We start from the raw sequence: 72089 nt of genomic DNA, 5'->3' as shown, positions 1-72089 counted from the left end.
ACTACCTATTATGGATTTACATCCCGGGCAACGCCGGGTATATCAGCTAGTGCCTAATATTTTTGAGAAATAAGATGTTTTTGTTAATACATTTAGGATGATTTTTGACACAGTACAAAATGGGAATAAGGATTTGTGATATATCATCCATCTAAAAGCGCTGCTCCCGAGATATCTGTACCACCTGACAAGAATGTTGTCTTGTGGGCCCAAAATGGCTGCCAGGTGCTTTCTATTACATGACACCAAGGCATCCATGAAGCTCAGAGTATGGTTTTTAAAAATCATGGGGGGATTTCTGCTTTCAAATCAATAAAATTAAAAAATAGAATTTTTTTTATATATATACACACACAACTTTATTAATGCAGTAGTGTGCCTTTGGATAAAATGCAAAACAAGTAGTAATTTTATTGGGGGGTAAAGGACAGAAAACGAATCCACTGGTAAATAACATTTCAGTTGGTTTTCTTTTTGTCCAGTTCTCTGTAGAAATCACTACACCACACGGGCCTCATTCCTGATACTTATGTAAGGCAACCATACAATTGGACAACAGAAGCCTGTTACCAATGACCTATTCTACAACTTAAAAATGAAAGCAAATAATAGCCGTATAAATCATGCAAAGACGTGTGAAGCCCAAAGCTGTGTTACCACTGGTAAATAAGTGGTTAAAACCGTGCACCAGGAAATCCTGCTATGTTCAGTAGGGTGGGTTGCTAGGTGAAGCCTCGAATGTGATTCTAAATACTAAGTAGCAGGAAATACCTAGTAGCACTGGCACTAACTGTGGCCAAGAAAATACCAATGTCTTCAAGCTGTTTAAATGACTGCCAGGTACATAATAGCTATATTCTTATTATTTGATCAGCAGCCAATCTAGTAGAAGAGCTTGGCACCGTAAGTGGCTGCAGGTATTGACGGTTATGAGTATTTCATTTAACTACAGTAACTGTTGGTTAGACCTGTGTTACAAGTGCATTATTATCAAACAAAGCACACTACTAATTCCTTTACAGATTTCCCTAGTGCTACAACAGCATTCATTAACCCCTTTGCTGCCTTGGAGGCTAGAAACATGTTAATAAAATGTTTAGCAGGAAGAATACATTGTGTTGCCTCTTGTTTTCAAGTATATCCTGGGCATAGAGTTAAGATGACAAATACATGGTTACAATACATAGTTATATAAGTGAACAAGGTTATACATTATATACAAGACATAGCATGCACAGTTAGAGATAATATACATTATAGGCGTATGTAACAGTTACAGACCAGATAAAACTGTGAGAGCTTTAGTTTTGAAAGAACTTAGACTGGTGGTGGCTGTGAGAGTCTCTGGTAGGTTGTTCCAGTTGCGGGGTGCACGGTAGGAGAAGGAGGAGCGGCCAGATACTTTGCTGAACCTCGGAACCATGAACAGTCTTTTGGAGTCAGATCTCAGGTGATAAGTGCTGCATGTGGTAGGGGTGAGGAGCTTGTTCAGATAGACGGGCAGCTTGCCCAGAAAGTATTGAAGGAAAGATGAACTTTGCACCTACTCTCAAGTGATGACCAATCTGGTTCTTTGAGCATTTTGCAGTGATGTATGTCCTGGGCACAGAGTATGATGACAAATACATGGTTACAAATACATAGTTCCATTAAATGACCAAGATTATAGATTATAAAGATATTGCATGCACAGTTAAGAGATAATATATTATAGGCGTACGGAACAGTTACAGACCAGATTCAAATGTGAGACAGTTTTAATTTTAAAAGAACTTAGACTGTTAGCGGCTTTGAGAGTCTCCGGTAGATTGTTCCAGTTGCGAGGTGCACGGTAAGAGAAGGAGGAGCGGCCTTATACTTTGTTGAACCGTGGGACCATGAACAGTCTTTTTTTAGAGTCAGAACTCAGGTGAAAAGTGATGTGTGTAGTAGGGGTGAGGAGCAGTCTATAAGTGATCAGTAGTCAGGTGCAAACCCTTTAAAAGGTAAGGATTATGCACTTTTTTCACTGCTTCAGAACAGAACTGTGAGCAGCTACCACCTGTTAGTGTCATTTAAAGTGTGTGTTCGTGGCCTGGTTCTATAATTCAACCCTGGACTACTCATTCTGTAACAAGTACTCCCAACCAACATACAGCTGACTTTTGTTTCTTTGATCGTGGTGGCAAATACCGTGTTTGCTGCAATTGCACTGAGGTGTCCATGCTTCCACATGGGGCCCCCCACAGTCTTAAACCTCCGGTGCCGTGAGCGCAGAGGACAGAAGACAATTAGCATTATACAAAAATACACGGTGGTGCTTTCCATTTGCAGGCCCAGTGACCGGACACCTCCAGCTCCCCCTTTACATGCGCCTCAAAGCCAAACACTGAAAAAACACAGGTGGTTGAAGCCTTCTCTGATGTCCAGGTCTCTTATTACTGAGGCCTCTCTGTATGCCCCCCTGGTGCAGCTCATTACAGCAGCTTAGCCCCCTACTATCCTGCTTTTCTAGCTCACCTGAACTACTACTATTTCATATCCTCCAACTGCATTTATTTAGCAGGTACACTACATGTGTTTGGATCTTGTAAGACTAGCTGCATATATTAAACAGAACAAGGTTTGTGTGTGATAAGCTGCATAGGGGATTTCCATCGGAATAGCTTTGAAGTGCCTCTATTCAGCAGGAGTACAGAAACTACAGTGATACTAGTTTTATGTGCAACATGTTGAAGGGTTCGCTATTTTATACTCACTCCCAGAGTACCGCTGCTAATTTTATATTCACGCCCAGAGTACCGCTGCTATTTTATACTCACTCCCAGAGTACCGCTGCTATTTTATATTCACGCCCAGAGTACCGCTGCTATTTTATACTCACTCCCAGAGTGCCGCTGCTATTTTATATTCACGCCCAGAGTACCGCTGCTATTTTATACTCACTCCCAGAGTAACGCCGCTATTTTATATTCACGCCCAGCGTACCGCTGCTATTTTATATTCAAGCCCAGAGTACCGCTGCTATTTTATACTCACGCCCAGAGTAACGCCGCTATTTTATACTCACGCCCAGAGTAACGCTGCTATTTTATACTCGCGGCCAGAGTACCACTGTTATTTTATACTCACGCCCAGAGTACCGCTGCTATTTTATACTCACTCCCAGAGTACCGCTATTTTATACTCACGTCCAGAGTACCGCTGCTATTTTATACTCACTCCCAGAGTACCGCGGCTATTTTATACTCACGCCCAGAGTAACGCCGCTATTTTATACTCACGCCCAGAGTAACGCCGCTATTTTATACTCACGCCCTGAGTACCGCGGCTATTTTATACTCACGCCCAGAGTAACGCCGCTATTTTATACACACGCCCAGAGTACCGCCGCTATTTTATACTCACGCCCAGAGTAACGCCGCTATTTTATACTCACGCCCAGAGTACCGCCGCTATTTTATACTCACGCCCAGAGTAACGCCGCTATTTTATACACACGCCCAGAGTACCGCCGCTATTTTATACTCACGCCCAGAGTAACGCCGCTATTTTATACTCACGCCCAGAGTACCGCTGCTATTTTATACTCACGCTCAGAGTAACGCCGCTATTTTATACTCCCTCCCAGAGTATCGCTGCTATTTTATACTCACGCCCAGAGTACCGCTGCTATTTTATACTCACGCCCAGAGTACCGCTGCTATTTTATACCCACGCCCAGAGTACCGCTGCTATTTTATACCCACGCCCAGAGTACCGGTGCTATTTTATACTCACGCCCAGAGTAACGCAGCTATTTTATACTCACGCCCAGAGTAACGCTGCTATTTTATACTCATGCCCAGAGTAACGCCGCTATTTTATACTCACGCCCAGAGTACCGCCGCTATTTCATACTCACGCCCAGAGTAACGCCGCTATTTCATACTCACGCCCAGAGTAACGCCGCTATTTCATACTCACTCCCAGAGTACCACTGCTATTTTATACTCACGCCCAGAGTACCGGTTCTATTATATACTCATGCCCAGAGTACCGCTGCTATTTTATACTCACGCCCAGAGTACCGGTGCTATTTTATACTCACGCCCAGAGTACCGGTGCTATTTTATACTCACGCCCAGAGTAACGCTGCTATTTTATACTCACGCCCAGAGTACCGCTGCTATTTTATACTCACGCCCAGAGTAACGCCGCTATTTTATACTCCCTCCCAGAGTATCGCTGCTATTTTATACTCACACCCAGAGTACCGCTGCTATTTTATACCCACGCCCAGAGTACCGCCGCTATTTCATACTCACGCCCAGAGTAACGCCGCTATTTCATACTCACTCCCAGAGTACCACTGCTATTTTATACTCACGCCCAGAGTACCGGTTCTATTATATACTCATGCCCAGAGTACCGCTGCTATTTTATACTCACGCCCAGAGTACCGGTGCTATTTTATACTCACGCCCAGAGTACCGGTGCTATTTTATACTCACGTCCAGAGTAACGCTGCTATTTTATACTCACGCCCAGAGTACCGCTGCTATTTTATACTCACGCCCAGAGTAACGCCGCTATTTTATACTCCCTCCCAGAGTATCGCTGCTATTTTATACTCACGCCCAGAGTACCGCTGCTATTTTATACCCACGCCCAGAGTACTGTTGCTATTTTATACTCACGCCCAGAGTACCGGTGCTATTTTATACTCACGCCCAGAGTAACGCTGCTATTTTATACTCACGCCCAGAGTAACGCTGCTATTTTATACTCACGCCCAGAGTAACGCCGCTATTTTATACTCACGCCCAGAGTACCGCCGCTATTTCATACTCACGCCCAGAGTAACGCCGCTATTTCATACTCACTCCCAGAGTACCACTGCTATTTTATACTCACGCCCAGAGTACCGGTTCTATTATATACTCATGCCCAGAGTACCGCTGCTATTTTATACTCACGCCCAGAGTACCGCTGCTATTTTATACTCACGCCCAGAGTACCGGTGCTATTTTATACTCACGCCCAGAGTAACGCTGCTATTTTATATTCACGCCCAGAGTACCGCTGCTATTTTATACTCACGTCCAGAGTACCGCTATTTATACTCACGTCCAGAGTACCGCTATTTTATACTCACGTCCAGAGTACCGCTATTTTATATTCACGCCCAGAGTACCGCTGCTATTTTATACTCACGCCCAGAGTACCGCTGCTATTTTATACTCATGCCCAGAGTACCGCCGCTATTTTATACTCACGCCCAGAGTAACGCTCTCACGCCCAGAGTACCGCTGCTATTTTATACTCACGTCCAGAGTACCGCTATTTTATACTCACGCCCAGAGTACCGCTGCTATTTTATACTCACGCCCAGAGTAACGCTCTCACGCCCAGAGTACCGCTGCTATTTTATACTCACGTCCAGAGTACCGCTGCCATTTTATACTCACGCCCAGAGTACCGCTGCTATTTTATACTCAATCCCAGAGTACCGCTGCTATTTTATACTCAATCCCAGAGTACCGCTGCTATTTTATACTCACGCCCAGAGTAACGCCGCTATATTATACTCACGCCCAGAGTACCACTGCTATTTTATACTCACGCCCAGAGTACCGGTTCTATTATATACTCATGCCCAGAGTACCGCTGCTATTTTATACTCACGCCCAGAGTACCGCTGCTATTTTATACTCACGCCCAGAGTACCGGTGCTATTTTATACTCACGCCCAGAGTAACGCTGCTATTTTATATTCACGCCCAGAGTACCGCTGCTATTTTATACTCACGTCCAGAGTACCGCTATTTATACTCACGTCCAGAGTACCGCTATTTTATACTCACGTCCAGAGTACCGCTATTTTATATTCACGCCCAGAGTACCGCTGCTATTTTATACTCACGCCCAGAGTACCGCTGCTATTTTATACTCATGCCCAGAGTACCGCCGCTATTTTATACTCACGCCCAGAGTAACGCTCTCACGCCCAGAGTACCGCTGCTATTTTATACTCACGTCCAGAGTACCGCTATTTTATACTCATGCCCAGAGTACCGCCGCTATTTTATACTCACGCCCAGAGTAACGCTCTCACGCCCAGAGTACCGCTGCTATTTTATACTCACGTCCAGAGTACCGCTGCCATTTTATACTCACGCCCAGAGTACCGCTGCTATTTTATACTCAATCCCAGAGTACCGCTGCTATTTTATACTCAATCCCAGAGTACCGCTGCTATTTTATACTCACGCCCAGAGTAACGCCGCTATATTATACTCACGCCCAGAGTACCACTGCTATTTTATACTCACGCCCAGAGTACCGGTGCTATTTTATACTCACGCCCAGAGTACCGGTGCTATTTTATACTCACGCCCAGAGTACCGGTGCTATTTTATACTCACGCCCAGAGTAACGCTGCTATTTTATACTCACGCCCAGAGTACCGCTGCTATTTTATACTCACGCCCAGAGTAACGCCGCTATTTTATACTCCCTCCCAGAGTATCGCTGCTATTTTATACTCACGCCCAGAGTACCGCTGCTATATTATACCCACGCCCAGAGTACTGTTGCTATTTTATACTCACGCCCAGAGTACCGGTGCTATTTTATACTCACGCCCAGAGTAACGCTGCTATTTTATACTCACGCCCAGAGTAACGCTGCTATTTTATACTCACGCCCAGAGTAACGCCGCTATTTTATACTCACGCCCAGAGTACCGCCGCTATTTCATACTCACGCCCAGAGTAACGCCGCTATTTCATACTCACTCCCAGAGTACCACTGCTATTTTATACTCACGCACAGAGTACCGGTTCTATTATATACTCATGCCCAGAGTACCGCTGCTATTGTATACTCACGCCCAGAGTACCGGTGCTATTTTATACTCACGCCCAGAGTAACGCTGCTATTTTATATTCACGCCCAGAGTACCGCTGCTATTTTATACTCACGTCCAGAGTACCGCTATTTATACTCACGTCCAGAGTACCGCTATTTTATACTCACGTCCAGAGTACCGCTATTTTATATTCACGCCCAGAGTACCGCTGCTATTTTATACTCACGCCCAGAGTACCGCTGCTATTTTATACTCATGCCCAGAGTACCGCCGCTATTTTATACTCACGCCCAGAGTAACGCTCTCACGCCCAGAGTACCGCTGCTATTTTATACTCACGTCCAGAGTACCGCTATTTTATACTCACGCCCAGAGTACCGCTGCTATTTTATACTCACGCCCAGAGTACCGCTGCTATTTTATACTCATGCCCAGAGTACCGCCGCTATTTTATACTCACGCCCAGAGTAACGCTGCTATTTTATACTCACGTCCAGAGTACCGCTATTTTATACTCACGCCCAGAGTACCGCTGCTATTTTATACTCACGCCCAGAGTAACGCTCTCACGCCCAGAGTACCGCTGCTATTTTATACTCACGTCCAGAGTACCGCTGCCATTTTATACTCACGCCCAGAGTACCGCTGCTATTTTATACTCACGCCCAGAGTACCGCTGCTATTTTATACTCAATCCCAGAGTACCGCTGCTATTTTATACTCAATCCCAGAGTACCGCTGCTATTTTATACTCACGCCCAGAGTAACGCCGCTATATTATACTCACGCCCAGAGTACCACTGCTATTTTATACTCACGCCCAGAGTACCGGTTCTATTATATACTCATGCCCAGAGTACCGCTGCTATTTTATACTCACGCCCAGAGTACCGCTGCTATTTTATACTCACGCCCAGAGTACCGGTGCTATTTTATACTCACGCCCAGAGTAACGCTGCTATTTTATACTCACGTCCAGAGTACCGCTATTTATACTCACGTCCAGAGTACCGCTATTTTATACTCACGTCCAGAGTACCGCTATTTTATATTCACGCCCAGAGTACCGCTGCTATTTTATACTCACGCCCAGAGTACCGCTGCTATTTTATACTCATGCCCAGAGTACCGCCGCTATTTTATACTCACGCCCAGAGTAACGCTCTCACGCCCAGAGTACCGCTGCTATTTTATACTCACGTTCAGAGTACCGCTATTTTATACTCATGCCCAGAGTACCGCCGCTATTTTATACTCACGCCCAGAGTAACGCTCTCACGCTCAGAGTACCGCTGCTATTTTATACTCACGTCCAGAGTACCGCTGCCATTTTATACTCACGCCCAGAGTACCGCTGCTATTTTATACTCAATCCCAGAGTACCGCTGCTATTTTATACTCAATCCCAGAGTACCGCTGCTATTTTATACTCACGCCCAGAGTAACGCCGCTATATTATACTCACGCCCAGAGTACCACTGCTATTTTATACTCACGCCCAGAGTACCGGTGCTATTTTATACTCACGCCCAGAGTACCGGTGCTATTTTATACTCACGCCCAGAGTACCGGTGCTATTTTATACTCACGCCCAGAGTAACGCTGCTATTTTATACTCACGCCCAGAGTACCGCTGCTATTTTATACTCACGCCCAGAGTAACGCCGCTATTTTATACTCCCTCCCAGAGTATCGCTGCTATTTTATACTCACGCCCAGAGTAACGCTGCTATTTTATACTCACGCCCAGAGTAACGCCGCTATTTTATACTCACGCCCAGAGTACCGCCGCTATTTCATACTCACGCCCAGAGTAACGTCGCTATTTCATACTCACTCCCAGAGTACCACTGCTATTTTATACTCACGCACAGAGTACCGGTTCTATTATATACTCATGCCCAGAGTACCGCTGCTATTTTATACTCACGCCCAGAGTACCGGTGCTATTTTATACTCACGCCCAGAGTAACGCTGCTATTTTATATTCACGCCCAGAGTACCGCTGCTATTTTATACTCACGTCCAGAGTACCGCTATTTATACTCACGTCCAGAGTACCGCTATTTTATACTCACGTCCAGAGTACCGCTATTTTATATTCACGCCCAGAGTACCGCTGCTATTTTATACTCACGCCCAGAGTACCGCTGCTATTTTATACTCATGCCCAGAGTACTGCCGCTATTTTATACTCACGCCCAGAGTAACGCTCTCACGCCCAGAGTACCGCTGCTATTTTATACTCACGTCCAGAGTACCGCTATTTTATACTCACGCCCAGAGTACCGCTGCTATTTTATACTCACGCCCAGAGTACCGCTGCTATTTTATACTCAATCCCAGTGTACCGCTGCTATTTTATACTCACGCCCAGAGTAACGCCGCTATATTATACTCACGCCCAGAGTACCACTGCTATTTTATACTCACGCCCAGAGTACCACTGCTATTTTATACTCACGCCCAGAGCACCGCTGCTATTTTATACTCACTCCCAGAGTACCGCTATTTTATACTCACGTCCAGAGTACTGCTGCTATTTTATACTCACTCCCAGAGTACCGCTATTTTATACTCACGTCCAGAGTACTGCTGCTATTTTATACTCACGTCCAGAGTACCGCTATTTTATACTCACGCCCAGAGTAACGCTCTCACGCCCAGAGTACCGCTATTTTATACTCATGCCCAGAGTACCGCCGCTATTTTATACTCACGCCCAGAGTAACGCTCTCACGCCCAGAGTACCGCTGCTATTTTATACTCACGTCCAGAGTACCGCTGCCATTTTATACTCACGCCCAGAGTACCGCTGCTATTTTATACTCAATCCCAGAGTACCGCTGCTATTTTATACTCAATCCCAGAGTACCGCTGCTATTTTATACTCACGCCCAGAGTAACGCCGCTATATTATACTCACGCCCAGAGTACCACTGCTATTTTATACTCACGCCCAGAGTACCGGTGCTATTTTATACTCACGCCCTGAGTACCGGTGCTATTTTATACTCACGCCCAGAGTACCGGTGCTATTTTATACTCACGCCCAGAGTAACGCTGCTATTTTATACTCACGCCCAGAGTACCGCTGCTATTTTATACTCACGCCCAGAGTAACGCCGCTATTTTATACTCCCTCCCAGAGTATCGCTGCTATTTTATACTCACGCCCAGAGTAACGCTGCTATTTTATACTCACGCCCAGAGTAACGCCGCTATTTTATACTCACGCCCAGAGTACCGCCGCTATTTCATACTCACGCCCAGAGTAACGTCGCTATTTCATACTCACTCCCAGAGTACCACTGCTATTTTATACTCACGCACAGAGTACCGGTTCTATTATATACTCATGCCCAGAGTACCGCTGCTATTTTATACTCACGCCCAGAGTACCGGTGCTATTTTATACTCACGCCCAGAGTAACGCTGCTATTTTATATTCACGCCCAGAGTACCGCTGCTATTTTATACTCACGTCCAGAGTACCGCTATTTATACTCACGTCCAGAGTACCGCTATTTTATACTCACGTCCAGAGTACCGCTATTTTATATTCACGCCCAGAGTACCGCTGCTATTTTATACTCTGCCCAGAGTACCGCTGCTATTTTATACTCATGCCCAGAGTACTGCCGCTATTTTATACTCACGCCCAGAGTAACGCTCTCACGCCCAGAGTACCGCTGCTATTTTATACTCACGTCCAGAGTACCGCTATTTTATACTCACGCCCAGAGTACCGCTGCTATTTTATACTCACGCCCAGAGTACCGCTGCTATTTTATACTCAATCCCAGTGTACCGCTGCTATTTTATACTCACGCCCAGAGTAACGCCGCTATATTATACTCACGCCCAGAGTACCACTGCTATTTTATACTCACGCCCAGAGTACCACTGCTATTTTATACTCACGCCCAGAGCACCGCTGCTATTTTATACTCACTCCCAGAGTACCGCTATTTTATACTCACGTCCAGAGTACTGCTGCTATTTTATACTCACTCCCAGAGTACCGCTATTTTATACTCACGTCCAGAGTACTGCTGCTATTTTATACTCACGTCCAGAGTACCGCTATTTTATACTCACGTCCAGAGTACCGCTGCTATTTTATACTTATGCCCAGAGTAACGCCGCTATTTTATACTCACGCCCAGAGTAACGCTCTCACGCCCAGAGTACCGCTGCTATTTTATACTCACGTCCAGAGTACCGCTATTTTATACTCACACCCAGAGTACCGCTGCTATTTTATACTCACGCCCAGAGAAACGCTGCTATTTTATATTCAAGCACAGAGTACCGCTGCTATTTTATACTCACGCCCAGAGTACCGCTGCTATTTTATACTCAATCCCAGAGTACCGCTGCCATTTTATACTCATGCCCAGAGTAACGCCACTATTTTATACTCACGCCCAGAGTAGCGCCGCTATTTTATACTCACGCCCAGAGTAACGCCGCTATATTATACTCACTCCCAGAGTAACGCCGCTATTTTATACTCACGCCCAGAGTACCGCTGCTATTTTATACTCACGCCCAGAGTAACGCTGCTATTTTATACTCGTGCCCAGAGTACCACTGCTATTTTATACTCACGCCCAGAGTACCGCTGCTATTTCATACTCACTCCCAGAGTACCGCTATTTTATACTCACGTCCAGAGTACTGCTGCTATTTTATACTCACTCCCAGAGTATCGCGGCTATTTTATACTCACTCCCAGAGTACCACTGCTATTTTATACTCACGTCCAGAGTGCCGCTGCTATTTTATACTTACGCCCAGAGTACCGCTGCTATTTTATACCCACGCCCAGAGTACCGCTGCTATTTTATACCCACGCCCAGAGTACCGCTGCTATTTTATACTCACTCCCAGAGTACCACTGCTATTTTATACTCTCGCCCAGAGTACCGCTGCTATTTTATACCCACGCCCAGAGTACCGCTGCTATTTTATACTCTCGCCCAGAGTACCGCTGCTATTTTATACCCACGCCCAGAGTACCGCTGCTATTTTATACCCACGCCCAGAGTACCGCTGCTACTTTATACTCACGCCCAGAGTACCGCTGATATTTTATACTCACGCCCAGAGTACCGCTGATATTTTATACTCACGCCCAGAGTACCGGTTCTATTATATACTCACTCCCAGAGTACGGCTGCTATTTTATAATCGTGCCCAGAGTACCGGTTCTATTTTATACTCACGCCCAGAGTAACACAGCTATTTTATACTCACGCCCAGAGTACCACTGCTATTTTATACTCACGCCCAGAGTACCGGTTCTATTATATACTCACGCCCAGAGTAACGCCGCTATTTTATACTCACTCCCAGAGTACCACTGCTATTTTATACTCACGCCCAGACTACCGGTTCTATTATATACTCACGCCCAGAGTACGGCTGCTATTTTATAATCGTGCCCAGAGTACCGGTTCTATTTTATACTCACGCCCAGAGTAACACAGCTATTTTATACTCACGCCCAAAGGAACGCTGCTATTTTATATTCACGCCCAGAGTAACGCTGCTATTTTATATTCGCGCCCAGAGTACCGCTGCTATTTTATACTCACGCCAAGAGTACCGCTGCTATTTTATACTCACGCCCAGAGTACCGCTGCTATATTATACTCACGTCCAGAGTAACGCCGCTATATTATACTCACGTCCAGAGTACCGCTGCTATATTATACTCACGCCAAGAGTACCGCTGCTATATTATACTCACGTCCAGAGTACCGCTGCTATATTATATTCACACCCAGAGTACTGCTGCTATATTCACGCCCAAAGTACCGCTGCTATTTTCACGCCCAGAGTACCGCTGCTAGTTTATATTCACACCCAGAGTAACGCTGCTATATTCACGCCCAGAGTACCGCTGCTATTGTATTTACACTTCTCTTTGACATCAGAAACCCTCTCTACTGTTACAACAGAAACATTTCCAAAATACTGTCCTATAAAGCTTGAATAAGTGCAGCTCTTTTTACAGAACATACAGAGCCCTCCTGTTTGTGTGTAAGAAGCCATTGTTCTCCGGCATCACATTGTCTCATGTCACTTGTCCCCCGTGTGATCCTCACTTTTCAACGTGCTCTGTGTGGAGCCCGGCGTGATGACGTAGCCCTCCCCCCACTGGGTCTCGCTCCGCCTGCCCGTGCGTGGGGTTTCCCGGCGCTGTCCGCAGGGTTACCGCGCCCATCTCTGCTCGGTGGCTGAAGGGATCTGAGGGGGGTGGCGGTTTGTGCGCGTACTTTTCAGCCAAAGACTTGGAGACTGGGGAGGAAAACACTTAACACAACCGAGGGGGGGAAAAGCAGCGAGAGGTGGCGCAGCAGCAGCAGGCAACCCACCCGCCTATCCCGGTCCCCTCAGCAGCCGCACCGAGCCCTCTCTCACGCGTCCCCTCTGAGCTCCGTACAGCCCGCGGGAATCGGGGGGAAGGAGATAGGGCCGCACCGGACAAAGGGAGCCCGGACCGACCAAAGGGAGCCCGCACCTCCCGAAACCGACAGCAAGAGGCCGAGAAAGAAGACAGGCTGAGCGGGGCGAGGGGTCTGCGAGGAGCCGGAGGGAGGGAGACCGCGGCAGATCCGCAGCTCGGGGGCGCCGTTGATGATCAAGTGGGCGGGTAGCAGGTAAAATAAATGTCCCCCAATCCCACATAGCCACAGCCCCCCCCCAATCCCACATAGCCACAGCCCCCCCCCCAATCCCACATAGCCACAGCCCCCCCCCCAATCCCACATAGCCACAGCCCCCCCCCAATCCCACATAGCCACAGCCCCACCCAATCCCACATAGCCACAGCCCAATCCCACATAGCCACAGCCCCCCCCCAATCCCACATAGCCACAGCCCCCCCCCCAATCCCACATAGCCACAGCCCCCCCCCAATCCCACATAGCCACAGCCCCTCCCAATCCCACATAGCCACAGCCCCCCCCCCAATCCCACATAGCCACAGCCCCCCCCCAATCCCACATAGCCACAGCCCCCCCCCCAATCCCACATAGCCACACTTCCCCCCCAATCCCACATAGCCACAGCCCCCCCAATCCCACATAGCCACAGCCCCCCCCCCCAATCCCACACAGCCCCTCCCCAATCCCACACAGCCCCCCCATATCCCACACAGCCCCCCCATATCCCACACAACCCCCCCATATCCCACACAGCCCCCCCATATCCCACACAGCCCCCCCCCATATCCCACACAGCCCCCCCATATCCCACACAGCCCCCCCATATCCCACACAGCCCCCCCATATCCCACACAACCCCCCCATATCCCACACAACCCCCCCCATATCCCACAAACCCCCCCATATCCCACAAACCCCCCCATATCCCACACAACCCCCCCATATCCCACACAACCCCCCCATATCCCACACAACCCCCCCATAACCCACACAACCCCCCCATATCCCACACAACCCCCCCCATTTCCCACACAACACCCCCATATCCCACACAACCCCCCCCATATCCCACACAACCCCCCCCATATCCCACACAACCCCCTTCCATATCCCACACAACCCCCTTCCATATCCCACACAACCCCCTTCCATATCCCACACAACCCCCTTCCATATCCCACACAACCCCCTTCCATATCCCACACAACCCCCCCTCCCCATATCCCACACAACCCCCCCTCCCCATATCCCACACAACCCCCCCTCCCCATATCCCACACAACCCCCCCTCCCCATATCCCACACAACCCCCCCTCCCCATATCCCACACAACCCCCCCTCCCCATATCCCACACAACCCCCCCTCCCCATATCCCACACAAACCCCCCTCCCCATATCCCACACAAACCCCCCTCCCCATATCCCACACAACCCCCCCTCCCCATATCCCACACAACCCCCCCTCCCCATACCCCACACAACCCCCCCTCCCCATACCCCACACAACCCCCCCTCCCCATATCCCACACAACCCCCCCTCCCAATATCCCACACAAACCCCCCCTCCCCATATCCCACACAAACCCCCCCTCCCCATATCCCACACAAACCCCCCCTCCCCATATCCCACACAAACCCCCCCTCCCCATATCCCACACAAACCCCCCCTCCCCATATCCCACACAAACCCCCCCTCCCCATATCCCACACAAACCCCCCCTCCCCATATCCCACACAAACCCCCCCTCCCCATATCCCACACAAACCCCCCCTCCCCATATCCCACACAAACCCCCCCTCCCCATATCCCACACAAACCCCCCCTCCCCATATCCCACACAAACCCCCCCTCCCCATATCCCACACAAACCCCCCCTCCCCATATCCCACACAAACCCCCCCTCCCCATATCCCACACAAACCCCCCCTCCCCATATCCCACACAAACCCCCCCTCCCCATATCCCACACAAACTCCCCGCCCCCCAATCCTTCCTTTCCGGCCTTCATGCAATGGATGCCTCCCCCACTTCCTTCCAAGTGTGCCTCCGCTATGGTGGGCGGGTGATCGCCTCTGGATCAGGACTGTTCTCTCACCGATGCCCCTTTCTTGGGCATGTCCTGTCCTCCTTCTGGGGTTTATTCCGCACAGGGCGTGATGTATAATTATCTTTCAGATTTGAGCCCCCCCCAGACCTCACTGAAAGGCAGCCAGCTGTTTAAGGGTGGGGAAGAGGCGAGAGGTTTTCTCTCTTTGCCATGTTTATTTCGCATATCCCCTTTAACCAGATCCGCAGCAACACAGATTTGCATCTAGTTTTCCAGACATGGTTAGTGTTACAGAGATGCAGGCAGTAAATGGAAATTAAACCGTGAGGTGGGATCTTGGTGGAAATGTTTTTTTGGGGGCTGTGTGTAGGATTTTTATATATGAGTCAGGGCCATCCATGCCTTCAGCTAGCCCTGTTAGGGGAGTTGGAAGTAGGGGTATGGGGGTTCTGCAGCCAATACCTGGGTTTAAATAGTTTCACATGGGGTAATGTATGTACATTGTTACTGGTTTTGTATATACAACACCCCCCAAAAAATAGTTCATACACTCCTGAGCCCAGTTTATAATGCTGGTGCTCTGCAAGGCAGTGGGAAAAGGGAGGGACCTGCAAGGCAGGAATGCCAGTGTGTTTGTGTGTGTGTGAATAAAACACACAAACCAGCTTTCTACGACAATCTGCGCTGTGTGAGGTGTTTACTAGCTTACCTGTGATTTGTCTTTTCTCTCCATTACAACACCTGCCAGCAAATGCCCGTCAAACATGTATTTCTTTTTGTACACAGATTTAGGGGTTCCTACAAAGTTGTGTTGTGTGAGAATCCATATTTACTTTGGGATTTTTGTATTGACTGACAGATGGGATTGCATGGCAAGTGGCATTAAGTAGATGGCAATTAAAAGGATGGTATTGGCTACATAGAACTGGGAAGCAAAGTGTGTATATATACATTTAGCTTTTCTTCCCTTTTTGGGTCTGTGTACGTTTGTAACAGGAAATGGTTAAATGGGGAACCTAAGTCCTATGTTTAAACAGCTCATTAAATGGATCTTGGAGATGGAGCAGCATTTGGGGCTTATAAATTCCTTTTGTCAAATGTTTTGTCACACTGGATATCAAGAGGCCTTAGTCCCTTTGTAAAATAAGAGTGTGTATCACAGGGAGTGTATGCTTATACAGATATAGTTGCAGACTGGGAGTTTGAGCAACACTAGTGCAGAATACACAAATATATATTTACTGAAGGAAAAAATGTTTTACTATAAATACTAGCAATGGGGAAGATGTGTGGATGATTCTTTCCTGAGCTATGAATGAATGGATAGTCGTTGCCTAGGCCTAGCTACTGCAACAAGATGGCGTTTCAGCATTTAGGTTTTTCATGTTGAACTCCCCTTTTTTCCTGTGTGACAAGCTAGCCTCTCTTCCCGTCTTGGCATCTCCTTTTGATTAATACAATTTTCAGAGTAGCAGAAAGGTTTGAACACACAGAGGCTTTCATTTCTCAGGGCTATACCATTACACTTTTCTCAATTCTAATTCTAGCCTCCCCCTTCCCAGCACAATACTGGTGGGAGGAGTATGTAATCATGTATAAGATTGAAAAACATCAAGCTGGTTAAATATGGTATTAACCTGCTGTTCTTCACCCGGATGTTTTTTTGGTGTGTATGCTTAAGATTGTCACCTGTACAAGCTTTTATTTTTTTACGTCAGTAGTGCATAAAGAAACATTTTCTATCCCTTTTTTAAAATCTCAATCTTATACATTTTTTTTCTGAACGCCTTAATCATGTATGATTTAGGTGCTAATAGTTTAGATCAAAACATACAGTAGATATGTTTTAGTAAGTGTGGTATTGTGACCTAGGGGGTCAAATGTAAAGGTGCCGGTCTTTAAGAAAAATCACGCTATATATATCTATTTATATTCCTTTAAGAACTGTATATTGGGCTCTAAAACATAAATGCAAACATCATGGCTTAACGCATGGAAAGAATTAAGAGGAAACATCAACAAAATGTGTATTTCTCAAAAAAATAGAGCATTTACTTGTTGTTGTTTTTTACCCTTTGCTGGTATAAGTTTGCAGTGCATTTTAGACTCCATGTAAGCAAAAAAGGTGAAAATGACAACTAGTGATGTTAAAATGCCATACAGCCTTTAAATATTCTTACCCTTTCATTTTGCTATTTACGCTACTTGATTTATGTTGCATTGTGAATTTACTGGCAGTTGATTTAGTGACCATTTCCTCTCCTAGTAGTATTATAAACAAAGTATGTGTGATATTGCTAATATTGTGCCTATGTAGGTAAGTGTGTGCCCTGTATTATAGAGGCACTTAATTTTTATGTGCTTTTCCATAAATAAAATATCTGGGGATCTTCAAACTATGGCTTTTATTAACAGGGACCTCCTCCAATTTCACAAGATAATCACTGGTGAAGTCTTGGTGCAAAAAGTGGGTAACCAATGAATCCGTTGGGGAAGTGTTGCATATCTTGGTGTTGTACCCCTTGTTTATTGGCATGCCTGCAATAATGCTTTGGACAGACATTTTTATTTTGTATTGCTTTGGGAAATTACTGCTGATTCCCTTTAACTGATGAGGTCCCGCTAAGTGATTGATTAGTCTCCAGAGTACTTATGTTTTAGGTAATAATATATAGGAAATAAATTGGTTTATGTATGATGCATGTCTCATACAGTACATATAAATCACCCAACACAGCAACTTTCTTTTATTAGCAAATAAGCTCTATAGTTACATTTTTCGAATGTATTTAGAATGATTATGGATGTTAAAGCAATATAACATGTGTAATCTGAAAGAGAACCGATCTTGCAACCCTTGCGGCTTTGTGTTGCCAGATAAACATAAAAAATATATATACTTCGTAGATCCTTTTCTAACTTATTGTGGAACCATTATGTTTAACGTTTGAAATTAGTATAGTCAACGTGGGATTAGCTTTATATTTAGTGGTTGTGTCTCCGAGCCAGGCTATCTGGAAAGTATTTCAAGACATTAGATCTTTTTTAATTTGCGTTATCAGCTTAGGGTAGTTATGAATTAGTGACTGGTATGTTTTTGTAATAATTTCTAAGTATCTAAGATGAGTATCACTTCACCAATAATTAAAATATAATTGAAGTAATTTTTAGTTCGTGTTTGGGGAGGGATAGATTAATGGCCTTAGATTTGTCTGTTTATAAGCGGAGATTTGTCTGAATTCTGTCATGGCTGCCTGTGAATTGGGGAGTTAAGTCAATGGGTTCGCTAGCGTCAACATGTCACCTGCGAACAGACATATATTTTATAATATTAGTATTTTGTCTGTTACATGCCAGCGGCTCTATTGTTAGGCCAAATAGCAATGGGGGAGAACGGGACAGCCTTGCCTTGTTCCATTGGTTATACAAATGACTACAGGCATACCCCGCATTAGCGTACGCAATGGGACCGGAGCATGTATGTAAAGCGAAAATGTACTTAAAGTGAAACACTACCTTATCCGCACTTATCGATGCATGTATGGTACTGCAATCATCATATACGTGCATAGCTGATGTAAATAGCGCATTTGTAACAGGCTCTATAGTCTCCTCGCTTGTACACAGCTTCGGTACAGGTAGGGAGCCGGTATTTCTGCTCAGGACGTGCTGACAGGCGCATGCGCGAGCTGTCGTTTGCCTATTTAGCGAGATGTACTTACTCGCGAGTGTACTTAAAGTGAGTGTCCATAAACCGGGGTATGCCTGTACCTTGTAATTTCAAGGTAGCTGTGGGGGAGTGGTAAAAGTGCCCTTATCCATGTGACAATTGGTCCCCTGAACCCAAATGCCTCCAACGTCCGCCCCGTTCATAAATTGCCACTTAATCTGGTCAATAGTTTTTTACGCATTTTTAAACATAAAATAATTGTTTTAGTTTTCTGCATATGTATTTGTTCTGTTATATTTATAAAATGTCTAGTATTGCCCAAGGCTTGTCTTTAATTTATGAACCCTACTTGATCAGGACATAAGTCTGTGGAGAACTGTTTGCAGTCTATTGGCTATTATCTTACTATATATTTTGAGATTTGAATTCAGCAGCGAGATTGCCCTTCCCTTTTAACATCTCATTAGATCTTTTCCATCTTTATGGATGACCGTTATGACTTTAGACATTTGGTCTGGAATTTGGTCTTCCTCCAAAAAAGGAGTTGAACATCGGGGACATTGTTGGGGCCAGGATGTCTCAAGTATTTTTTATGATATATATTTGTATGGTGCTTTTGAGATTTTTAAAGACTTAACTACCTCTGTGATTTCAATTGTTGTGATTTCTGCATTAACGGTATTGGTCTTCCTGGTCTAATTTTGGGAGATTATATTGGTGCAAGCACTTTTTTTTTTGTCAGGGTATCTCGGCTAAGTTGCTTGTCGGTGTTCAAATTGTATGTGAAAGAGAAACATGACGAAGGATTACCATATCCAAAACGCGTAGTTCATGTAGGGACCTGGAGCTTTTTGATTGCGTGCAGACACCGTAGCTGGCGCCTGCGCTTTGATCTGCAGACCTGTATACCGGATGCAGGATCAGGGGCACACTGCACCGGAATGCAGAAGCTGGCGACGTGGACCGGAGGCGGTTATTCACATGTGAGTTTACTGTTACTCACTTTTTATATTAAATAAAATATCCTTTTAAATCTGTATCTGTGGCGTTGTCTTCCCTCATATGCACACCGGTGAGGTTATACCAGGGAAAGACCTTGAAGGGAGCATTAGCTGTTTGCTGCAATGAAGGAGCAGCATAGAGGAAAGAAACCTTTCTAAGAATTTAGTACCACACATGGCCATGTGAGTACGTCTATAGAATATATTTTATTCCACATCACTTGTTTTTTATTTTCACTATTGTTGATTTGTCAGTGATATATCTGACTGTTATTTCTATTTGCTTTTTGCCCCCCCCCCCCCCCCCCCCCAACCGCTCTTTCTCTTTCATATCTCACTACGAGGATCGTGGGAAGATGCTCCCTGGGGCTGAGCAGTAATCTCATATTCTGGGCCAGTATTGTGTGTTGGTCTTGTATATTTAGTATTTGATATTTTATATATTTTTAGTAGTTCATATCACTGTATATGTGCTATTGAAAGGGAGCGCCCCAGTTTGCCTATACCACTTAAAATTGTTTGTGTTGTATCTGCCAAATTCCCTTGCTATTATTTTTGGGTTGTAGGATATTTTTCCGTTTTGTTGTGATACCAGATTTGTATCTGATTCCTTTTAGTTTATTGCTAGTAACCTGTCCGTCTTATTGCCCTTTTCATAGAAATGTTGATTGGTCCATTTTAGTAATTTTTCAATGTCCTCTAATTGAAGATCTTTTTTTACTAATTTTGATTTGCGAGTAGCCTTTTATATAGTTGTTTTGATGGTTTGGCTTTGTGTTTGTTCTAGTATTTTTATTGCTGCCCCCAATTCCTCTGTTTTCTTTAATTTCTCCATTTTCTTATGTGATTCAATTGATGTGTTTCCCCCTGAGAGTGGCTTTGTGTGCCTCCCACAGTAGGGAGATGTCCCACTCCCTATATTAACTTCAAAATAGTCTGAGGGTAGTTTAAACTCTTTGGTCTATTTCTAGACAGTTTAGTAGTGAATCTTTGTCTCCAGCAAAATTGCCTACGAATTGTTTGAGACATATTTAGATTTTTAGCAAATGGGGCGGGATCAGACCATGTAGTAGGCCCAATTGTGGTGTGGGATATCTCGGCCATTATTTCGGGGCTTATCAAAAAATAATCCAATCTAAAGTAAAACTCGTGGGGGTCAAAAGAATGTGTGTTGTCTCAGGTATTTTTATTTAATACCCTCCGGAGTCAATCAGAGGAAACCCTTGTCGTGTTCCTGATTTATTTTTTTGGGGCAGGGACTGGGCTGTCTCTGCTGGATTTGTCAATGTCTGGGTTTTTAACCATATTTAAGTCGTCATTTTTTAATACTAGATAAAGATTAGTGTGTATATATTGTGCCCTGTTTGGACATGGAGAAGCTCCCCTCTCTCCTCTGCTTGGCTGAGCGAGGAGGATCACTGCCTCTACGACTCCACACAGCATGAGATATGCCAACTGAGTAAAGAATAGAGTTCTGCAGGCACAACTTCAAAAGGTCAGAAGTCCTGCAAATCCCAGAAAGCCATGGAAGAGTAAAAGTAACATCAGGGCACATGGACTGATACAAAATTAATATTTATTCAGCCGTGGAAACCAACGTTTCGCCTGTCAAGCAGCCTTTGTCAAGGTGAGGGCCGAAAATTGTGTATCCATGGCTGAATAAATATTTGTTTTACATGCCAGCTGAATAGACATCAGAGATTATTCCCCCCATGGCTGTGGCACACTTGGGTTCCAGTAGTTAAGTCATATTTCAAATTTGAAAATTTTTAAGACCGCCAAACCCCCAGTGGATCCCGTCAAAGCAAGGGCTTTCTTTGAAAGCATCTGTGATTTATGGATAAATGCAATTTTAAGGTGTTTCAAAGCCAAGATGTACTGGATATCTACTCCAATCTTCCAATAAAGGCCACAGACAGTTTCTGACCAGTATTGGACCTAAAATGTCAATCGTTGGCTAAGGCGTCTGACCATTCAAGATGGGATCTCTAAAGTCCAGTGGAAGCTGTAGGAAGTAATAAAAAGTTACCTATAGCGCACTCGAATCACTAACATAAAGACCCCAAAAAGGATATACACTTTGCTGCAATCATCTACAAAGGAAAAAAATCTCCACGCACCCTAAATAATGAATAAATATTAAAACATCCATTAGAAAAATCTATAACTATCTATACTAAAGTATTGAAAATATAAACATACAAGGAAAAGAGAGCAATATATCAATCAAGGTGGTTATATGTCAACATTTTAAGACAAGATTGCCTCTTCAGGAAGTTCCATCGTATTGCCCAAAAGCAGTGGAAAAACTCTGCTAGTTTTAAGGACTTTATGGACTTATTCTTCTTTGAAGTCATTGGATTTTTTTCTGGAAACAGCCAGAATGGCTGCTTTGACTGATATAGAATATGCACATTAGACCTGCGGGTAAAGGCTTCAGCACAAATAGTTTATTGGGTTCTGAAAAAGAGCTATCTGCATGTGAAGCAATTCCCTAAAGCACGGACAAAGAAAAAATAAGGATTTGGACTTTTTTGCTTTCATGGGATCCATGATCTGAATCTAGTCCTGAATCGATTTTTGTGTGTTTTGAAGCCTCTAGTAGTCTATGGGATTTAAAAAAGAAAAAAAAAATTCCTTACAGGTAATAGGATCACCCTGCTTCAACCTCTTTCTAGATCACCATGTTTTAATGTTCACCAGCACAAGATTCAAAAGCACCCTAATTTAGGTCAAGTTTTCACATAAACCAAAAAATCATAGTTCCTTTAATTCTCCCAGAACCAGCGAATGACAGAAACGTAATTCACTAGATGTTGTAGTGTTTTGAAGATCTAACGACTCTGCCAATCCGATCCAAAGGAAGAGGGACTTTTTTTCTGGCATCCAGGACCTGGAAAAGTCATGTCATTGCTCAAGTCATGTCATTGCTCAAGGAGCAATCGCTTGACACGCAATCGCTGGCGGTCCAGTAACACTCTGATGTAGCCAGATACCCGGCACTGTAAAAAGGGTTAGGCCGTGATTATGCCCAAAAATGCATGAGGCGTCGCATGTAGCAGCGCTAAAACAAGTACCTTACATCCAATGAACGTGCTTATACCGCAAGCGACGGCTGGGTAAGAGACTGCGAAATTTGTTTATCTTGCAATGGCCAAGTCATGTGAGTGGTTCAGCTAATGAGGACGAACCGCTCACGCCCATGCCCCTGACACGCCTCCAAGCCTCCTGCTCTCTCTCCCCGGTATAATCAAGATGCTGCTCGGCGGCAGTGCTGGGTGACGTCACAGAATATCGCTGCTGCACTTGGTATAATCAAGACCGTAATCAGTTTGAAAGCGTAAGAACATTTTTTTTTTTTTTTGTGCCGATTTAACATTTCTATAAAATGAGCAGATGTCTTCTGTCTGAGACCTAAAATCCCTACATAACGTTGGTGTTTATTTCCACTGAGTGCAACAGAAATTACTAAGCTTTGCTCAAAATAACAAAGGTCATAGTGGAATGTGGATCTGGGCTCACGATTTAGTCTCTGAATTGGATTATATTCTTACCGCCCTTGGATTTTGGCTCACTGCATTAGTATCTTGATAATTAATATTCTCAGTTTTAAAATCCCGTTTAAGCCATATGGACTGCCTTATTGTTGAGACACCATTCCCGAATAGTCTAATTCACGTGTAGATGCAGCTAATCCAAGTATAGTTTAAACAGGGATAATTATCAAATCAAAAACATAAAGGTAAGATCACTATTTTATGGTTAGTAAAAACATTTAGTTTGGGGATTAAAATGCTTCACAACACTTTAAATTTTGTCTTGTGCCTCAGGATGAATATTCAATTAATTGACCACATTAAATCTTTCAAATATGAAACCTACACACATTAGAGCAGGGGGTGGGGGGACGCAATCATTTTTTGGGGGGCGGTTGCAGAGGTCCCGCACTCTACCCCAAGGCATTTAAATTAAATGCAAGTCCTCTGCAACCTCTATTTACCGAAATTCAGCCAGCTCAGGAAGCGACCCCATGGCAAAGCAGCGTCATGTGATTTCACTCCACATGACCCCGCGGCGTCATTTTGACACCGAACTGAGGTATATGGGGGGGGGGGGGGGGAGACGGCACGAGAACTGAGGAGAGCAGGCAGGGGGACACAGCAAGGAAACTTTGCGCACGCCTGCCTTGGAGACTGGTGTTGTTTGCTACTCAAAATTGTATTGTTTACACAAACTAGCTATTTTAACTACAGTTTAAAAAGCCGGATTATGCCTAATTACCTCTGAAGCATTTTGCAGTCGCTGATATCAACTTACCGGGTTATAAATTTCTTGTTCCCAGTTGCAACAAAGCAATGATTCTGTTGAATATTTGTAGGTTCTATGGCGTTTCTTGGAAAATATATATTCTTTTTAATGGGGTTAGTTTTTCAGGTGTCTGTAAAGTAATTATCTTGGTGTCGCCTAGTTGATATTTTGTGATAACTGAATTCAAATGTGTTGGCCTAGCAGAAAAGTATGATGAGGGTTTGAAGGGCCGTGCAAAGTTCCTTTTTCTTCTAATGGGATGATATCTTCAGTGCTAAAAATGGTAAATCTTTAACTTTTAATATTTTTGTTTTGTTTTTTGTTCTTGCAATTTTCAATGGCTTAATTACCACATATTGCACATGAAGTGGCGGGGTGAATGAAAATGGTGAATTAAGGCACAAATTTGTAGGCATCCTTGAAAATATTGCATTTGTATAGGCACCATAATGTCTTATTTTGCAATATAAAGAAAAGAATGGGCAGAAGGGGGACTGAGCAACTAAAACATTTATTTAATAAAAACCCACTAATGGTTAACTATGTTAACCCTTAGTGTTTTTTTTTTATTAAATAAATGTTTTAGCTGCTCTGTGCCCCTTCTGCCCATTCTTTGTGAGTCTCCTGTAAGGCTGTGGCCAGGTAGGGGGCTGGCGCTCATGCGCAGTGATGTCACGCGCATGTAAGCAGGAGACAAATCTTATCCTGCTAGAAATTTGCTAGTGTCAATGGGACGCGGGGGCATTTCAATGGGACGCGGGGGCATTTCAATGGGACGCGACGGTCGGGGACATGTATCTGCATCTATAGCAGGAACAGCATCTATTGCAGCAACACACCGTGTGTGTGTCTTTACTTATATAGCGCCAAAAGTGTACTCGGCACTTAACAAAAAATACAGTACAGGGAATTATAATAATACAAGTGGTGCAGAAAAATCAGACAATAGGAATATACAGTTCGGTACGGAAATAATTGGACACTGTCACAATTTTCATAATTTTGGCTCTGTACGCCACCACAATGGATTTGAAATGAAACAACCAAGATGCAATAGAAGTGTAGACTTTCAGCTTTAATTCAAGGGGTTGAACAAAAATATCGTATGAAACGTTTAGGAATTACAACCATTTTCATACGCAGGCATCTTATTTCAGGGGCTCAAATGTAATATGACAAATTAATAATCATAAATAAATAAAATGTTCATTTTTAATACTTTGTTGAGAATCCTTTGCAGGCAATGACTGCTTGAAGTCTGGAACACATAGACATCACCAAACGCTGGGTTTCCTCCTTTGTGATGCTTTGCCAGGCCTTTTTCTGCAGCTGTCTTCAGTTGTTGTTTGTTTGTGGGTCTTTCTGCCTTATGTTTTGTCTTCAGCAAGTGAAATGCATGCTTGATCGGGTTTGAGATCAGGTGATTGACTCGGCCATTGCAGAATATTCCACTTCCTTGCCTTAAAAAAACTCCTGGGTTGCTTTCGCAGTATGTTTTGGGTCATTGTCCATCTGTAAAGTGAAGCGCCGTCCAATCAACTTCGCTGAATTTGGCTGAATCTGAGCAGATAATATATCCCTATACATTTCAGAATTCATCCGGCTGCTTCTGTCTTCTGTCACATGATCAATAAACACTAGTGACCCAGTGCCATTGTAAACCATGCATGCCCATGCCATCACACTGCTTAACCGTGTTTTACAGATGATGTGGTATGCTTCGGATCATGAGCCGTTCCAAGCCTTCTCCATGCTTTTTTCTTCCTATCATTCTGGTACAGGTTGATCTTAGTTTCATCTGTCCAAAGAATGCTGTTCCAGAACTGGGTTGGCTTTTTAAGATATTGTTTGGCAAAGTCTAACCTGGCCTTTCTATTCTTGAGGCTTATGAATGGTTTGCACCTTGTGGTGAACCCTCTGTATTTGCTCTCGTGAAATCTTCTCTTTATGGTAGACTTGGATAATTACCGTATTTCCTCGATTCTAAGACGCACTTTTTTTCCCTTTTTCACGTGTCTGAAATAGGGACTGCGTCCTAGAATCGATGTACTCAAAAAAACACACACAAAAAACAGCCAGGGGGCGCTGCAGAAGCCACAGCAGCTGTCAGCGTTTGCCCTGCGTTTCTGCCACCCCCGCCCCCCCACACAGAGGAGCAGTGTGTCCCGCTGCATGCCCCGCGACTCTGCCACCAAACCCCCCCTCCCTCCAAGTGCCGGTCCCCAAAGGAGCAGTGTATGTTCGACTGCATGCCCCGCGCTCCCCCCCTTGCTGGAATTACCGCCCCCACACAGGAGAGATTGATTCAGCAGTGTGTGGCTGCATGCCCCAAAAGCCCTCTGTCTGCCTCTGCTACTCACATCTTTGGGATGTTTCAGTTTAAAGAGTACACACATCTTTTGTATCTGTAGCTCCGACTTCTGATCACATGACCTCATTTCCCTATCAGAGGACAGCAAGCCAACAACCAATGCAATACAAGCATTGAGAGCTTGTATTGCATTGGTTGTTAGCTTGCTGTCCTCTGACAGGGTAAAGTAGGTCATGTGAACAGAAGTCAGAGCTACAGATTCAAAAGATTAGTACTGAAATTGAGCGCCGAGTGCAACTCACGCAGGCCACGCGCACTGTCGCAACGTGACTCATCCTGGCGAGCATGAGCCCGCCCGCTCGGCGCCACCCTGGACGAGCCCTTAAGGGCTCACTTTTTTTATAGGGGGTTGTGGAATCCCTATGACATACGGCTGCAAGAGGTTAAAGCTTTACAGTACAACACAGACAACACCAGCTTGAGCTGCACCCCACTGCCCAGCAGCCGCAGCTTTTGCGCCACTCTCTCCAAGGACTCAGCGTCAAATGACGTCACGGGTCACGTGACATCGCCGCCTCATTTGACGAGCGTTGCCATGGTGATGCATCTCCGAAGACCCGGCAGAGAGCAGCTAAGGGAGTTGGAGGCCTCACGCCTCCCCATGCATTTATTTAAATGCCGCGGGGCCTCGGTAACCGCCGCCTCCCCCCCCCCCATGAAATTCTCACGCCCCCCAGTTTGCGCACTCATGTTGTAAACATCTGTCCCTGTGGTTCTTTGATTTAGGTGTTACCACATGTCAAATGTTTGTGTTCTTGAAAGTTCATGCATTATGTCTGTGGAAAAACATGTTTGTACCATGAGTTGTATCACCACCTGCAAACTATCTAGTGTTTTCCATGACTTACAGTTCTGACTTCTGTTCATATGGCACAGAAGAAGCAGCATCCTGTGCTCTCTTACACAAGGCATTTCAATTAAATGCCGGGGGATCGCTCAAGGCCTCTAACTCTTACCTTAATTCAGCTGGCTTCGGGCAATGTGGCGGCAAATGATGTCACATGACCCTGCAGCATAATTTGACCCTGCCAGAAAGGGATGGGGGGCTCGAGCACTGGGGTAGAGCAGGCAGGGGTCGCAGCACCATAAGTTTGCGCACCCCTGCAAAAGCAATACATTTATCCTTTTACTTTTAACACAGCTGTGTGTGTTTATATATTTTAAGTTATGGTGGGTGAAAAAGATGACAAGAAACCACAGATCGATCTATCTTGTTTGGATTCCTATATATTGGGTTTTGCTGTATGTAGACACATCATGCAATATTAAGTTGCCATCAACTCTTCAGTGCCAAACACTGCCTCAATTTTATCATTTCAGCTATAACTTTCTGAGTGAGATCCAAAAAGAAAATTAGTGTTAAACAGGGAGATTTCTTATAGGATGATGACCAGACAAGGGGTGAAAGATCAAAAGGGGGTGGGGGGACAATGAAAAAATGAAAATACAAGATTACATTTAATTGCCACTTGTGCAAAAGTTGTAAGAAAAGCAATTGAATTTGGGAAAATAAGCATTAATTTAGAACAAAATCTGTACAGCAATATAATGTCCTTGTATAAATATAAGACTTGAAGATTACCCAAGAGCAAATATAGTCATCCACACCTTGTCTTTGCTGCTTGGACATCCAGCACATGGTCTATGTCACAAACACTGACTTAACCCCGTCCAGCAGTGTGTTGTGGACTGCTTCAGCATCAAAGGTTGTTAATATCATCAATCAGTGATGTAACCAGCTCAGTGCCTGCAGAACTTGTTAAAATAAATATTAACTGAACTTTGTTGGTGAAAGAAAGTGTATAGTCCAAACTAGGAATAGTCATTAACTTTCTATTTGAAACAAGGTTTAAAGTTATTCAAGTTATTTCTTCTGCAGTCTTTCAACTCAAAACTATACCTATTGTGGCAATGTCAGATTTCAAAATACAGATTGTTTTCAAATGCCGAACCTCTTGGTGTCTAAACAAAGTTTGCAATTTTGTTTGTTTCACAACTGAAATGAGTCATCATGCTTGTTGTTTAATAACCAAAAAATGACCGTGCCTGTTTAGCATATTTATTTAATGATGTAAAAAGTAACTCGTCCTGACCGGTCTTCACTACAATTGCATTTTTCTAGAAACAACTTTATAAGTTCAAATGGCCTCTGTTATGCATTAACCAATAATGTAAAAAGTATTTATTGTATTTTACATGTTCCCTATTCTTGTAACTTCTTAGGCTGCGACCATAGGACAAGCCGCGCTGAGCCGTGCGGACGCGCCGCGCTGAGCCCCTGCGTCCTCAATGAGGATGTCTTTAGAAGGGGCTCACGCGAGCGTCCGCAGGCGTGCTGAGGAGTTGGATTTTTCAGCCGACAGCCAAGCTGTTTTTTAGAGCGCTGTCGGCTGAAAACATCCAATCAGCGCGAAGCAGCGTCAACGTCACGGCGCCTTGACGTCGGTGCGTCGCGGGCGATTGGCTCAGCGACGTCACTGCCCCGCCTCCCGATCGCGCCCGCTGACTCGCCTGCATGTGCATGAAATCGCACAGATTTCAGCAGGCGAGCCTCAGCGCGCCTCAGCACTGACAACCCCTCTATGGACGTGGCCTTAGTGAAAGTCTTGCGTTGCGGAATGTTTTGTTTTGCAGCTGCTCCGTATTTTGCGAGGTGGACTGACTAACAATCATTTGGGGAAATGATGGCCTGGAAATGGCACTTCATCATTCAGGGACATTTGGGTGTGTTGTACATTGTAGAATTCAAGAAGGGTGGGTATCCAAGTTGGTCCTTTCTTCCATGTAGTAACAAAGGAAGGAGAGGGAGCAGGTAGTATGAGACCTTTTTATTGGACTAACAAATAGTTGAAATGTTACAAGCTTTCGAACCCAATGAAGGTAACCGTGTAACATTTCAACTATTTGTTAGTCCAATAAAGGTGATATATCAGCTACTTACTCCCTCTCCCTCCTTTGTTACTACAGTAGATTGTAGAGGTGAAATACTTTGTTTTATATTGAACTGTGAATACTGAATGAAACAGTCAGCTGTTTTTAAAATAACGCAAACTGGTATCAGTAGGAATGTAAAAAGCCTGTAGACTGTTTCAGAGGAGGATTAATAAAATCCTTCCTTACCTACCATCTGTTTCCAATAAATGTATTTGTATGTGAAGCAGGAAAATAAAACCATGAAAGCTCTAACAATGGGAGAGAGTAAATATAACCAAAATAAAGGTCTCCTGCATCGCTTTCATGTTACGTGTCTTCATAATGTCGTTGAAAAAACAACTAGAAAACTGAAAGCATGAGAAATTACACAAATGAAATGTAGGGTTTACTAGTCGGGGCCTCATGGAGGGGTATTGGATAGAAAATGATTGTGGTTTAGCTCCAGTGACTTTCTTCCATAGCAATTCGACAAACCTTCCCACACTACTACTAGTTCTATTCATTTGTTTCATTTGCCAGGCAAACCACTATCTTGAGTTAAGATTTGAAAGAGGGTTTAATTACAGGGGTGGGTAAGGACCGCAAAACGGGTCAGGTTTTCAGGACATCCCTGCTTCAATTGAGCCACCTGTGCTAAAGCAAGGATATCCTGAAAACCTGACCAGTTGGTGGCCCTTGAGGACTGAAGTTGCCCATCCATGGGTTAGAACAGGGGTGTTCAAACTGGGGGGGGGGGGGGTGGCGTAGCTATTGCAGAGGTCATGCGAGCTTCTCCAAGGCATTTAAATGAAATGCTGGGGGGTCGTGCGAGGCCTCTGCAACTGAATTTACCGGCTTCAGATGACGCGTTGGGCTCGCGTCACATGACCCCCATGGCGCCGACAGGAGGGTAAGGGGGGGCGTGAGCACTGGGGGAGTGGAGGCAGGGGGGCACAGCAACAGAAATTTGCGCTCCCCTGGGTTGATTTCTACAATAAGGGCAGTGATTTATTTTTATTTTTTGTGTTCATGCAGTATAAAAACAAACCCCTTCGTTTTTAAGACAAATCTGTCATTTAAATACTTGGCTGGGTTTATGCAACATAGAGTATCTTAACATGCATATGTGAAAATGACTTGCATGAAAAAATGAACACCTAAGAATTCATGGTAATTGTAATGATGGAATGTTAATGTAATCAATGCGAGCGCACCCTCCCTCAAAGCTTACTTAAGGGAAAACAGATCTGCCAATTTTGCATATCAAGGCCAAGTTTCGCATAAAAAAACAGTACTGAACACACAAAGGAAGTGTGTGGAGTTCCTGTTTCCTGTCTAAACACTCAGCAGAAAAACAAGAACTTTTTAAAATGGGGTTTCAAATCTGTAACATATAGGAAAAAAACATCTTAAGATTTTAACAGCAAACTGTAACTCTTCACATGGTAAAAAGCACTTTTCGTACCTCCGTAATACATCATTGCCCATGTACTGTACTCCAATTTTCATTGAAAATTACTAGTGAATAGGGAAGGGTTGAGGGACGAACATAAAACAAATCTCTAGATAAGCTTTTCTTAATAAAAGCATGGAATACAAATTCCATTCAGTACATTCTGCTGCGGTGTCCTAGATCTTTTGTTCTGTACACCCTTAGGGAAAGCACTGAACTAAATAGTTATCTTTATAGATTTTGACTACGTTCATAGAAGGACATATCTAACGTATTCAAAAAGGATTATCATAAATATAGGATCGCACTGTTAGTGTTTTATGGAAATGGTGGATTATGGTAAAAGCAGGGCCTGCAGGTAGATATCCAAGGGACTAGTTATGACCGGGCCCCCCATTTTGGCGGTTTTGCGAGCCCCCTCTAGAGTTTGGGACTCAACTGCTTTGTCCAGCTGGCCGGGCCCAGGACACGTCCCGGCTCAACCCCGATGGCTCTGGGTAAAAACAATGGCCTTAAATATATTAAGTTTTTAAAACTGCAAGCTCATGGGGCATTTGACAAAGTTAATTTATTTAACTTAGGCACTGGTAATGAGATCTTTATGGAGAATCTATCACAAGTGACGAACCTCATCCTATTTAAGTTCCTTGCTACTGCTATATATTGCATGGCAATGAGTAGAAGCTCTTTTGCATATGCTCCACTTTGGTGGCAGTCCAATGCTTTATATGGACTTTCATGTAAACATGATCACATTTGTTTGATAAATACAGGCTCATCAGTAAGCGTTCACATCCTGCGGTTCGAAGTAGGGACATATCCAATATATCCACATTTATTCTGCTGTAGTTTTAACCTTGATCTTGTAAACGTCATACCTTGCTTTGGCCTCTGTTCCTGCTTTCATATTTGTATGAATGAATACTTTTGCTGCTAGAGAAGCTAGCAAGAAAAATGGAAAAATGTTGAGTACGTATAGCCTGAAAACACAAAGCAAACTTGCTGAAAATTAGACGGAGATTTATCACAGAATTGCTCAATTTCATCCACTGGTCTTAAAAATGGAAGCTGTATATTGGGTCCACCTTTGTTATAGCTGCTATTTGTAAGTGAACAGCCATATGCAATGTGTGCAAAGAGATAATTGATTTGAATAATCTGAAAGCAATATGTACACAAACTTATCCACAGCAAAGTTAAAATGTGTTCTTTGACGTCCAAGCACCGTCTTACTGTATTGTCTTCTGAAGCAGATTATTTGTGTTTGTAACCAGGTGTTGGGTTTCTGATAAATTAGTAAATTTACCCTGTGGAGAGACCTGTTTGTTGAGCAATTCTCCTGACACAGAGATCAGCACAGTAGCTACAGTTAGGAATAAGTGCATGAAAAACATAACGAGATGTGAAAGGTCACACAAGGATGTTGTTTTAATTGGTGGTTAACTTTAATATGGGAATACAGAGAGACATGAAGGTTTTTATTTTATTTTTTACTTGTATATGGATTAAGTATAAATGTGCAGATAACTTTGTTGCTCTCGCTAATGGCGTTGCTGCTTCTTTCCCTCCTCCCCCAGGTCTTGCCATGAAATGTGTGGAAATCTGTAATGTTTCATCATAAACCTCTACACTTAAATGGAAGCTGTAGGCTGATTGCTCCCTGAACGCCTCCTGATCAGTTATTATTGGCAAGCATAATTAGCCATTTCTTACAAGGGACAGATCAGGAAACTGGGTTTGTTGCAAATGTTTATTAAAGGATCTTCGGTTATTTTAATCTGTATTTAAATGAACAAACTATTGCATTTTTGTACCATGCCAGTTTATATATTGATTTACAGGAAGGCCCAGGTTACTTCATAGTTTATAATTATGTTATAAGTGTCATTCTTCAACCTTTCTGATAAATCCTGTCGTTGCTAGCTGTCGTATGATTTTTATATTTTATTTTATTGAACTACATCATTAGAGGAACCTGCACATTTCAGTATAGGTTATTCCTGAAAAGGCTAAACATAGCAATGTTATCGTTTTTGCATCTTTCTGTATACAGATTCAGCTTTAGCCATGGATTCAACAAAGAAAAAATATTGCATGAAGTTTGGACATTTTGCCAATTTGCTTTAGTGTTGCAGCAAGTAATTGTGATTGCTGGAGGAAACCACACCCGAGACAGATTTACTACACTTTGTCGTTTTATTGTGGCTCAATCAACCTAGTGAAGTATAGTGTTAAGATTCTTATTGTACAATCCTATGTTAATGTATTGGCACCAGAAGATTGCTGCAGCCTGAGCTTGGCTTTAGTGCTTACCCAAACTTCAGCCATATCTAACAGATACATAGGAAGTGAACGTTTTTGAAGGAAAATCTAGCAAAACCGTGTGAAAGCCGTTACTTTCCATCTGAATATTGAAAATTCCATCATGTACACACACACACACACACACACACACACACACACACATTCTTATATATTTCAAAGGCAGTCCATTACCATGTTAATGTATTTTTTGTTTTCAATTTAACAAGGGTGCCTCGTCTAGAAAGCAACAAAAAAAAATCAATTAATTGACATAGCTGCAGATGTAGCAGGCGCAGCTGCGTGCCAGTGGGGGCAATAACTGCTGCTACATCTGTAGGGTCTGCAGCCCTGAAAGCCAAGACTCTCCATTTTATGCATGAATACACCATTTTTGTATGTATGTACGAGATGTTATACTTGGGACTCTGAGCAGTAATGGCAACATTAACTTCTAACAAATACAGAGAAATTAGGAAAATATTTACAATTTGCATTTGGATGCAATGTTCATCAAATAGTCATCATGCAAATCTATTTAACACATTAAATGTATTGCTTACTAATCCTATAATCCTACAATCAAAAGAGGCAATAGGTGGGAGCAAAAAACAGGTGGCACAAACCCATACATCTTGTGAGCTACCTAAAGGGATTTTTAAATTTACATTTTAAAGTTTGTTCGTTGACAAAGTAAGCTGGGGCAGGTGATTGACTTCCTAAAAACAACGATAAAAATGGGGTAGGAAGCCTATTATTATTTTATTTTTTTTAACATGTTTTTATTTTTGATGGCTGGGACTAAGCAATGTAATACAGCACCTGAAAGTGTGTAGGTTCTTAATAGAATTGTTGTTATCACAGATAACGCCACTTTAAATATGATTCATTCTAAGTGGTAGGGAACATGATAAACTTCAGGGGCTGCACATTTGCCACACGTGGTGCACAAGAGACTGTTTGGGTAGGAGCTTTTCCTCACTATTCAGTTGCTTAATGTCACGGTGCTAGTGAATACTAGCCTGCTTCTTTTAAACAGGATATTGGTGATTAGTACAGGAGAGGACAGGGCCAGTATTTCAGTGCAGTCATTAAGCTGATGAGGGAACGGGGAGAAGCTAAGATTCACACCACAAACATCTGTTTCCTTTGCACTGGAGAGCAGACTGCTGAGGGCGCCAGGGTTTGGGGCCGCAGGTGAAGCCTCAGAGGGCTGGATGAGCTGTCTATTGCCCACCAGTGGTCTAAGTGCCATTGAAGCTGAACCTGTTCCATGAGTTTAACCAGTTATTTCAAATTTTGTTGACTCATTTCAAATCAATATTGCAAAGCAAGCTACTTTTTTGAACGATTGAGTAATTTCGTATCACTGTTAATATCCATTAATTGTAATCCACTGGCAGTTCATTTGTATTGATTGGAGGTGTTTCTTTTACATTTAAACGTTCAGTGTGGTGGGTGGCCTTTCTTGCATTTAAATGTTGCCTGCAGTATGGCAGAATATTAGGCAAAGATTATAAAGGGAGTTGTGAATTCAAGTTGCAAGAAAAGGGTTTTATATATGGAGTTAACTTAGTTTACAGTGTGATGTAAAGTTCAGTTATAAATAAATTATTGCCATTATTAATTTGAGCCAAGTAATTTTTATTGGCTAGCATACAATATTTTAATATAATTTGTATTTGAGTTGTGCTATACCAGGAATGATTCAAATTAAACAGGTACTGCTCATTTTCTGATGTACATGGGGAGCATTTGCATACTGCTAAAGGTGGTGGCACAATGTAGTTAATTTAATGTGAGCTCGCACCCACTCTGCTATTGTCCAAATTGCTCTTTCAATTCTCCGCTCATTTTCTATAGCGAGACTGTAACAGTAGATATTTGCAATCACGAACATTTCCAAATTAGCATGGTGTTCATTGCTATGCTGTTTAAAATTCTGACTTTGTCCCCCGGACCTGATTTCTCACTGGTTCAGTTTTGTGACGCTATTTTTGCACAGTCTTTAACCATGTCATTGTCCCTGCAGATTTTGATTTTGCAAATTCTCGGAGGGATACTGTTCTGAAAAACCTCTCTCTCCCCCCCACCCCTTCTTGCATGACTAATCAGATGTGATTATCTACATGTCTGTAGCTTACCAGTTTTGAATCCTTGTTAGTTCTAGGTTTCCACTGAACCTTACTGACGGGCATTTTTTTTTTTCTTCATCTTTTTTTGAGTTGGTCTGATTTGCAGGAGGCTAGTCTTAGTCAGATTAGTCCTTTCAATGTGGTAAGAAAGTTGAGATCAGTCGGTGGAGTAGTTGGGTCCCACTACCCCTCCGACACTTCGTGACACGTGACCGCTCCCCAGAGCAATTGCATGATCATTGCGTTGCAGGAAAGGAGTCCTTTTCCATTATCCTGTGAAGCACTGCACGCGATCATGGGACCGTATAGGTTCAAAGCACAGTAAGTACAGTTGGTTAACTGTACTTCAGCATTTCCCTACTCCCCCCTCCCCCTCCACTCTCCCCAGTTCACTGCAAGTATAATCTCACATTGTCCTGACACAACATTCTTGAAGATCCTCTTTAGAGCTGCTTAATCTCTTGTAGGAATGACATTCTTTAGCCTTCATGCAGAATATGCTATTGGCGTTTTATGTTGAAGCAATAAGGATTTGAGCCATAACCCATGGTTTATTAACGTTGATAGAGGGCCCAAAGTCAGATGGTCTCCAGAAGAGAATACGCTAGGTATTTTGAAAGCAATGCCCACTTCAGCTATGTGATTTGTTGGTAATGCCATAGAAAGTCACCTTGCTAAAATTAAGCATCCATTTTTTAGCTAAGCTTTATTTTTATTATATTTAATTGTCGGTGCACAATAAAAACTATTTAATTTAGAGAACCAACTATTTTAATTATTTGGAATAAAGATCAGCAACTGTCCAAACAATACTCAGGTAAAATATTATATGCAGCACTGATAAGATTGCTCCAAATTTTCCTTGCTTATGTCTTGACTCACTACAATGCTTAAAGGTAACATAACATAACAAAAAATAACAGTTACATTTAAACATTGACAGCTTAAAACAGTTCAATTGTTGCTGAAAGTCAAAATTCTATATACCTATAGTTGTGGAAAGTTATATACTGTACACGTAGTATTCAAAATATACAGTTCAGCTTCCAAAGGCATGAGCTTCGGTAGAAATGAATTTTTCTCTCAAAGAACTGGTGTATGCTTTCAGTGTACATGTTTAGTGGACGATTAGGGAGTTATTCATGTGCAACAATAAATATTATTGAAAGATTTGCTGAAATGATTTCATTTGAAAGATTGATATTAAGGACTCTGTTTTTGTGTTTTCTTTGTTACTTTGTAAGATTTAGGTAGCATAACCTAAGTTTTATAGAACATACGCATGTAAATATTCAAAATGATATCAATTAACATTTCTACGAACACTCTATTTCAAAATGGGGTTTCTACCCCTAACCCCCCCCCCCCAAGACCCCAAATATTAGTGTAAAAATATATCAATTACCTGAACAAGCTGATGTTTAACTCCAAACAAACCAAAAATAACACATTTATGCTAATGAACTTTTTACTACCTGTACATCTGCAACCCAACCTTGGAAGATATTGCTTGTTTACTAAACATTTGCCTTTGTTCACACTGACCTCAATAGACACCAGGCTACAGCGACGCCGCATCAAAACAAGTAGATGTAATCAGTCGCGTGCGCCTATAGTGGGCGCGACACAGCGACCAAAATAACTGAAGTAAATAGATTTTGATATTTACCGCGACGGCCGCACCACGTGACTGCAATTAGCCAATCGCATAGCCTCTGCCTGATGTCACCGCCCCTTGCAGCCAGCGACATCGCAAACACTGAATTACAACTTTTGCGACGGCGATGGGTGACGTCACCGGTCGCGTCGCCGTCAATGTAACCTGCACTATAAGCTCCACCTAACGCTGCGGGCAGGGAGCTCTTCACCCTGCTCGCCCAGCGATTCGTGGCCAGCTAGGTGCGCGCTCGTCTGGGGGCATGGACACGACTTCACGGAGCTGGTTCGCCCTCATTGGGCGAACCGCTCATGTGACACGCGAGCGGCAAAATCAAATTTATTAGATTGTAAGCTTCCCGGAGCAGGGACTCTTCTTCCGAAATGTTACTTTTGTGTCTGCAGCACTTATTCCCATGATCTCTTATTTGTATTATTTGTTATTTATATGATTGTCACGTGTATTACTACTGTGAAGCGCTATGTACACTAATGGTGTTATATAAATAAAGACATACATCTAAGCGCCGAGCATGCGCAGGCACTTTCTCATGCTGGCCACACACATTGCCTCAATGTGTTTCAGAGCGGCCAGCGTGAGTGCGCCCGCACGCTCGGTGCCAACCTGGCCGAGGCGCAAGTAATTTGACTGAGATTGAACCTGTGATACAGCTATAGATTATGATCAAGACTAGGGGGGAAACATTTTTTAAGTACAGGGTTCAAACTTCTCTGGGTACTTGTTTAAAATGTCCTTTCAAAGCTTGTCCATAAAAAGGAACCGATGCAGCAATGTCAAGTCTTTGTGAATCTTCTATTAACTCTTCAATTACTGTAGAAAGTTCAATTGTATTAAAAATGGATGTGGGTACAGTTACATTGATGGAATGCATCCTAGAATGTGCCACGATCTTTAGCTTGGTCAAAATCTTTCACATTTTAGATCAGACTAGTAAATAGTTTTTTTTCATCCTTTTTCTTACATGGAGATGCCATCTATGTACTTTGTTAAACATACTTTTGCTCTGAATTGCTCATGTATAACAATTTGTTTTGCACTTATGATGACTCTGAGCAGACTCTCTTGTTGTAATGCCCTCTGTAATGAAGAATGACAAAGTAGTAAGCATTTTAATAAACCTGGCACATCAGAGGTTAATGTTAGTTGCAAGTTGGCTTAAAATACATTCATGTATTGATGGCAGGTCAAACCTAGTTTTATGGGGCTTTCCAGAAACTGAGGTTATCTGGGGGTCAACGCCTGGTTTTGCAAGTGGGGGGATTGAAATGGCATCACAATTCTTCTCTGACAGTAGAAATAAGCAATAAACCTCTTAAGTATAATGTGAAAGGGATGTCTGTGTTCTGGACATAGCACTGTGTGGCCAAGAAGACATTCCAGAATTGTCTAGATTTACTCAATCTAAGGATATCCACGATCTAAAACTGATTCGCAAGAATAACAAATAGATCTTTGTAACATTTATGATTATACAAAACAAATAATGCTAAGCACTTCATGTTTGACGTTGCAAAGGACAGATATCCATTTGTTGCTGAAATTTAAGAGTGTGTCTCAAAAAGTCTTGTTATATGCGACCAATTCGCCCTAACATATTGATATAAATTACGATCTAAGTATGGGAATAAAGATATTGGACTTTTTTTCTGTAGGCAGGTGGCTTTTTAGGTTATTTTTTCCTTTAGCCATAAAAATGTCAGAGATTGAGTGGGCTCAAGGATAAGTCCCAGAAGGTGAGCTTATGTTTTCCATGAAATAAGTTTTTTGATAAAAATAATTTATTTTAGAAGATGAATTTAGATTTTAACCAAGGGTATGGAAATCTCATATTTTCCACTCGACTCTTAGAGAACCCAAATATATGGTGATGTATGTTAGGAACTTCTGTTTAGTTAATCCTTTATTTGCTGAAACGGTCGGCATTTATTATACCGTATGTTCTTATATTAATCTTTTTCTGTAACCCAAGCACTGTACTAGTTTGTATATTAAATCTAAAATTTAATAATGTCTTTAGCTCTAATTGAACTGTTGCACGCTTTGTAGAGAGGAAACTACATTTTCGGACACATTTTTCTACAACAGATGTTGGGATGTTTTAAGTGCATTTTTTCTTTTAGTAATCCTAGAACAAAGAGACTGCAAATTAATATTTGATATTTTTTTGTTGGCAGCTATATATTGTGATGGACTAAGGAGAGATATTACGCCTTTGAGGAGCTCTACGGGGGAGATAAGTGTGCCAGCCGGGGATAGCCATGTGTATTAACCCTTCTCACGTGCTCACAGGTGTGCAATTTGTGAGACTCTCCTGCTGTCTTTAAGTTCTACCTACAAACCACTTGGATTGTAAACTCTACGGGCAAGGACTCCCTTTCCTAATGTTCATGTCTGAAGCACTTATTCCCATTAAGGCTGTGGTCCCAGTCAGCGCTTGACCGCGACCTGAGGTCTGCGGGGAGAGGGAGAGATTGCGACTGGAGGGGGCGTGGTGGGGGGGTTTGCGGGAGCGTGGCCATGACCTCATGCGGCTTGTTCGCCCTCATTGGTTGAAGCCGGGGCGTGGCCACGCCTCTGTCGCAAACTGTAAACTCCATTTCAGTGTCTTTGGAAAATCTTGAAGTACGGCGCCGCTGCACCTTCCGCGCGTAGGTGCGTACTGGGCCCGCCCAGCCCTATTGAGGGGCGGTGCTTGTATGCACAGCGCACGCAAAGGCGTGCACTCTAGAAGGCACTGGGAATGCAGCCTAAGGCCGAGGCCATGCTAGCAATAGAGGCGATTTGTGCCCTAGGGGCTGAGGCGTGGTGGTGTGGCCATGACGTCACAGAGCTGGGTCGCCCACATTGGCGGAACCGCCCACGCGACCCAGCCGTCACGTGACAAAATAACATATCTTGACGCATGAAAAATCGTCTGTGCTCTCGCGCACGCGTGCGATGGCTTTCCTTATTGAGGCATGGCCTTTTGTTTGCGGTCGCGATAAGCATGGACACCGCCTGAGTCTCATTCTTTGTTACTGCTTTGAAGCTCCATGTACATGATTGGCGCTATACAATTAAAGATAGGTGTTTGTGTATTCTATATATCCCAATAACCTCTGAAAAGGCATATGCCATTAAGTAGTATTTTTAATGTGAAGTAAAGAATCTTCACGGTATACCGTGTATACAGTGAGTACAGTATAATTTAACAGTTGTGGATACCACTTTAAATTAACCGCCATGCTAGCCTGTAACCTATGTTAGAGTATTAACTTGGAGCTATATTTTCATCGACCAGATTAAGCGGATTTGTTCTCATAGGCTGAATTTGCTAATTGGGTCTGTGTTTGTCATGAGAGGTGGTAACAAAAAAATCTGGACAGAGTACAGAGGTGAGCATGTTTATTGATTTGAGAAAGCGGTCTTGAATAGACTCCATTGCACTACCTGGGAATTTTAAGGTACGTATAATCAGGACTATGGGTTTGTCCTGTACTGGTGGCTTCGAGTCTCGCTCCTTTTTATTTCCCATGCCCTGAATGTTGTGGTACAGGTGCCTCAAGTTTGGAACAACAATTTTGTAAATCATCCATTCCTAGAAACCTGTTTTGCTTTGCATCTAGTTCTCACATTGGAAAGACACTGATTTGATGGATTTATACTTTGTTGTTGTTACAACTTTGTTTCATGAAATTTGTTTGTGAAACATTTATTTAATAGTAGTTTAAGTAGAGGCAAAGCTCTACTGTGACAAGTGAATTGTATGCCATTTGTGCGTGCATCATTCTTAGGGCACTTATCTGGCTGGTTTTAACAAGCTGTTAAGTATATTAGCCTAATAACAAAGGTAGCCATCTGGCAATTTTCTCACAATTTACATGTTGGTAGACTCCTGAGTGCTGTCTTATAACCCTCCACCCTCACTTCAACAGTGAAATTGTGTGGCAATAGAATTATTCCACAACAAATTGTGAAAGTGAGAGCAGGGAAAGGAGCGTTCTGTTTAAGCAAAATTGGAAGTTCAGCCTCGTGAGGTCAGTACCAATAAGGACAAATCACATCTAAGCATTTCTTCAATGTTGACTTTCTCATTTAAAAAGATTGCAACACTAATAGTCTCAAAATTAAGCCATAAGTATGCTACAGCCTTTGACATTACTCCTTTGGTGTGATCTATTTTTGTCTTTTATAGCTCCAAAAGAGTTGTGCTATTATCAGGGGTGTAAAAAAATAAGTATTATATTCTTCTATCCCATCCAAAGAGAATAATCTGGTTAGATATCCATAACAAGTCCATCTTTTGGTTTTGGTATAACATTATGTTGCAACATAATAATCATTATGAATGTCTCTCCAAATTTTTTTTTACCCACATTGTTTTCCAGGTGCATAGTTCCTAGTTTGTATAACCAGGCTGCAACGCCAAAGCTTGCACATCTTACCATAGACTCTAGCTATTTGTCAACTATTTGAAGGCTCTAGTGACTTTACTTGAGCACTTGAATTGTTCAACATGGATCACCTTTGGATTGAGAAATAGTCTGAAGAAAAGAAAATGTTGGATTAGGGTCAGAAGGATAGTGCACAGTTTAAGACTCTCAGCCGGTTTTGTATTAACCGGATTTGAATGAGTAACTGAGCTTATTCAATGCTCTATTGGGGCTTAAAGATGACATTGGAGTGGAGGACAGTTGAAAGGGACATATCTGTAACTTTACATATGCACCACAGGACTTTTAAAATCTACAGTATCCAGCCGACAAAAGTTCAGTTTTTAGGGGCAGAAACTTTCTTATTGTAAGTATAATCGGATGTTGTACATTAAGCATAGTTTTGATTGCTAGCTTTGTGTTCTTCTGGTTTTCTTTAGTGGTTAATTTTGAAGATCACGTTGGCACTTGTTATCCATTTTACAGCCTTTCTTGTACATTTTGGAGATCTACCATGATTCTGGTGTAAGTGTTGCTTGTATACTGTAAGTGTGACTGTTTTCACCACCACTCAGTCCAGTTATACAATTTGTTTTTGAGGCACAGACCCACAGCTATTTAGAGATTTTCGTGTCGGTCTTCAATCTATAGATTAGGGCGGCGATCATATTTAATGTTTACTATTTTTGTTTTTAAGGACACAAGTACGTGGGCAATGGAAGTTGTTAAAAATGGACTAGTGAGGGTCTGCACTTTAAATGTATGTATTCAATGAAGCCGCTACTTACCTTTTTTTATTGCTACCCAAGTAGAGGTATATCATGCATGTAAAGGAAAGTTGACTATAAAAAGAATGTGGGACTCTTACAACAATATTTTATTTTTAAGACATTTCTGGTTTTTATTGGGGTCTTTGTTTTAGGTTTTTTTTTTTTCCCTTGGTTCAACATTTACCCTAAAGCATACTTAATATTTTTCATTGCCTGGATCAGTGCCACAACATATGTAAAACCTAATTTAATAATTGATCATACCATGAACTGATTTACAGCTTAATGGATATGTCCAGTGACCTATAGTATTGTGGAATGTCAGCCATTTTGTGGTATAACAAAGATTTCTAGTTTAATTCAGCTATTAATATTGATTAGGAAACTGTTGGAAGGTTACTGCTACATACTTAATAATAATAGCATGTTCTTGTATAGCGCTGCTAGTTTTACGCAGCGCTTTACAGAGACATTTTGCAGGCACAGGTCCCTGCCCAGTGGAGCTTACAATCTATGTTTTTGGTGCCTGAGGCACAGGGAGATGAAGTGACTTGCCCAAGGTCACAAGGAGCGGACACCGGGAATTGAACCCGGCTCCCCTGCTTCAAACTCTGTGCCAGTCAGTGTCGTTACTCACTGAGCCGCTCCCTGTTTATAAAAGATCTAGAGCAAGTAGTACATGGAACATTAAGTGTGTAAAAATGTAATGCTAACTGATTCAGATTGGCTGAAGAATGAAGGGCCTTGTTTGTATGTGTGCTTCCTTTATCTTTAAGGTGTAAAAAAATGGCCATTGAAGCTTGTTAAACATTGTGGAGGTAACCTAAATCATATAGTTGTCATGGTATGCTATAGTGTAAGACTCAAAAAGGAGTCCTTTAGAAACACACTTTCAATTATGGTAGGAGTATTAGGGGCTGTAACGTAATAGGCCTACAATGCATCTTTAGTTGACAAATATATTTGTAGTAGTGTTTTAACGATAGTGGAATTGCATGCAAGTTAGAAAATAGAGGTTTTTACCTAGCGGTTTTGTAGCAGGCGGTGGTGTCTCACAATAATAGTTGCTAGGCATTTTTCTTACAAATATTGTCAATGTTGGTTTTAAGATGGTTGGGCTGGAATATTTATGTATCAGTCTCCTTCATAAGTATTGATCTTTTGAAGGCTCATAAAAAGCTCTGTTCTAGCCATGCACATATTGTAAAGCACACCTGTCAAACAATATCTATTTATCTTGTGTGCTCAAAAGGACAGTGTGGTTGCTGAGAGATCTTGAATTCAAGACCTAACATTCAGTCAATACTCATTCGGTTACAACATGGCTGTGTTTTACAGAGTTGCAGGGCATAATAAACGAATTAAATATGTTAACTGGGACTGGTGTGTTGTGTGATATACCAAATGAAATGGCATTCAGTGCAGTATACAACCTTAAGTTTGTAGAAAATGCTCATTATATCTGAACTCATTTCATGGTCATTTGGGATAAATTGCCTCTGCTAGCCAATAAATTGTACTTGGAACAAATTCGCCCACACGTGCCAACGTTCCTTATCTTTCCAGCGGAACGGACCTAAAGATGCGTATGCAAGCCCTGGATTGTTTAAGAAATGATCCAACCTGCTCATAGCACAGCAATGCACTGCTTCTCAAACTATTTTCTATTCTTTTCTTACAGCTTTGAGTGTCGGTGGTGGTAGTAAAGCTCCATTTTAGTGAAGAAAATGAGTGAACTCGATCAGCTACGCCAGGAGGCTGAGCAGCTCAAGAACCAAATCAGAGTATGTATTGAAACTTCTCATTACAATGTTGTGGGTGTTCGAATTCTCCTATTAGGTATAGTTTTATTGTGATTTTCATCTGGACTGCTTTAACTGCAAGTTCTTAAAATGCCATTTCCGTCATATGTGCATGGTTTTTTTCTGAAGATTTTTTTTAAATGGTTTGCTTGCAACCTTCTTTGATTTTTTTTTTTTTTGTAGACATCTGGCCCTAAATCATTTTCAAACATAGCATAGATGTACTTCACATCTCTCCCTTCCTGTAACTAAAAAAAAAATCTAGGCAAGCACCACATGAAAACCAAAGACAAACACGCAACGCCCAACACCATTTCCCTTCCGTTTCCCTTTTTTTATTGTTATTGTTTTTATCGCTGCCTCTTCCCCTTCAGCACTACTCCCGCTTCCCTTTTCCTTACACTGCCTATATTGCACAGGCCTTTCACTTTATCTCTTTCTGTGCTCCTCCCCTGTCGGGTTATACCTACGTTTTTCGTTTGGTATTATACATCTCTGTTCATTTTTGGCAATCAACCAGTCTTATCTCTTTTTTTGTTGGCCTGTTAAGGATTAGTAGGCGAAGAGTAGGGGAGAATATGCTGCAGAGGGAGAAAACAGACTCCCACTGAAATATTCCCTTCATTTGTATCCACATTCTCTTTTGTATGTCAAGAGACGAGGGTCAGGTGGTGCAAGCCAGTAATAGACAACCAAGCAGGGCCTCCCGCACCTTCAGTTTAGCAAAAGTCTGAGTGGTTTACATGATGCCGTCCTATAGCCCATGGTAGACATTGCTTACATTGTGGACTGCTTCAGTTTGCCCAAACAAAATCTTCAACATTAACGTTGATTGCTGGAGTTTGTTTAGTTGTCTTACACTTCCGTTTTTAGCAACTGTTTAAATGATCCCTTTAGGTTTAACATCACAGGGCTTTCATCCACATTCTATTTTGATTCTTCTAAAGCACCTTAACCAGTTCTGCAGCACGTTGCTTTAGGCTTCTTTTTAATGAGTCTTGCCATAAGTAGGGTAACACCTTTATGAAATGTCATTAAAAGCATCTATTCATTAGACATAATAGGACTTTTTATGGCCCCTTGACTGGAGCTGCCTACCTGTGCCTGAGAGGCTTCTGGTCCCATTCATTTGGATGGAGCAGATCTGTTTAAGGCACCCAGAAGCAACTTCCCAGCTTATTAATAAATTATTGTTTTACTATCCATGTTACATTAAACTTGTTAGGTATTCGCCATGCATTTTTTTAATACAGTACTGTATATATGTGTATATATTTATTACACACGCACATTTTCTTAATCTTCTGTTTTTGAAGCGTGCCATTTTTGAACAGGTACATTGGATATAGTTGTGTTTCGAGTATTTAGGCCCACAATTCCAACAGTGAATAATGTAGCACAACAACCGAGGTTTCCAGATGTAATGTAAAGGTATTTTTTGGGGCGAGGAGGGCGTTAGGCACTGATCTGGTGAGGCTGCACTTAAAGTCTCAGTGACTTAACTTTTTTTAAATTATAATAAAATGTTAAGATTTATATATCTAGTGTTATCCGTTTTCTTTGCCGTGCGATGTGTAATGTAAGGGTTTTCTTTCGTTAAAACTCTTGCTTCTTTCATAGCAGTAGCGTTTTGTAGTTGTGTCTACAATTGTTTAAGATCTGAAAATAATAATATTAAAGATTTGTAATACAGTACTCATGTTTTCCCCAAGAGGAACTGATGCCTTTTATCTGTAGTAAATTAATTAAGGTGTGTGTGTGTTTTTGTATTTATCATAATATTTTTTCTCACCTTTACATAAACCTGCAGCATGTGACTTTATCCAAGCACAAGTGCTTGGCAATTTTAGAGTAACTGCTTTCTCATGTCATAGCAGAAATCAGTCCTTTCAGCTTTGGATGTCTGCACAACAAGCAAATGCCTTAAACATGCTTGCCTCATACAGTGCGTTGCTGTACATTAGTCTCTTTATGGCTGCTTTTTCTGCAGTACAGGTGGAGTCTTACTGCCAAAGCGGTGACCGTTTTTGTTTTGGATTTTTTATTATTGGAATCCTTTGGTAAGTTGAGAATGCATGCACTGCGATACAATAATGTGAGAATGCAGGCACTGCGATACAGTAAGTTGAGAATGCAGGCACTGCGGTACAATAAGTTGAGAATGCAGGCACTGCGATACAGTAAGTTGAGAATGCAGGCACTGCGATACAAGAAGTTGAGAATGCAGGCACTGCGATACAATAAGTTGGGCATGTCTGATTCTCCTCCTTGATCCAATACTTAAATTATAGTTGTTCTGCTGAAATTAAATTTCAGTTTGAATTAAAAGCACTACAAATTTATTTGAGAAATCTTGGTCACCGAGTGCTGTCTGTGAATTTTTCTGGCATTATTAGATGTGCTACTTGTACACATTTGATCATTGTGTTCTCTAGCACATTAAACGGTAGGATGTTTGTTTTTTTTGTTTTTTGTTTTTTAAAATCATCTCCTTAACTGAATATCACAGTTTGAAGCAGAATTTCTGCCCAGTTGTAAAGATGGCTTGGTAATTTGCTTATGGATTTCTCTGCAAGTTAGATGTTAGGACTTACATTTTAAAATATGAATAGGGGTGGTATGTATTCCCATTGCACGATTTCAAGACTGGTTTTAGCATCTATATACACAAAGCCTGTTCTCAGACAGCATGGCAGCACTAACATAAACGCTCTCCACATTGTTTGAGTAGGATCAGTTTGTTAACATTTTTGTTTTTTTTAAGAACATGCTGTTCCTGGTCAGGTTTTTTTTCATGTTCTCTGTGCTTATATTATGCAAACAAAATTTCAAAAAGCTTCAACTGCACCTCTCTCCAGTAATGTTTGCCTTTAACCAGTTGCAATTGTAATGGTGTATGATTTGGTGGTGCAACAGTAAACCTTTCTCCCTCCCCCTTCCATCCCCCAGAAAAAACAACTTGCATTTCTCTCTATCCCTTGCAATTCAATATAGCTGTAATTATGAAGTTTTGCTTTTCAGAAGAATTAAGCAAGGCTTTAGTCCCCTTTCATATAGTTGTATGTACTAGAGTTGCATTGCTTTGTAATAATGTCTTGCAGATATGGTAACAAGTTCCTTATGGAACATTCTGCACTGCTGATCTCACTTCACTCTTTTATATATCTATCTATATCTGCTGGGCTCCATAATTTTTATATTTCTGCCATTTATCCTTGCAGCATTCCCTAGCCCCAATAAAATAAAAAAAGAATGGATGCAGGGTTAGTAAAAAGATGTCCAGAAACTTCAATTAAAACCAATAGCCCCAAAAACAAAGGTCGGCACCATCACTGAAATAATAAAAAAAAGGAACAAGTAGTGGGACAAGGATGCATTTGTATCTTGGATTTGGGCAAAGAGAAACCTTAAGACATTATCCAGGGACATTCGATTCGTTCTAGGCCTTCAGCATACATCCTGCAAACTCTAAGTCCACTAAAACAAACAATGTGTGCTTTTCTTTCCCTTCAGGGAGTGTTTTTATATCTCTCCCATCGGTTTGATTTCATGCAAGTGAAGTGCAAAGACCAGCATTATGTTTGTAAAGTAATCAAATTGTATTATGTGACTAGGTACGATAGTTGGTCAAATCTGTTTTCTACAGACAGAGTAATCCCTGGCTGCTTGCTGTTTCTCTTTGTATGCATTGGGAGTTTGCAAATGAAAATACTGTAGTGTTTTCCCTGCCTTCATTAATTTTCAACTCCTCTAAACAGTTTTTTAAAGCTTGGCTCCAGCACGAACCAGACTTCCTGGATGTCCCTAGTTCAGTATATCCGTTAAGAGGTCTGTTTTGCAGTGCTCCGTGAAATGTCAACAATACTGGTATCAAAGGCTTGTTAGTATAAAAGCTGACCCCTCTGTGGGCAAATCATAGCTAAACTGGAGCTAAAGAAGTTGATTGCTTGCAATATGTCCGAACAGTTCTGTGAAGGCTCCATATATGATTTTATTGTGCTGCAAGCACTTCAGCTTTTCAGGTACCGCCGATCGCTGCTTGACGTCAGCGGCACTTGAGCAGTTCAGCCAATGAGAGCGAACTGCTCATGGCCCATACCCCCCGGTCGCCCTCTGGTCTCCTGCACCAGAGTGCAGGAATCGCGGTTGCGACGTCGTAGCCCTTAGTATAAGCGTAGCCTAATGAGAAATGTAACTTTATGGAAGGTGCAGAATCTCTTGGTGCAAGACAATATGAGCGCGTTGCTATTCTTTGTAATTGGATTCCTTAAACACATTTTATTATCCTTGGAGCAATTCTATTTTGGGGTTTTCTTTCTTGGTTATTGTTTAACTGTTTTCCGTAACTCTTGGTTCACCATATTAAGAGATCTGAGCACTTAAGAAGGGCGGACGGTCTTGCCAAACGGGGACATGACCCTTCAGGGTGAACTGAAACTTGCCCTCCTCCTTGTCCATGTTTTTGCCATATGTCCATTTTGTCTCTAGGAAAGACTATCCCTTAACTGATTAATGGCGTTTGATTTAGCACCCCTTACTGTGGGATGCAGCATTTTCAAACATTTACTGTTGTCTATAATCTTTGTCATTGGCTTTTATTTGTTGTTAAATTGCCAGTTGTCAATGAGGCCTGCAGTATATTGCAGAAAAACTGTTCAAAACTTTATTTTATGCCGCATCTATTTTATTCAATTCAACATATTCTTAGGCAGCAATAATATCTGTTAAACCCTTGAATGCCTTCTTTATTGCAGGATGCTAGAAAAGCATGTGCAGATGCCACTCTGTCTCAGGTAAAAATATTTAATTTTTTTATATTCTTTTTCAGTTTGTTTTATTCATGTCAAAAAGTTAAATTCTTGAATAGAAATCCTGAAAGATCTCTGCATTTTCTATATGGTAAAGTACATGGGTAATGAACACTAATATAGGTTTGATTACTTTGGCACCATTTTGGAGGTGTGTTAAAAAATAACCTTCATAAATTAAAACATTAAGTACTGCAGATATCATTAAACTGAGACCATTCTTGAAAGTTTTCGGAATCGTGCTCTGTTTTTGGGTACAATAAGTAACTAATTGTCTTGCCGTTTTCCCAGAAGTGTGACTTCAGCAGCTGAACAGTTAAGTCGTATTAGGGGAAACTGCCACAGCTAACAGGACGTTTGCATATACCAACCCTTTAAACTTTGACTAAGCCCCCTTATTTTATATAGTGGTGTAACCCGGGCTTCTCCAGTGCTATCTTCCCGTTTCCAAGGTACCTTAGTGGTGAAGTTACTGGTATTACTTCTTCGTTTTTAAAGGACCTACAAATGGCTGTTCAAGCGATGATGTTGCAGCTCCTTATTGGCCCAAGATTTTCCAGTGATTTTATTTTCCCCCAGCAACAAGGGAAAAAGCGCAAACCCAAAACACCTATTTAAATATAATACAGATTAATATCGCCATAAATGGAGATGCAGCTGGTTGAAGGGTGTTTCTCAACACTCTTAGATAGATGTCATAGTGCAAAGACTCCAAAGTGCAACGTGAATAACAAAAGGGAAAAAACATAGTGCTAATGTGTAATACACAACATTGAGGGGTGATAACTCTAGTCAGTGCCCACTCACGTGGTCAAGGGGATTTTCAAGTGTTTTCAGAAATCTGATCTGATGAATAAGCAGGAACTCTCCCGGACCATGAATCACTCCCTAGGGTCTTCTCAATCAACGTTGCTCCCTTCTTCTATTCACACACGAGAACACTTAACTGCTCCCGGGATCACAAGCCTAGGTTTCGATCACGCGTGATCCCGGGAGCCGATAAGTAGGGTGGTTTTAAATACTAGTAACTTCACCGGTAAGTATCTCTGGAATCGTTGTGGTCCCCGAAGCTCTGGTGTTCCCATCCTCTTAAAAAAAAAAAAAAAATATTAGGGTGGCATTGCTGCTTTAAGCTTAGTATTTTGAAGAACTCCATCTCACAAAGAACAATATGCTAGCTACTTCAGTTATTGTCTTTTAGATATATTCTAAGCACCATGTTTAATGAGGTTTGCATTTTCATCTAGATCACAGCCAATATTGATCCAGTGGGTCGAATTCAGATGCGCACAAGACGTACACTGAGGGGTCACTTGGCTAAAATCTATGCTATGCACTGGGGCACTGATTCTCGGTAGGTATAGACCAAGGAAGATGGACTTTCTAGTCTTGTAATAATTTTTTTGAAGCTGGTAATTTTATTGTTACTGAATGTGCGCATAAGCTTTGCATGTATGCACGAGTGGATTTGCAATAAAGACGTACAAATTTTTTTTTTCATAGGAAACACAATTTTCTGGTCCATAAGTAAAAGATGCGCCAATAGTGATGAATGCCTTTAATTCACTAAAAGTAATACACAGAATCAGGCGAACATAACACATCGTGTATTGTAATGTACATATACGTTGGTTGTTTGAAACAAAAAATAGAATAATTTTAATTATGTAATGTAATAAGTAAAGCTGAAGTACATCTTATTTCTATATCATTTTTAACTCCTAAATACTTCAGTAGGTATATTTAATGGTCATTTATTGTGAGAAATGTTGGCGGTCTGTGTATGTGTTTCTGATGGCAACCTAAAGTATTTTGCATATTACAGAACAGGTATGATGTGAGTTCAAGTAATGGGTTATAGACTTTTCTCTCTCTAATGTTTTATAGCTGTCGATCTTGATTTAATTTGTAATCTCCTGTTGGAACACTAATGCTTTGTGGCTCCTGCTGGAGATGAAAGACCATGTCCTAGGATTTGTATAGATCTATGCATGTGCTTGTTTAGTAGTTAGGTTGCTGGGTACATGCTTTTTATACAGTTTATTGTACCACGGGTATATATCCATATATGGTGGCATATACATGGATGGTAAAGAGACCTATTTTGGAAAAAATAGAAGTGGCTTGGGAATAAGTCTGTGACTGACGTGACACTCCAGTGTGTTTGTCATATTTAGAGTTTTGCTTTGAACAAGCTTGTCAAACTTTTTTTTTTAAGTGAAAAACAAAACAAACTAGTTTTACTGTGCATTTGACGCACAAATCTGTACCTGCTGTTTATAGCTAGTACCCTATGGTATACTTTCTCTTAGTCCTTGCAATCATAATGTGTTTGTCTCTCTTCCCCCTTCAGGCTGCTAGTTAGTGCCTCCCAGGATGGCAAGCTTATCATTTGGGACAGCTACACCACAAACAAGGTGAGCAAAAAAAGAAATGCTACAGTTTTAATTATAACCCTATGGATTAAGTAACAAAAGCCTAGATGCACACACAACCTTTTCTCTGGCAAAATCTGGAGAGAGAAAAAACTATTAAACATATTCATACCTAGTGTCAGATTATGACTGATCATTATTTGCTACTTCTGCTTTAACAAATTAATATTTGCTTTAACAAATTTAGTGTAAACTACTGATATTGCAATCATTGGTTGAGCTTTTTATAATCAATCCAGGTAGAAGTCTAATTTTCCTGCTCTCCAATGTATCAAACAGGGATCTTTAAGATTGAGCTTCTTTTTCAGTTAACTGTTGCAAACCACCTGGTGGTTAACAGGAGGCAATATAAAGCTGCAATCTGCTTTGATTTGCTATTTTTCAAAGGATTTATTTTTTATTATAATAACTAATGGGATCCATGGGTCCCCCAGGGCTGTTCAGTGCTCCCATGCGACATGTTTTGTCCACGGGGAAAAATACTTGACCGGTAAACACAAAACGGTTGAGGCCAGCCTTGCCCACAGCTGCCAATTGCAAGCCACAATGCTATTGGTGACCCCATGTTTGCAGTTTTTTGTTTTGTCAAGGAAACTACAAAAAATATGAAACTCTTGTCGCTCTGAAACTAGGGGTCCTCAGATCCAGTCTGAGACCCTGTTCAGGTAATCCAGGGAACAAAATAATGTGGGGTGTGTTTGGGAACACGATAGTATGGTTTATGGACTAGAGGCCAAATGTATCCAGGTGCTCAGCACATCAAAATGTTTCCAACATGTCAACAACAAAATGACAATTAGTAGGGAATATAATAATATAGATGGAATAAATGCATCAAGACATACCTGTAACAATGGGAGAAAGGAGACCGTGCCCAGAAGAGCTAATCTAATAGGATGTTTCTTTAATATTGGTGATGTTCATGTTGTATAAATGCTTACAAACTGTTGACATTTTAATTGTTAGGTGGGTACAGCAAACTTTGATGTTTGCATTAAACTGTCAAATGTTTTCTCGCTCGTACAACAATTAAATGTTTTTTTAAATTATCCCCCACTGTCAGCAGTTTTTTCTTGAATGTGTACATACAAGGGACTAATTTGGTGCCTCTGCTTTAACTGTTATGCAAGAGATTTATGGCAGTAAATCGCAAGATCAAAGCCTTTGACAACAGTACAGAATCATAGTAGGCACGCGCGACGGAGCGCAAGGCTGCTCAGTGTATCACTGATGCTCTATAGCAGGGCTGCACAACTTGTAAAGCGAGAAGGGCCGAACTGCTCCAAGGAAAACAGATTTGGGCCGCACGGGTAAAATAATCATCATCATATCTCCCCCAGCACCTTTCATCATCATCATCCTCATATCTCCTCCAGCACCTCTCATCAATCTCTCCCAGCACCCCTCATCATCCTCATATCTGCCTCAGGCCCCCATCATCCTCATATCTCCCCCTACACCCCTCATCAACCTTTGCGAGACTCACCCTCTATCTCAAACCCCCATCTCTCCCACTCCCCCTCCACATAACACACAATACCCCCCTGCAGACCACACACATCCCACCCCCCTGTACCTCACCCTCCCTGTACTTCACCTCACATCACTTTTCCCCTGCATCTCACATCACATCCCTGCACCTCACATCACCCCACTACACCTCCCCCCTGCACCTCCCCTCCCCCCCCTGCACTTCACCTCACCCCCCCCCCCCTCCCTGCACCTCACCTCCCCCCCCCCCCTGCACCTCACCTCCCCCCTCCCCCTCCTGCACCTCACGCGGCAGAGCAGGCAGGACTAGCACACTCTTGCAGTCCTGAGAGGAGGGGAGAGCGGCTCGCGGGCGGGAGAGGAGGGGGAGAGTGGCTCGCAGGCAGGAGAGGAGGGGGAGAGCGGGGCGGGAGAGGAGGGGGAGAGCGGCTCGCGGGCGGAAGAGGAGGGGGCAAGCGGGGGGAGAGCAGGCTCGGGAGGGAGGACGGGAAAGCCGCCGCGGGCCGCGTGTTGTGCAGGCCTGCTCTATAGGTATACACCAGAAGGGGATAAATCAAGATAAAAAAAATAAGTATACATCTTTCAGAATAATACCTCTCTAAATTTTAGCTTGCATGCTATAAGTTCAGCCAGTTGATGTTGGGGAATATAATGTTGAGACTGCTACTGATGTCATATGCAGCTTTCTGGCAGTGTTTTAGGCAGCCTGGATTCAATCAACTTTTTGCAGCATGTGTCCTCTGATTTATGGTTAAGGGATACAGGAAACTAATGGTGGGATAAAGTAAACTTATAGTTGTTTGCACACAGCCTTTCTCCTCCGTGGGTTTATGGTTAGACATATTTCACATTAATTTTTCAGATTGTATCTACTTGGGCCCAAGGTACACAATACGCAACATTGTGAGAGGTTCAGTGTAAAGGTGCACCGGGATAGATTTGATATCACTAGCTTTTTGAAAGCATTTTAAGAGACCAACACAAAAGAATCATGTTCTCTTTCTCCTTTTAATGTAATGTGCTGAAAGGAGCATTCCATCTTTTTTATTTAATGGTTAGGAAGCCGGGGGTCCCAGTAGCTGAACGGTGTTAATTACAGTAATACTCCGGAGATCCCCTACTTTCTGATATTTACCTCTCTGGGTACTGCTAGTACTTCCTAATTCTTCAAACTGTTGCCGAACAGGCGTAAGGTTGGCTGCCGCAAGAGAAGACAGCGTGGCTTGCTATTGGCTCGCGTACTAGATTTAAAACTCCATTTTGTTTTCCAAGTCTGGGAGGCTACCAGGAAGCAGGGGGTCCTCTGTAGCTCAAGTTAACTCGTTTCAGCTCTGGAGGGGTGTGTGCTGTGTGTGTGCGCGGTGTCTGTGTGTCCACATACACACCCACGTAGGTAGGATCATACATTTAAACTGCTGTTCACCAGTGGCAGTTCCTGCTATCTTGATCAACAAAGGAAACCGTTGCACCAAATGTTTCATGCTGTACTCTGAAACCTTTGACTGCCACTCTTAATGTCATCTTTCTAGATTTACAGCTTAATTCTAGGAAATGCAAGTGGTATTTTTTTTATTTTGTTTCCTAGCATGTGGTGGTGTAATAGGTTACATCATTCTGCAGGACTTCTAACTTCATGCTTGACCTTTGCTTTTCAGCATAGGGAGAAGGAGTGGCTCAGTGAGTAAAGACACTGACTGGCACTGAGTATGAAGCAGGGGAGCCCAGTTCAATTCCCGGTGTCTGCGCCTTGTGACCTTGGGCAAGTCACTTTATCTCCCTGTACCGTAGGCACCAAAAACATAGATTGTAACCTCCACGTGCCTGGGACCTGCGCCTGCAAAATGTCTCTGTAAAGCGCTACATAAAACTAGCAGCGCTATACAAGAACATGCTATTATTATTATGTGAAAAGCACCATACCGCAGTATAATGGGAACATGGTTTAACGTGCTTTAGATTGAGAGGAAGTTCCATTTCTTACTTTGTAAGCAATTCAGTTCGTATTTGATATGCCAGTGATATTTTGGGGTGCATTTTTATTTGTTATTTTTACTGTCTTTAAATATTGGCTAAAAAGACTTTAAGCTGCATAACAAATACTATTGTACAGGGATTCTCAAAATTATCTTTATAATTGGTTTGTTAATAATAATTTGAATGACCACCATACTTAATGAGCTCTGATCTATATATGCTAATATCTCAGGAACACTAGCCTTGGATATAAATACCAGCCTCTCAGAGAAACACTCGCAGTAAGAGAAAGTCGTCTCAAATACATTTTGATGGGTCTCCTGGACAATTGCCAAGGTCTTTAGAGATCACCAGTTGTCCAGAGATCAGTTAGGTATCCTTTAGTCTAGTATATGCAACATATCCTTATATCCGGAGCTTATTCATTTAGCAGAAATAAATAGATGCTTGAAGTGGGACTACATATTTAAATACTTAATTTGAAACTATTTTTGAAGTGAAACTTCTTTAGCAGCACCTTCCACATCAGCAAAATTCCCTGGCAGTGAATGCAGTTGATTGATGCGGAAGTCAGTGGTGATGGAAGTGACGTCACTGCTGGCAGAAGAGGCAATCGGCAACATTTACTGCCAATGCATTTTGCCAGCTTCCACCGTCGGGAGAAACACAAACGAACACACACTGAGCCGCCAAACACGCACTCCTGCGCTGCCCCCCCCCCCCCCCCCTGGTGAGCCGCGGAGCACACCCTCTCCCCCCAGTGAGTTGCTGTGAGCTGCCGAGCACCCCTCCGGAGGGCTGGCGCCAACAGAAGGTACCAGGTGCAGGACAGCTGGAGGGGAGAGTGAGGGCTGCTCTGGGCGGGGGGGCTCAGACAGACCACACACACACTCACTCTCCCACACACCCACACTGACTCTCACCCACACCCACACTGACTCTCACCCTCACCCACATTGACTCTCACCCACACCCACACTGACTCTCGCCCACACCCACACTGACTCTCACACACACCCACACTGACTCTCACACACACCCACACTGACTCACACACACCCACACTGACTCACACACACCCACACTGACTCACACACACCCACACTGACTCACACACACCCACACTGACTCTCACACACACCCACACTGACTCTTACACACACCCACACACACCAACACACCCACACTGACTTACTGACACCCACACACACACACACCCACACTGACTGACGCACGCACACACCCACACACTGACTGACGTGCAAATAGCTAAAACACGCAACGCATTCCAAGTCAAACTTCTTTGCGTTTTGGCACTGAAATTGTGTTTTGATTATTAATTAAAAACATCACCAATACAAATACAATTTCTGTGACAAAAGACAAAGAAGTTTCACTTAAAATTCACGTGATCAGCGCACACACACAGCTTTATTTTAAACTTAAGTATTTGTTGAAAGCTCATTAACAATATTTATAGTATACCAGTAAACTAATGCAGGACTCCCCAGATTAGGAAGATGTATCCCATGGAGTAGGAAAGGAAGTGCCTTTGTTTTTCTCACTTAGTCAGTATGTTGTGGGGGAGAAGATTTTCGCTCAATTCATTTGATTTGTACACGATCAGCTTGTTGAATAGAGCCCTTAGGAGGAGGGTTACACATGTTTAATTTCTCCTCTCCTCCCCTTAGGTTCATGCAATCCCCTTGCGTTCTTCTTGGGTGATGACCTGTGCATACGCCCCTTCTGGCAACTATGTGGCCTGTGGTGGGCTTGATAACATTTGTTCCATTTACAACCTGAAAACTCGTGAAGGAAATGTGCGTGTGAGCCGTGAGCTGGCTGGGCACACAGGTGAGTGCCCGAAATATATTGGGAGATGGACAATGTCAAATAGACAAAGTGTTAGAAATAGAAAATAGAAGGAGAGGGTGTCAGGTTAATGTTTGTGGCAGAAAAGCATTAACATCAATACATTGCTTTTCTTCTCATTTAAACAAAACAAAAACCAAATGATCCATTTTTATCTTTAATGGTATACAGGCATACCCCGCATTAACGTACACAATGGGACCGGAGCATGTATGTAAAGCGAAAATGTACTTAAAGTGAAGCACGGCCTTTTCCCCACTTATCGATGCATGTACTGTACTGCAATCATCATATACGTGCATAACTGATGTAAATAACGCATGTGTAACAGGCTCTATAGTCTCCCCGCTTGTGCACAGCTTCGATACAGGTAGGGAGCCGGTATTGCTGTTCAGGACGTGCTGACAGGCGCATGCGAGAGCTGCCGTTTGCCTACTGGGCGACATGTACTTACTCGCGAGTGTACTTAAAGTGAGTGTCCTTAAACCGGGGTATGCCTGTACTATTTTTAATATGAATATGAAATGCATGTTTCTCTATTGCGAGCCTCTCTTGCCACGTAAATGTTATGGTGTTATGTCTGTTGGAAGAAACTCATATTTTCAATGCCAAAAGTTCCTTGTCCGCTTTTAGAGGAGACCGGTTTCCTGACTTGAATATAAAACATGACCCTAACTTATTCTATCGGAGGCTTGCACGACCACAGTACAGACCCATATATATGTATATGCCTCAATGTGTAAAAAAAACAATTAAATAATGTAATGGTGTGATTAGAAACGGGCTATAAACAAACAAGAGGGGGTGGGGTGGCAAAAATTAAGTGATCTATCCTGGGGTTTTTTCCTCCCCCTGCTGCTAAAAAAAAAAAAAGAAAAATGGGGCGGGGATATTAATTGTACAAATGGCTTTTTTCATCCGAGCATATAAATGTTGAATCTTTGGTATTAATTTGGTAAATGCATTCACATATTCCTTAGACAGTGTTCAGTGTAGAGGGCTTATTCTAACTGGACAGACATTTTTTTTTTTTCTCCAGTAAATCCTATAATTGTTTTAACCCAGCTAATTTATTTTGCCGGCAACATCGTAGTTGGCACGGGAGGGAAGAAAAGACACAGTTCAATTTTGTGTGTAGAGAAGTGTCAGATGTTCCAGCTGACACCTTGTGCATCAGGGATTAAAATTGTGTGCAATAAAGAACAATGTCGAGTGCTGTTCTTTCAGCTGTTAACAATTGGCGTACTTGACGTGCAGGTTAATGTGGACACAGTACTTTTTACTTCCAGTTCAAATGACAGTATGTCTAGCCCCAGCATTCAGGACCACCTCTGTGTTGTCATGAAGAGTACAAATTCAATGTAAACTCACATCATAATTTTTTTTTTTTAAGTACACATTTTCATAATTTAGAAATTACTTAAGAGAGTTTAGGGAAAAAAAGTATGTTATGGCACAGGTTAAATATAAATACTAAGCAAGCAAGACCAAACCAGCTAAAGGTTTATTAACCAATTCCATTGTCTGCACTTCTTAGGCTACCTGTCCTGCTGCCGCTTCCTGGATGATAACCAAATAATTACCAGCTCAGGAGATACCACTTGGTAAGTAACTAAAAATATATATTTCTTTTTAGCAAGCCCCAGATTTATTAGCAGATTATTGAAATCTCTAGTTCTATTCTCGGTGATCTTCCAGTATTCAAATAATGGTTAACCCATCTATTTATTTTGCAGAGACTAATCAATCAAATTGGTCAGTATAGCTTAAACCTTGAACCAATACTTCACCAGCTAATGGGTGCTTAAATTGTTATAACCATATTTTTATATGTATGCTTTTACACATCAGATGGGATACCAAGTTGTACATCTGTTGCAGCACTTTCTAAAGGTGCAGTCATTCTATGCTTTGGACCAAAAGGACCACTGTGAACGAATGCCAGTCATGTTTAAGTGGGTTCACCTGAATGATGCCCCTTTTTCCCCAAACCTAACACCTATGAGATTTTTTTTATAAAACCGTTTTCAAGTTGGTTTGTAAACATGGTGAGGTGACATTTGGAATTTGATTTCCACTGGCTAGTTTGCTTTTTGCGTGGTTAGATTAGTTTGTTTACAAAAGGTTGCTTTTATGCCAGCTACGTGAAATTTCACCTTTAAACAGATCTAATAATGCCTATATTCAATATTTGCCTTCTAGCCTTTAGAACAGGGATGTGCAAACTGGAGGGTGTTAGATTTTTTTTTTTTTGGCAGGGGAGGGGTGGCGGTTAGAGGCCCCGCGTTCTTCTCCAAAGCATTTAAATTAAATGCTGGGGGACCGTGTGAGACCCCTGTAACTCGCTTACCTTGATTTGGGCGGCATGTCGCCATGGCAACGCGGGGTCACGTGATGTCATATGACCCCACGGCGTAATTTGACACTTGATAAAAGGTAAGGGGGAGCGCGAACAGTGGGGGAAAGCAAGCAGGGGGAAGCAGGGCAAAAAGTGTGCATGTCCCCTGCTTTAGAGTGTACGCTTATGGATGTACCTGGCATGCCAGCGACCCTAAAGAAATATCTGGTACATCATGGCAAAAAAAAAATGTGCGGGATCAGGCTAAACGGTTCCAACGGAGCGGTTGACCCAATCCAAAGTGCATGCGGATAGAGGACCAGTACCATCATCCGGGGGATGTAGGCACTAGTCATTGCTGCTGAAGCAATCGCATGACTGCAAATGCTAGAGGTATGCTGGCACTCTGCTCCTTTTCAGAGCTGCAGGACGGTGGCACCAATCAATGCAATATCCTACATGAGTGGGGGTTTTTTCATCTATTTTTTTTATCATTTCTTTATATTTTCAAAAGGTTTTCCATTTTAACATCAAATGTATCTTTTAACATCAAATGTATCTTTTAACATAAACTAGTACTGTAATAGTAATATTGACAATCAATATTGGGACAGATGGAAACACCATAGAAATAAAACAGAGAAAAAAGGTGGGGGGTGAGGGGACTTGTGTTTTTTTATTTTTTTAATCAGTTCTGTAGTAGGACTATTACATAATACTTTTTAAAATAAATGGATTGAAGCAGGGGGTCTACGGAGCTGAACCCCATTAATTTCACATCCGGGGACCTCATTCTTCAAGAGGTACTTAACTCCTTGTGGGCTGTCAGTGGCTACTCCAGGTGTCTCCTTTTCAAATCTGGTGGGCCAATAGGAAGCCACTATGTCATCAGGTGCTGTTGCCTATTGGCTCATGTAACGAGGAAGCTGAAATTCAGGAGATACCGGTGCCCCCTGTGTATGTATCGCCCAAAGCATGGTGTCCCCGAAATTAAATGAATGGGTATCTGCTCCGAAGACACCCTGCTTCAATTCTGTATTAAAAATTAAGCAAAAAAAACAACCGGCTTGGGTTGCTCTTCTAGCCCACCTCCCCAGCAGTGCAAGATATTTGCAACACTTGTTTGATCATTTGTTGCCAATATACCTAGCTGCTTGAGCTTCAAACTGTGACAATAGACAATGTTACCTTGGTAATATAAGCATAAATTGTAGCAGCTCGGTTACACTGACCTGAAGGATTGATTTGAAACTGAAAGGCAGCCATTTAGTGAACCCTGATCGATTACAGGAGAATTAATCGATCGACAGCTTAGGTAATTCGTTTTCAATAAAAGTAATCAAATGTTGTATATATTGAAACAAAACAAATATATATTTGTATTTTTTTCAAAATGCCCTTTGGATTGCCTATTTAATGGTGCGAGTGCTTACCAATCAAGTCAAGTGTTACCTCTAAAAAGAGACAAATTGGTCTAAGGTTTGAGGGCCAATAAAGCCGAAGGGCTCCAGTTACGTTCTGGGACATCAAACAATGGAGGAGCTACAGAAGTCAAACCCATCTCCTATCTCCTATCTGTTTGACCTGTTTACACATATTCCAAAATTCCTGGATGATTTATGTCAAAACATACAAAAAAAACACCCATTAAGATTTAACCCGCTAAATATGTCCGTGGATTTACCTCGGTCCAGTGACTTCAAAATACCTTTTTTTCTTTAAATCAAATACTTATTTTGAACATGTTGAACCAAATAGTGCTTTGGTCCTTTTGATATAGGAGGTGCGCGTATAACACTTGAGTTTCAATGTCCGCAACACTAGCCACAGGTATTTTGTTACAAAGGACTACCCCATTCTGGTTACAGAACAATGACCATGTACACGCTGATCTTGTGCTTTACCTATAATGGGATTACAATACCAAAGGTTAAACTAACTCTTTATGCAGATTGTATTTGTCAATGGGTGGAGTATTTCACTTAATTTCTAATGTTTCCTTGTTCGTTCTTCCCATCATCTTCAGCGCTTTGTGGGACATTGAAACTGGCCAGCAGACGACCACCTTCACCGGACACACTGGTGATGTCATGAGTCTGTCCCTGGCCCCGGATTCCAGGTGCTTTGTATCTGGAGCCTGCGATGCATCTGCCAAACTTTGGGACATCCGAGAAGGAATGTGTCGGCAGACCTTCACCGGACACGAGTCGGACATAAATGCTATCTGTGTATGTCTTTATTCAGTATGGGATTTACAAAATCTTAGGGACAGACGAACACAAACTAATAGTCACAAACACAAGTGTATTTGCATAGTGCATGTTTAGTTTGCTTAAGATTTTAGGGCTAGTAGTCCTCATTTAAATCCGATATTAAAAGTATTTTTTACTGCTTCTTTCCTCTCAATACTAACCTTGATCTTTTAACAAAATGTATTGTTGACTGTAAAAATGAATAATGTAAAGCTGTTTAATAAGGTGCAGTGGTTATATGGTTTGATAGTCCAGTACAGGTAGTATGACTAAGACTTTTAATGGCCTTTTAAGCGATGCTTGTTTTGTATTAATAAGGCGCATCAAATAACTAGGTAACCCATTTTGGTAATGACTTGACCCACTTGCTTTGGTAGGATGGCCAAAATAAATTGCAACATATCCATGATAACTACCAGTAAAGTTGCCCATCTGGAAATCATATCAAATGTCATTTTGGTTAGTATCGCCTGCTATATTTAGTAGAAGAGCTCTTGTTGTACCGAGTTCACAGACATTCATTAACTTGTATTGTTGTTTCATCCTTTTCCAGTTCTTCCCCAATGGCAATGCTTTTGCTACTGGCTCAGATGATGCCACCTGCAGGCTGTTTGATCTACGTGCTGATCAGGAACTGATGGTTTATTCCCATGATAATATAATCTGTGGCATCACCTCAGTAGCATTTTCAAAGAGTGGACGCCTTCTCTTAGCAGGATATGATGATTTCAATTGCAACGTCTGGGACACGCTTAAAGCGGATAGAGCAGGTAAAATACTATATATATAGTATTTTGTGTTTGTCATGCTTCCCATTCTCACTGCTTCAGGGGCAAGAGATTCACAAAAATGTCTGTTACAGCAATTAAAAGTATCTGACTTGCCATTTTTAGTTTTGTCTCTTCAGTAGTTTTCTGTTCCTGTTTTACAGAGAAAATGATGAGAATATTTTTGTAGACATCAAAATTGCTAATTTTCCTATACTGCTTCACAGCTCTTCCCTAATTACGATCTTTTGGATTTCTGCGATATTCTTTCAACGGTTACATATTCGCCCCAGAGGAGTTACTAACAAAAAGCATGCTACTGTATATAGCACTTTGAATGTTCACATTATAGGATAGCTTGGCAAATCTTCCACAGGTCCCCAAACCTGCTTTTTTTGAGTGGGACAGAGGGTGCAGAGCAGCATCTGTGCTACCGATGCTTGAGCGCTGGGCCCCTTAAAGCACAGGGCCCTGTGCAAAGGTACCGGCAGCACCTGTCCAAAGTCAGCATACAGTTTAACTGCAGACTGGTTTCTGGGTAGTGATATGCAAATGAGCACCCCAAAGGGCATGACTCTCCTGCGTTTCTATACACTTCGTGAATCCCCTAGAACTTTTGCCTGCTTTATTAAGCAGTTTTTTCAGCCAAGCCTGGGACAAGAAAGATACAGGCCTAAGGCTACGCTTATAGTGACGCTGACGTCACTCTGCGGTCGCTGGAAAAACCAAATTGAAGTTACTTCCAGCGATCGCGACCAAGCAGTCACGTCGCTCCTACTATACGCGAACGCGACAGCATCAATACATTTGTTTTGGCGCGACGTCCCCGGCACTATAAGCACGGCCTAAGGCTGCAAAGTGCTCAAATTGTAGAAAAACAAAGGTGAAAATAGTGTTGAAATAAAGGGAAAGCCATGGAACAGCATCTGTAATGTATGTTGCTAATTTAGGTTACACTTTGAAGAGATTGCAATATGATTCTGCCACCAGTCTATTTTCAAAGTAAAAGCAGCGAATCTCCCTTTGTTTGCCTTCAACGCTCTATTAATCCATGCAAATCCAGTGTTAATTCTTCAGAGCCATGGATAATGGTGCAAGTGATAGGCAGCTCTGAAGGCTAAGCCAGTACAGCTTGAACACCAATCTGTTGTATTACCCAAGGCTGACCACGATTGGCACGGTCATCACAATTAATTTAAATTTGTCCGGCCGCTCGTGAGCGTGCACATATGCTGTGGACTTGCCGAGACAAATTAAATTGACTGTTAGGCGTGCTGAGGGGTAATATGACCTTCTCAGCCAATCGGCGCCAGTCAGTGTTTTGGCCATTCCCCCCTCTCGCTCGCGCTAACAGAAAACGTTGCTGGACACCCGAACGCTGATGCTTGTCGAGTTGGTGACGTCACCGGCGGTCCGTGGCACGGGAGACGCAGCCTTAAAAAGCACATAACTGCTGAAGATCCTGCTAATTGGTATAATAAAACATGGCACAAAGTGTGCACAGCTATATCTGTCACAGCCTGACACATGGGTGATGGGATTGCAGGATTGCATTTGCCCGTTGTGTGTTAATATGGGGAAACTGGACTTTCATTGATGAAGGAAACTGTTATCCGTGACATCTTAATCCTTTTCATGCAAATTTGCATTGCAGGTCCATTAATACGAAAAGTTCTCAACTTGGCAATATTCGTAAGGAAATAACATGCTGTTAAGAAAACAGCAACTTTACTCGTGTTATAATATGTTCGTTTCACCTCTAGTTTCCCACAACTCCTGTTAGCTGTTAGCTTGGTTTCTTAACAGTTTGAAGATTTACATAGAAGAAAAAAACAAAACAAATGTGGTTATTTATTTGCGTACATCTAGGGTCATTGGAAAACATGACTCACTAGTTAGTTGAAAGGTATCCGAAAAGGACAAAATGTACCTATTGGCTAAGGACCATGCTCCAAAATAGGCTCCTAACAAATACAATAATGTCTGGATGTATTATGTTACACTTATAGCACAGCACAAATCCTTTAAACTGAATGTCTGGAATTGTAGTCCCTTGCATCTCCGGTTTTAGAAGTCACTCTGTTTAGCAGCAATGTGTTTAAGGTGTGATGTTTGTCCCATGCATTTGTAATTACAAGGTAGAGTGGGTTTAAGCTTGCCACCAAACAAAGTGCTATTAGACCGGTCACTGTTCTTCCTGCGTCTCTGTTTAAGCCTTGATGATAACCAAATGATTACGATATTGAAAAATATGCATTTTGGCGATGTTGGCTATGTGCTAATCTGAATCACACAGTCCTTTTTGAGTCCTGTTTGTTTTGATTGTGGATTAATTGAATGTGACAATTACTATTCACATTGGTCTTGGAGACCTACAAACCATTAGAATAATAATTGCCATTATTCTTTCCGGGTCATGGAATTACTTAAATCTATGATTAAAAAATAAAAACTAGAGAAAAAATGGGCTTTATAGTTTTGCGCCCCCAAAAAATTGTATATATTGTAGTTTCTATCTAAATAATTTGTATAGAATTCAGTTCTCTGGGACACACACAAACCTGATTTCTATCCCACAAGTACAGTAGTATGTTTTTTTCTTCTTTTTTCTCTGTCCGCTTTAATAATGTGGCCTGGAAGAGCATCCATCCATTTAACCAGCTGTTACTGCAGAAAGCTCAATGCATCATAAATTATTAAAGCTATCGACGTACTCATGCATTTGCAATGCAGTCTACTGCAGAGATCAGCAGACAGTGTGTTAACAGAATCAATGGCTTTACCTCTTCACTGTCTTTGCTGTCAGGAGAGGAATTGTAATGTGCTGCACAGCAACTTGTTGTGTTCCTTATCAGTAGAATACTATTTAGGGCCATTTAAACCCGTCTTTATTTTGTGTAATAGTCCTTGTATATTAAGTATGCCCAAACAATGTTGTGCTTTATATATACACATACACACTGTAAACAAGCGCAAAAACACCTCCAAGTGGGACAGTATTGTTTATTATAACAACATTCAAAAAGGATTCAATTGATTTAGACGTATGTCTTTGAGTCTCCAAAGAGTCCTTGCACCCCGTGGTCATACTGCTCCTAGTTGCGTTGATGTTCAGGAACGTCTGATGCCGCCTCTGTGCTGCTTCTCCCAGCATCTCAATCGGTCGATGCTCACATGTGAGTGTCACGGCTTCCTGACATCGGCAAGGGTTTCGCTCTCGGGCTAGAAGTCCGGTTCGATGCTGTAGCAATCCCACTGCCTGTAACAAAGATCCCGCACTGTCTGATTTCTCAGATCAGTGGTGATCAAATGTTAAACATGGTGGGGCTTATAAACCACCATGATATTTTAAAATATAATTACATTTTTTATAGATAGATATATACAGGCATACCCCGCATTAACGTACGCAATGGGACCGGAGCATGTATGTAAAGCGAAAATGTACTTAAAGTGAAGCACTACCTTTTCCCACTTATCGATCCATGTACTGTACTGCAATCGTTATATACGTGCATAACTGATGTAAATAACGCATGTGTAACAGGCTCTATAGTCTCCCTGCTTGCGCACAGCTTCGGTACAGGTAGGGAGCCGGTATTGCTGTTCAGGATGTGATGACATGCGCATGCGTGAGCTGGCGTTTTCCTATTGGGCGATATGTACTTACTCGCGAGTGTACTTAAAGTGAGTGTACTTAAAGCGGGGTATGCCTGTAATATTAGGTAAAGGACAAGAAAAGATTAATTAGATGTGCAATCTCAAAAATAAAAAATATATAAAAATATTCAACGTTTTTGGTTTACAAGCGTTGATAAATATTTAGCTGAAGATGATGGTTAACACGAGGGTAATAGAGGGAAGCTATCAGATCTAGATCTAAATTCAGACCATATAGAGTTGGTGTTTTCAATGTGTAGATCATGGGCGGGCCCCTGGGCCCAAAAAATTCAGGGCGCCGTAGATATTAATACCGACTGTAATTTTTTTTCCTCTCTCTCCCCCATCCTCTGCCTGATCCTCTCTAATAATCAGCTCCCCCTCACCAGTTCTTCCCCTTCTCATTATCCGCTCCCCCGCTCTCTCTCTTCCCCTCAGCTCTTCTCTCTCTCCCTCTCCCCACCCCCACCTTTGTCAGGAGATGATCAGAGGAGCAGCCGGTAGAGAAGTAAGGCTGCGGTCCCAGTAACTGCCACAGCGCAGACCTCGGCGTGCGCATAAGCACCGCCCCTCAATGGGGCTGGCCCCAGTACTCGCCTTTCCGCTGAAGGTGCAGCTGCGCCGTACTGCAAGGTTTTTTTTAAACTCAATGAAATTGAGTTTAGACCTTGCGACGGAGGCGTGGCCACGTCCCCAGCAGCGGTTCACCCAATGAAAGCGAACCACGCCCCCTTCCGTCGCAAGCTCCCTCTCTCCTGCAGATCGCGGTTAGCGCTGTGCCTGCGCAGCCCCCCCACCCGGCGCGCGTGTCATTGATGACTGGGACCACCGCCTTAAGAGTTGCGCTATGGCAGCAGACACCGGAAGTAAGAACACTTCCGGGTCAGACTGCTAGAGCGTGCTTCTACCGTTCTGCTCTGCCTTGCTGATTCCTCTTCCGGTTTCTATTTAACGCCGGGGCCTGCCACCACGTAACACCTGAATCTACATGGGGGGGTGGGGCGAAAGAGCGCAGGCTGCCAGGCTATAAAATAAGTCCCTGTGTAGATCTAGGTTTCTGGGGTTTTTTTTTTTTTAGTCTTCTAAACGTGTTCTATTTTTTCCATCGCTTTTTACCCACAATACCCCTTTGATAGTCAGGCCTGACGGGTCTTTCTTATGACTACTAAGGACGTGTTTAGAGTCTCCATGTTTCATGAAGCCATTGCAGATGTTTCTTTTATGTTCCTAAAAGAGTATTTGTAAGGGTCTTTTGGTCTGCCCCACATACTGTTTACCACTGGGGCATTCTAATACATAGATCACATTGGATGTATTGATTTCAAATGTGCTGCCTGTGCTTTTGGAAATAGTTTTTGCGTCTTCAGTGGCTATAAATTTGACAAGTAAGGTATCTCCCTGCATTGCATTTGAAGCCCAACCCATGTTGTTTCCCTGTTTACATGCATGCATTACCCATTTATACCCCTTCTTTATATTGCAACTCGGTGACCACCTGATCATGTATTTGTTCTTTGTTTTACTTCCAGGTGTTCTTGCTGGTCATGATAATCGTGTAAGTTGCTTGGGCGTAACGGATGATGGCATGGCAGTGGCAACAGGGTCATGGGACAGCTTCCTCAAGATCTGGAACTAAAGTCTGTAAGTATTTGACCAACTTCACGGTCCTTCTGTAGTGGCTTCTCCTAATGGGGTCTCCAATGTGTTTAGAAGAAAACAAAACAGAAAATTCATAAGTGGGATGGACACAGTGTTTTAAACAAACAGCACGCTTCATTTTTTTTTTTTAAACGCCCTTCAAATTTTGTTTATCGTGCATCCCTTTTACTTTGTCAGCTTTTATAATCAAAGACACAGGGAAGCGCCAGCATTTAACTTGTCAGATTTGCTTAGGCTTAAATTATGTTCATGGTCCACCGTTGAATGCTGAATCTCCTCTACGTTTGCATAGGAATGGAAGTAATTATCTAACATATTAGTACTATCCATTCCAGCGTTTACTACCATCTCTGCCACAGGCAACATGCCTTTTGATTTAAATCGGGTATTGCTAAGGAATCTGAAAATAAATGTTGTAATTGTTTAAACAAGTGACGGACAGTCCACAGTACCCACGCACCATTCACCTTTTGACATAACCATATGAGCATATGCTCGAGACTCGCCCACCTGAACGTGAACTGAACAGAGGATTCTTTTATTGTTCAGATTGCATACGCAGCTCAGTTTGAAGGCATAATCCCCTGAAAATAGCAAAAATGCCCTTCACTGTACATCTAAGGCCCACCAGTGTGCGCAGGCCCAGTCAATAAAGGCACTTTAGAAGACCGAGGACCCGCACGATAGTTTAAGCCAAATATTATATATTTTTTATTTTTCGGGTTTATTTTGATTTCCAATGTCTGCAATGTAATTATTTGTTCTATCTTCTTTTTAGATACCCAGTGGACTTCTCCGTGACTGGAAGACCATTCCAAGCTTTGAAAATTTAAATCATGGCATATCCAATCCAACCATACTAATGTGGACACACATTCTCCCTACTCCCATACATCAAAGGGCAGAACCCTCTCCCCTCAGTTTTGCTGAAACCAAGAGCACAATTATTTGCTATAGGAAGAATTTCTGTGGTTTTAAAACAAGAACAGAATTGTGCATTCCTTTTGGGACCATTCCTCTTTTTTTTTTTTTTTTTACATTTTATTTTCATTTGTCTTGAATAATAGTAAGAAAAACACTATATACAGTAATACATGGTTAGACGGTAGCTAAATCAAGAGTAAGATGAATTTCATGATGGTTAATCTGAAGCATTTAGAACCACAAGCCTGTTTTTGCTTTTTGTGGAAACGGAGTTGGGCCTTCTGCTGTCATTTTTCTGTCAGTTTAATGATAAATCTGTGGTTGTAAAAGGATTTTAAAATAACAAGAGAAGCTTATTTCCTATTTTTTTTTTTATATATTTCTTTATGGTCCATTAAGTGAAGGTAGGGAGTGATAGATCTGTATCAGGGCATGTTAATGCTAAACATTTAGTCCCTATTTTGTCCATTGTGAAAATTGTTGCACACACACAACCAATATAATAACGGTTAACAGAATAATAGCCACCCACATGCCCTCTGTGACGTAAAAAGGGAAATCACTTAAACCATGCAGTAGTCCAGGGATAGACTGCTCCAGTTCTTTAAGTTACTGTACAGCTCCAAATGTTTTGAAATGTTAGTAACTCAGTCTGGAGTGCCGACACAAATCAATCATTTTGTTGGCGTGTGATAATTTTATGACAGCCCAGCCAGAGACACTGCCAGAGATGTAGCTGTGGAGAGTTGGAAGGATTACATCAACCCTGTACAGTTCTTTGCACTAGAGATATCAATGGACTGTTTTCCTTTTCTCTTAATACATCTTCACTACTCCATCTCTTCACACCACACCCCATTTTAACTCCTTCACAGATTGAGGGCTTGTAACATTGCAGAGCAATGTGCTTCAGCTCCACCCATCGCTATATAGGGAAAGCTTTTGCTAGGCAAACAAATGGTTACAAATCAAACAGAAGATTGGGTTTTCTTTTTGTCCGTGAGCAAAGCTGGCAGCATCCACAGCTTAACCATGGCACCTCTTATCGAGCACTGCTTAAGGTGTCGGATTTGTATGAAAAGTTCCTTATTGAACATTTACAACTGTGAGCATTTCAGAAATATTTTTCCCAAAAAGAAGTCTAGCGGAGTCCTCTTGGTGCTGTATGCTGTTGCTGGGTTTGTTACTTTTCAACAAGAGAAAGATACTAAGCCAGTTACTATGGCAAGATTTTTTTTTTAACTTTTTTTTTTTTTTGGCCTTTCCAAATCATGTCCAATTGTTTATTCACAGAAACCTGAAATATTCCAATTACGTTCCCCTAAAACTTGTTCCTGAAATGCTGGGAATAAATATTATATTCAAAGGGTAACTTTCACAAACACTACCCTGGTCCCTTATCATAGATTAGGAGCAGACATAGACAGAAGTACATGTCTACTTTTGGATATACAGCAGTCAGATGTGTATGAAATGATGTACAAATTAATGTTTTTGAAAATAATGATCTTGAACTTTCTAAGTTAAAACTTATGAAAGCTTTTATTCTTTTGTTGGTGGGGGGGGGGGTGTTTGCCATAGGGATGGGTTTTCCTCTTAGGGTTGCATGCTGTAGAGTTGCTTAATGTGCATATATAGAAAAGTCCTTAGATGTTTTGTTTTTCCTTTGAAATAACCTGCAAAAAAAAAAAAATGAAATGACTATCGCAGTTGTGCTCATTTTTTTTTTGTTGTTGATAAATCACAGCTACTCTGTGTATACATTTTCAAAGATGTTCAGTGCAAAAATATGAGCACTTTGAAAGAGTAGCATAATTCATTTTTTTTAACAAATAATTAAAAAAAAAACATCCTGTTCAAACGATTGCATACAAATTGATTTTTCAGGAAGTGGTGGGAAATATGAAATTAAACTCGATCGCCCTTGTTTAAGGTAATGCTTCTCAGTCAGTTCTTCTTGTAGAAAAGGATTTGCGTCTATTTTTATTTTTTTAATGCTCTTGCAAGAGCAGCTTTCCCTGCTTTCTTTTCTTTTCAATTGAAGCGTCTCCTCTTTCTCACTGACGAGATCTGTAGATCCAATGCACATGCAATGTATTGTTCTACCAGTCTGTAGCAGGAAAGTGGGTAAGCAACAGAATATAATTTCAGTAGCTTCTTCCTCATTGTATATGAACGATACTCAACCTTAGCAGTAGTGGCTTTATTTTATTCTCTCCCCTCTTCCCCCCCCCCCCCCCCCTCAACTTTCTGTACAAAAAAGTGCTGTCATTGTGCGTTAGGCCGGGACCTGGCAGAGAAAGATGCCCCTTCCCACTCCTTGCATAAATTACTCTGTAGAGCTCTCTGCACCCCCTTCTCCCTTTCACCTTTTGTATTTAATTTTAAAGTCAGTGTACTACAAGAACGCTGGATGCAAGATAGATACTATATTAAAATGTACTGTTATTTAAGATGTAATAAAGCAGTTTGACATGAGTTTACCCCTGGTGATGCGTCTTTTTGTTTATTTTTATAATCCTTGCTCGCCACACTGCAAAAAGCACAACTAACTGAAATTAGGGACTCTGATCAATCCAAGGAAAACATTTTGCTTACATAAGATTTATGTAGACGTTGAGGAACTTTAACTATAGTGTACGCACACGCGCGCGGGCACACACACACACACACACACACACACACACACACACACACACACACTGCTACTACTTTTATTTTCTCAATAGGTTTGGGTTTTTCATACATGTTATATTATACAGCAGTGACATTGCGAACAAAAGAATGACATTACAATACAAAAATATGAATATTTTATATATAGTCTAAATGTTAATGTCAAGCATCCAACTTTAAATGCTAAAAGTTATACACTTACACAAATATAACATCAAAATCAATGTTTTCCCTAAATTCAAATTTCAGCTTTCAGTCTACTCTTCCATAACGTGTATTGATATGCGGTATCGCTTTGGTTTTACTGCTCTGCCTATCCTGGATTATGTTGTACCTGGGCAGGTGCTGTTATCTGTGGGCTTCTGGTGGTTATATGAAGAGACCCCAGGAAGTGTTCTAAAATGCCTTCGTGATCAAATCTCTGCCCTGTTGTGGGCGCTGCTACTTTTTTTTACCCATCTTTAAAATCACTACTCAAGAGGGGCTGCCCACTGAATAAAATTTGTGGAAGTGGACATTATATTAAATGTCTGCTTGAGATGAATGTTTCTATCAGAGACGCACTTTAACGCAGAAGGCTAATGGTGAAACTTTAAGATGGTTATTCTACAATCTATTCTAAAAGTGGAACAAATTGTAAATACTTTTCATATTAGCAAAGTGCAACATCGTGCCTTCTCTTTGTTGTGTTATGTCTAATTTCTTAGGTCTTCATTTTTAATTCTAGCTGGTGCATGCACCTTTACTTGTTTACTTAGAAAGCTGACTTCCTGGGCACCCAGCAGTTTTGTTGCTTAATATAGTTGGCCATCACCACTAATAATAACCTGTTTAGTGTGAGAGTCTAGCAGACTGCTGTGACAAAGACAAGTTGCAGATGCCCCCTTCTGATCTAGTTCCAAGCCTGGCAAAAGGGCAAACAGCAGCAGGCGTTCACTCGGTTGAACATAAAGTCAAGAAAGCAGGACAAAGGTTCTCTAAACATACATTATTCATTCAAGTGACTTGCTCACCATTGGTTTGGTTATAGCCTAGTGGTCTCTCAACCAAACCTCATTAGCCGAACCTGTGAAGATTCAG

The 72089-nt window shown here is 42.1% G+C and overlaps 1 protein-coding gene across 5 annotated transcripts; it reads left to right on the top strand.

Moving 5' to 3' along the window:
* Positions 1-13054: 13054 nt before the first annotated feature.
* GNB1 (G protein subunit beta 1) lies at positions 13055-70816 on the top strand. Of its 5 annotated transcripts, none has more exons than XM_075604837.1 (12): positions 40547-40612; positions 42279-42341; positions 44033-44135; positions 48908-48946; positions 50209-50315; positions 51315-51378; positions 56553-56715; positions 58271-58337; positions 61098-61299; positions 61877-62093; positions 67280-67391; positions 68188-70816. In XM_075604837.1, the coding sequence occupies exons 3-11, from the start codon at positions 44079-44081 to the stop codon at positions 67384-67386; spliced, it is 1023 nt and encodes a 340-aa protein (XP_075460952.1). In that variant the 5' UTR covers positions 40547-40612; positions 42279-42341; positions 44033-44078; the 3' UTR covers positions 67387-67391; positions 68188-70816. The 5 variants fall into 5 exon arrangements, with proteins under 5 accessions (XP_075460951.1, XP_075460949.1, XP_075460952.1 ...); XM_075604838.1 differs by lacking the exon at positions 40547-40612 and adding an exon at positions 41828-41948; XM_075604836.1 differs by lacking the exons at positions 40547-40612; positions 42279-42341 and adding an exon at positions 13055-13503.
* The last annotated feature ends 1273 nt before the right edge of the window (positions 70817-72089 follow it).

The sequence above is a fragment of the Ascaphus truei genome, chromosome 6 (genome assembly GCF_040206685.1).
Source record: "Ascaphus truei isolate aAscTru1 chromosome 6, aAscTru1.hap1, whole genome shotgun sequence".
NCBI classification, from domain to species: Eukaryota; Metazoa; Chordata; class Amphibia; order Anura; family Ascaphidae; genus Ascaphus; species Ascaphus truei.
The sequence above is the reverse complement of the archived record's forward strand: the minus strand, read 5'-3'. Positions and strand labels throughout refer to the sequence as shown.

Coding starts and splice junctions, on each gene's coding strand:
- GNB1 (XM_075604836.1), top strand. CDS start 44,079: ATGAGTGAACTCGATCAGCTACGCCAGGAGGCTGAGCAGCTCAAGAAC. Junction 44,136..48,907: donor AGCTCAAGAACCAAATCAGA/GTATGTATTGAA, acceptor TCTTTATTGCAG/GATGCTAGAAAAGCATGTGC. Junction 56,716..58,270: donor TGAGCTGGCTGGGCACACAG/GTGAGTGCCCGA, acceptor TGCACTTCTTAG/GCTACCTGTCCTGCTGCCGC.